This window comes from Euphorbia lathyris, chromosome 5, assembly GCF_963576675.1.
Source record: "Euphorbia lathyris chromosome 5, ddEupLath1.1, whole genome shotgun sequence".
NCBI classification, from domain to species: domain Eukaryota; kingdom Viridiplantae; phylum Streptophyta; class Magnoliopsida; order Malpighiales; family Euphorbiaceae; genus Euphorbia; species Euphorbia lathyris.
In genome coordinates this window covers 84,988,109-85,060,197 of record NC_088914.1, presented here as the reverse complement: position 1 = coordinate 85,060,197, position 72,089 = coordinate 84,988,109, and the positions used below count along the sequence as shown (strand labels likewise).

Sequence of the window (72,089 nt, the reverse complement as noted above, 5' to 3'; positions counted from 1 at the left end):
ACATTTTGATGAAGATCATGACTAAGACTATTGTAAATCACTTAAAACAGGTACTAGAATCCATCATCTCTATCTCACAAAGTGCCTTTATCCCAAAACGAGCATTTACAGACAATATTATGGTTGCCTACGAAATTTGCCATGCACTGCAATTAGGAAAGGGCAGTAAGAAGGGTTATGTTGCACTGAAAGTTGATATGACAAAAGCCTACGATTGAGTGGAATGGGAGTTTTTGAAGGCGATAGTGACACAGTTTGATTTTCCTGAGCAGTTTATTGCACTTGTTCTGAGTTGTGTCTCAACGGTAGAGTATCAGATTGTCAGTAAGCAAACTAGCTTCCCCAAATTCAAACCAATGAGAGGCTTAAGGCAAGGGGACCCTCTTTCCCCATACCTATTTATTCTGTGTACTGAAGGCTTATCAACTTTGCTTAAACAGGCCGAAGAGGGAGGGAGATTGCACGGGTGTCGGATCAGTCGAGGAGCTCCAATGGTCTCTCATCTCCTTTTTGCTGACGACAGTTACTTCTTCTTCAGAGCCTCTTTGGAAGAATGTACGGTGGTCAGAGAAATCTTCCAGAAATATGAAAGGGCGTCAGGGCAAAAGATTAATTTTAGCAAATCTAAAATCACCTTTACCTCGAAGGTGCCAACTGAGAGGAGAGAAGAACTCGCAGAGTTCTTGCAAGTGCCTCAAGTGAACAATCACGACACCTATTTAGGACTGACATCTGTAGTTGGGCGGAACATAACATCGACATTTTGGTATGTGGTGGATAGATTACAAAAGAAGATCAGAGGATGGCAAAGTAAGAGACTATCACAAGGAGGAAATGAGATTTTAATCAAAGTTGTAGCGCAATCTATTCCGTCCTATATTTTACAGGTATTCCTTCTCCCGAAATCAATCTGTAAGAAATTGGAGGTGCTGCTGAACTCATATTGGTGGGGAAGGGGAATAAAATGGAAAGAATGGAAATCTCTTTATCACCGTAAAGACTAGGGCGGGATGAATTTCCATCGATTCCACGAGTTTAATATAGCATTCTTGAGCAAACAATCGTGGAAGTTCATGACAAATCTACAATCCTTAGTGTGTCGACTGTTTAAGGCGCGCTACTTCCCCCAGGTCAATTTCAGAGATGCAGTAATGGGAGCTAACCCGAGCGCCATATGGGTTAGCATATTTCGGACCCAACAGCTAATGCGAGAGGAAGTTGGGATGAGGATTGGAAATGGGAAGAATACTCGAGTTTGGATTGATAGGTGGCTACCGAATTCTTCTGGTATTCCGCAGGTTGGGGAGGTGGTGAACTTGGACTGGACGGTTGATCGGTTTATAAGTGATGGACATTGGAATATGGAGACACTTGGAGATTATTTTACCCCTGAGGATCAGCATGCGATTTTGCAGTTGCCTATTTCTCTTGTGATAGAGATGATCTCCTATGTTGGCGACGGGATAAAAAAGAGCTATTCACTGTGAAATCAGCTTATTATACTCTAATGGAGGCCTATCCTAGCCCTCCGGAGGAAGTAAAAAACGCCCCCTGGCGTAAGCTGTGGAAAATGGCTTGTCCCCTGAAGATAAAAAAAACTTTATATGGCATCTAGCCTGGAATATAATCCCAACGAAGGTGTCTTTGTATAACAGATGTGTTGATATCGATATTCGGTATCCTTTGTGCCAGCAAGTCGATGAAACATTGTCACATTTATTCCTCAGCTGCCCTGTGGTAAGATCGATATGGAATGCGTCTCCTTTGGCTCCCTTGAGAGGCTCGTACTCACATGAAATGGGAGATTGGTGGAGAGCAGCGATAAACAGCGGGACAACAGAATAGTCGGGTCAATGGGCGACGTTAATGTGGAATACGTGGTATTGGAGGAATCAATGGGTTTGGAACAGGAAAGCTATCGACCCCCCGGAGATCAGTAGTCGAGCGGATCATCTCCTTCAGGCATGGAACTCGGCGCAGAAACTGTACAACACAGTTCCAATCACGACTGCTGCTGTCAGTTTGAACCGGTGGTCAACCCCTCGGTCAGGCCTGAAAATCAATTTTGACGATGCTGTAAACGCCGAGATGGGAAGAATTGGGATCGGAGCTGTTATACGAGATGGAGATGGTTCGATAATCGCTATTCGATATTGTCAGATACAAGGTAACTACTTACCAGCCGTGGCAGAAGCTATCTCGTGTAAAGAAGCCTTGAGCTGGATCAAGGAGAGAGGAGACGAGGAGGTCTGTGTGGAGGGAGATGCCCGAACTGTCATAAATGCGTTACGTAAAGAACCTGAGGAGGATTTCTCTAGTCTGGGAATTGTCTTAGCTGATTGTCATATTGTCTCACAACAAATTCCTATGTGCAATTTTCAGTTTGTACACAGGACGCTAAATAGAGTGGCGGATGCAGTCGCAAGATTAGGCTTATCTTCCTTGGTTGCTACTGTAACGTATATTATCCCCAAACGATTGTAAACTTGTTGGCTAATGATTTATTCTGATTTATAATATTCATTCTTTCATTCAAAAAAAATCGTAGACTCCTACTCTATCTGTGACCGTTATGAACAATAACATTACATACTATGAATAAAATATTTAATTATTTTAAATTTATAACGATCTCAACCCATTATATGTAAGGAAACACACTTTTCACTATGTGAAAATTATAATATGATTGATTTTATTTTATTTTATTTACAACTAATGAATGTATTTTCAAGGAATAATGGAAGTATTCAACTCTATATTATTCTTACTTTAATGAAAAAAAAAAAGCAAGCCCATCTATGCAAAGATCGAATATAAATTTTGATCTAGATCCGGAGGATCATGATCATGATCTATTATTTTGAAATAAATTAGAGTAAAAATCAAAGTATCTAACAAAGTATATTATCCTCCATTATTTTTTGTAAATAATAAATAAAATGAAATAAAATGCATGGTAGATTATAGGGTAAATTACACTCATGCCACTCAACTTTACCCATTTTAACATTGTGGGCACCAAGGGCGGATGTAGGGGTCAAAGGGGGCATTTGCCCCCCTTCATCCCATTAAAAAAAAAAAAATTAAATCCAAAAATAAGGGTTAAAGTGCAAAAATACCCCTAATGTTTTGGGTCAGGAGCAATTTTATCCCTAACGTCTAAAATAGTACAATTTTATCCCTAATGTTGGAAGCCAAGAGCAATTTTACCCCTAACGTTGATAAATTGAATCAATTTGAGAAATAATTCATCAAACTGTCTTCTCTGGTCATGAATAATAGTGTCTGAAATTGATCCAATTTATCAACGTTAGAGGTAAAATTGGTGCAAAATTACAAAATTGATATGCAATTGGGGCAAAATAAAGAAAAAAATGATTGTATTTTATAATAATGTATGAAATTGATCCAATTTATCAACATTAGGGATAAAATTGCTCTTGGCTACCAACATTAGGGGTAAAATTGCATCTGACCCAAAACGTTAGGGATATTTGATGCGTAACAACAAGAGAATCCCGGAAATTGATGATTACGAGTCAGAAACATTATAATTTACGTTTTTTTATCAAAAAAAAATCATGAAAATAATGCATGACAATTGAACGATTTTGGATTTTTCGTCACCAAAAATTGAATAATTTTGCATTTTTTGTCGTAAAAAATTGAACAATTTTACATTTTTTGTCTAAAATTTTTTTACGTAGAATTTTTGCCCCCGCTCCCTCAAATCCTAGATTCGCCACTGGTGGGCACTGAACTTTACACTTTTTAACACAGGTAATTACTCAATTTTAACTAACTCCTCAAAATGACTTTAACGACCTCAAAATGACGTTAACGACTTCAAAGTGAAAATATTTAAGAATTAAAGTTGTTCAAAATGACATTTATCATGAACCACGTTTTTATTTTCCAAAATCACATTTTTTTATCTTTCTCTCTAAAAGTTTACTCTATATCCTAACCAAACAACACTTAAATGACCTCAAAATAATAATAAAAAAATTCAAGAATTAAAGTTTCTTAGAATACCATTAACTCTTCGAGTTTTTTATTTTGAGGCCGTCAATAGTCTTTTTGAAGCGTTGAGTGGCCATCGGTATTAAAAAGCGTAAAGTACGGTGGCCATACCGTTAATAATTGAAGTTCAGTGCCCAAAATGTTAAAATGAGTAAAATTCAGTGGACATTGGTGTAATTTACCCGTTGATACAGATTGAAAGCGATAATGAAGGTTTTAATCGTAAACCCACAAAGATGTTCTTCTCTAGCTAAACTAGAAGGAGTGAATCCCAAGATAAAAGGTATTAAACCTTGAATTCTCAAAGAGAAAGAGTTGATTGATAAAAGTTGCCGTCATTCTTACAAAATGAGGATTTAAATACTTCCCCTTAATGGTAACAAAAGACTAGGATTACCCCTACTAGGGTTACAATAAGGCTATCCCTAAAAGGGTAAAATAGGTGATACGCCCCGACAACAGTACATTGGTACAGGTACGGATTGTCAGGGTTGTTGGTGAATTACTTTGGGAGGAAGTAAGCCTAGAGATCCGCCCAGGGTAGACGTTGATACGCCTTCTTGCGTACTCCTAGATTCGCCCAGCTTGCTTGTCTTGGCGATCCGCCCTCCTAGGTATAACCTCCGTGGGTTCGATATTTGGGGATTCGCCAGGGCGCCTGTGATCAGTGATCTCAGTTAGGATGTCCGCATCATTCTCTCCTTCTTTAAAAGAACTCGGCACCGATTCGCCCTGTTTGAACTCCAAAGGACCATCCGGCTTCCATGGGCTAAGGTCACGGATGTTGAATGCTGGTGAGATTTTACCAAGCCAGTTCGGCAATGCTATATGATAGGCATTGGCATTGACTTTCTTGGTGATCTTATATGGCCCGTATTTCCTAGGCCGAAGCTTGCTACTTGCGGCGTTGGCGAGTCTCTCTTTGCCCAAATATACCATAACCTCATCCCCGACTTCAAACTGTAGGTCCCTACGGTGCTCATCCGCCTTAGCCTTTAATTTCTGATTTCTCTCCTCAAGAGTCTCTCTCACCTCTTGGTGCATCTGTATATACTCCTTAGCCAGCTGGTTGGCAGTCACGTTTCCTTTAGGGAGATGGGCTATATCAAGGACGTGATTCGGGGTCTTTGTGTATACTACCTCAAATGGAGATCTCCCGGTTCCCGAATGTACAGAGCCGTTGTAGGCGAACTCAGCTTGGGCTAGAACCACATCCCACATCCTGGGCTTATCCTTACACTTGCTGCGCAGTAAGTTTCCCAAGGTTCTATTGACCACTTCTGTCTGTCCGTCTGTTTGAGGGTGGGCGGTGGTACTAAACTTCAGAGACGTATCGAACAAAGCCCACAATGTCCGCCAGAAGTGGCTGAGGAACTTCGTATCACGATCCGAGACAATGCTCTTGGGTACGCCATCTAGCCTAACAATCTCTTTGAAGAATAGCTTAGCAGTCGCTGAGGCATCATTAGTCTTGCGACATGGTATGAAGTGAGCCATCTTTGAAAACCGATCAACCACGACAAAGATGGAATCCATGCCCCTCTGAGTTCTGGGTAATCCTAGGACAAAGTCCATGGACAGATCCTCCCATATGGTCTCTGGCACAGGCAAAGGTAACTGCAAGCCCGCATTTGTAGTGCACCCCTTAGCGGCCTGGCAAACATAGCATCGTTCTACTAAGTAGGCAACATCTCTCCTCATCTTAGGCCAGAAATAGCGGGAACTCACTTCTTTATATGTCTTATCTCGCCCAAAATGCCCTCCCAGGGATCCGCCATGTAGATCCCGAACAACCTTCTCGCGAATGGAAGTGCGAGGTAGGCAAAGTTGGTTGCCCCTCATGAGATACTCATCCATCAGGTGATACGCTCCATCTCCATGCTGGTTCTTACACTTTTCCCAGATATTACCAAAATCAGGATCCGCCACATATTCTCCTCGGATGTGTTCAAAACAATCGGTCTCCAGGTTAACTGTCTTTATTAGTGACACCCTTCGACTTAAGGCGTCCGCCACATTGTTCTGTTTTCTAGCCTTGTGGATAAGATTATAGGGGAACTTATCTATGAAGGCGGACCACCGGGCATGCATGGAGCTTCGAAGTTGCTTCTGACTTCCCAGGTATTTGAGAGCTTGATGGTCAGTGTAGAGGATGAATTCTTTTCCCACCAAGTAATGTTCCCATACTTTCAACGCCCTCACTACAGCATAAAACTCTTGATCATACGTTGCCCACTTTTGCCGTGCCTCACAGAGCTTCTCACTGAAGTATGCAATGGGCCTCTTTTCTTGCATCAAGACACCACCAATCCCAATTCCACTGGCATCACACTCAACTTCAAACAGTTTATCAAAATCGGGATACTCCAGCACTGGCGCTGTACTCAGCTTTTCCTTGATCAAGGCGAAGCTCTCTTATTGGGAGTCCGCCCACTCAAACCCCCTTCCCTTCTTCAAACATTCCATCAACGGGGCCACTATGGAACTGAAGTTCTTAATGAATCGGCGATAAAACGTTGCTAGCCCATGAAAACTCCTGATATCCCCCACGTTCCTCGGAGTAGGCCATTCTCGGATGGCTCTTACCTTCTCCCCATCAACTTGGATTCCACTCCCACTGACCACGAATCCAAGGAAAACCAGGCTCTCTATGACAAAGTCACACTTCTTGGTGTTGGCGTATAGCTGGTGTTTCCTTAACAGGTCAAACACTGTCCGCAAGTGCTCCTCATGTTCCACCAAGGTCTGGCTATGAATCAGAATATCATCAAAATACACAACTACGAATTTCCCAATCACAGGGCGAAGCACCTGATTCATCAGCCTCATAAAAGTACTGGGGGCGTTGGTCATCCCAAATGGCATAACTAACCATTCATACAATCCATCTCTCGTCTTGAAGGCGGTCTTACACTCATCCCCAGATCGGATTCGTATCTGGTGATAACCACTCCTGAGATCAATCTTGGAGAAGACTCGAGATCCGCCAAGTTGGTCCAGCATGTCATCCAACCTTGGAATCGGGAACTTGTACTTGATGGTGATCTTGTTAATAGCCCTACTGTCAACACACATCCACCAAGACCCATCCTTCTTCGGTGTAAGTAAAGCTGGAAGGCGCAAGGACTCATACTCTCCCTAACGTATCCCATCTTGATGAGTTCTTCCACTTTCTGTCTCATGATGTCATTCTCCTTTGGGCTCATTCGATAATGTGGGAGGCTTGGTAAACTAGCCCCAGGCACAAGATCGATATGATGTTGGATGTCCCTCAAAGGTGGTAACCCACTTGGCAGCCCTTCAAGGAACAGATCTTGATATTCTCCAAGTAAGCGGGTCACTTCAGTCGGCATCTCCCCTTCGTCCCTTTGGGCGGACTCGTGATTCGCCTTAACCATCACCACATACACCATCTGGCTTTCTTCACATTCGTCGACAAACGATTTGTGTGTAGGGCAGACTACCAAGGTAGACTTCTCGTCGGCCTTTGGCTCTCTCATCATTGGCGTAAGGACGAACTTCACCCCATTCTTCACAAATCTGTAAGTGTTCTCTCTTCCTGCATGGATGGCATCGTTATCAAACTGCCAGGGTCGGCCCAATAATAGGTGGCAGGCATCCATATCGACCACATCATAATAGACTTCATCACTATAATCACCAATCATAATAGGTACCCTGCATCTCTGGGTCACCCTAAGCTCACCCACGTTTTTGATCCATCCCACTCTATAGGGGTCGGGATGCGCCTCCGCCAACAATCCAAACTTCTGAACGGCGCTGCTGCTCACAATAATCTCTTGACTCCCACTATCTATTATCACGTTGCATCGCCCACCTTTCACAAGACAGCGGGTCCTGAATAGGCGGTGCCTCTGATCTCCCTCTACCCGACTTGAGACTAACAAACGCCGTACCACATGAATGGCGTATCTCTCTTCATCCGCCTCATCATCATCATCTTCTCCTAAGGGTTCGCAAAATACTTCATCCCCTTCGTCATAGTCATCCTCATATCTCTCCACCATATTAGCGCTCTTCCTCCTAGGACATTCGTTGGACCTATGGCCTGGCTCATTGCACCGAAAACATTTAAAAGGCGCTGGCCTCGCATACGGATTGTTGCTCTTAGGTGGTATAGGTGCCTCTTTATATGGCCTAGTATCTCCGACAGATCCCCTTCCCACACTATTAACCTTGGCCCCACTGGCACTCGCCACCTGCTTGCCTTTGTCATAAGACCTCACGTGATCTCTTCCTCCAGGCGTGTACTCAGTAGTGGCGGATCTCCTGGATCTCCCGGTTAGTTGAGATTCAGCATTGAGGGCTAAATTTCTGGCATCTTGTACTCGAACCACCATCTGTGTGCCAATACGATCCTGGATGTTGTATCTCAACCCTTCTAGATACCTAGAGGTCTTTTGGCTTTCAGTTTCTGACAAGTTGGCCCTCGCTGAAAGCCTCAAGAACTCGGAGGTATACTCATGAACACTTCGGGTCCCTTGAGAACACCCCCTGTAGGAGCTGTAAATATACTACTCATAATCCGACGGTAGGAACCGCTCCCTCAACATCGCCTTCATCCGTAGCCAAGATCGAATCGGATCTCTGCCCCCTCTTCTTCTCTCTTCCCTCATCTGATCCCACCAAACTGATGCGCCACCCTTCAGGCGTGATAACAAGGGAGAAATTTCTGATCGGAGCTCGTCCCTGTGGGGGGCGTCGTTGGGTTCGACGGGGGAAACTCCGATGCCAAAGTCAGTAGAGAATATGAAGAATAAACTGTATTGACAAAGCTTAGAGAATATAGAAAAGTGTGAGTACCTTGATAGCCTAGAATGGTAGGCTATATATAGTTGAGAAGTTCGTAACCTCTAGGTAAATAGAAAGTCTCCATTAATGCTCATTTAATGGCGGTTACAAGTTACTCTTAACCTGGCGGGTAAGACAGTTAATGATCCATTTAATGATCCTTTATGGCCGAGCCGGCGGCCAGCCGTTACCAAGGTGAATGGAGAGATTCGCCTTAGAGATCCGCCAGCGGATCTCCTAGAGCTAATCCAGGGAGATTCGCCAGCCGACTTCCTTTGCTACATGGCATACTTAAAGGCGAATATCTCTTTTGGTCCTCATGATAATATCTCGATGTTATCAGAAGCCCCCCCTAAAATGCCTTTAAAGTCCTTTAGGGCTTTTGGACTTCTGCGCGCCGTCATACGCTCCCTTATTAATGTGCACTCTGTTCAACGCCATTTGATGGCCGACACGTGTGGTGGCACACTGCCCTAGGACGGTTCAAAAGAAAACCTTTTTCTTCTTTTAATTTCTCTTTCTTCCTCATTTCTTCATCTCTTCTTGCCCTCGAAGCGTTTTCCCAGAAATTTTTCAGAGATCCTACTCAAGCTTCTACATTTCCATGTAAGTGCATTTTCCTTTTATCCTGAATGTTTAGAAGTTCATCTTCATCTTCTGGGTCGACTTCTGAACTTTTTAACTCGACATCTCTTCCTAAGATTGAAGTAGATTTTAGTTGGACCACTTCATCATCGGAAAACTCCCAATCTTCTGTAGGTGTGATTAATTCCGGTTTTGCTGAGTTCAATAACTCGGCGCATAACCATTACCAGACTCATTCCACCAGAAATCCCTCTTTCCTTTCCTCTGTTTCCGGTGCCGTTCCGGCCAGTGCTCGTAATCGGTTTCTGGGTTCAATGGCCACTTCTTCCTTCCCTGTTAGGAAAAAGAATCCTCGAGCGGAGTCCACTCCATCCCGTATGAATGTCGTGGATCTGGCGAATCTGGCGGATCGCTTTCCGTGGATCAAAAATTACGAGACCCAACTCACTGCTTCTCATCAACGTCCCTCCAATCCGCCTAACGGCTTCCTTACTGTATTTTGTAGTCATGTGGAGAGAGGGTTTCGTCTTCCTCTTCCCAAGATGATGGCGGATATTCTCTCATACTTTGACATTGCCGTCAGTCAGCTACATCCTAATGGCTGGCTCGACATGGCCTTAGACTGCTATCTCACTATTGTTTATACGGGTCGTATCTTTAGAGCCTTTCATAAACCTTCCAAGAGGAAGTCGGAATCCTATCTTACATTTGCCAAATTTGGTGTCTACTCGCCCTTTTACGACAAAATGTCCAACGTTCATAGCTGGGATGAGAGTTTCTTCTATGTGAAGATAAATGATGATGAACCGTTAGGTTTCCTTTCAGTTTGGAATTCTCGTCCGCTACATATGGCGGGTGACATGCGAATCTTAACAAACAGTGATGAAGAGGTGGCGAATCTCATGAAGCAGATCAAGGCGGATGCATGGACTTATGCGGATGCCTTAGCCTTCATGATGAGTGACATTCCACTGATTCGCCGAGAAGAGGATCAATTTATTTATTCAAAAATTACTCAGTTTGATCAAGGTACCTTTCTGTTACTTTCAGGAGTCTTGATTATTTTGATGTCTTCTTTGGCAGGGGTGTATCTAAGGCTAATCACGCTCTTGCAGAGACGCGCAAGAAGCTTTTGGAAGATGAAGCACGCAAGAAAAGTCAAGCGGCTAATCCTCAAGCTGATACGGGCAAACGTCCTGCAGAGACAGCTGTTGATCCGTCACTGAAGAAGAGGCGGCCCAACATTATTGGTAGTACTAAGATTATGGCGGACGCGATATGATCCGCCAAACCTGCTGAGAAGATTGTTCAGGTAATTCATCTCTTGATTACCTTTTTTGCTCATCCGATTCTAAAGCGACATATGGCTCTTTTCTGTTTGTGCAGACGGCGAAGCCCGATATTGGAGGATACTGGTCCGCCAAATTGGGGGCCCAAGGTTCTTTTGAGAATGAATCCCTTCTGAATGATTTGGATGAAGCCTTGGGTCAGGTGGGAGAGGTACAAAGGAACTATAACCAAATCCCTGGACCAATTCACGTCCACAAGGGGAAATCAGAGCTTCTTTCGGTGAGTTCAAAAAAGAATGTAGATAGTGGTAATTCCTTCACTCCCTTTTCGCCCTTGGACTAAATCATTTTGTCTTTTATAGCTGTATGCCCGTCTGGGTACTTTGGAAAATGGGCTTCTTCAGAACGTGGCGGACAGAGCAACTATTGAAAAGTTAGAAAAAGAGATAGCGAATGCCAATTCCACCATTGCTTCAGCAAACGCGAATCTAGCTTCCGCCACAACTGCTTTAGTTCTTCGGGATGAGGAGATTAAAAATTTAAAGGCAAAGATGGCTTCTGATGCCAAAAGCTATGAGGATGCTCTTGGAGAAGCTGAATACACGGCGGGTGTACATGCGTTTTATTATGGCGAGATGCTTATGGCGTACTTCTCCCTGGCCTATCCTGAAGTTGACTTCACAGATCCCCAGTTCGCCGTCCCCGAACCAGAAGACGTGGCGAGGTTTAATAAAATGCGAGATGTCAGGGAATACCTCCGCAATTATGTATGGAGATGGATGAAGGGACCCATGCAGGAAACCAAACCTTCTACCATAGATGTGGCGGATGATTCCGAAGAGATGCCGCCCAAGGCAGGTACAGAACCAATTCTTGATTCTGTCCTTCCACCGGGTCCTGTTCCTTCGAAGGATAAGGAGGTATCTCCTGATGGCGGATCTGTGACTGTGGTGAAGAAGGATCCTCAAGCAAGCATCGTAAGTGAAGGCAGCACAAAAGAGGATGCCCCTATTATTATTTAGCTTTTGCTAGAGATTTTTTTGTAAAAACCTTCTAAGTACAATTTGGTTAATCCTTTACACTGCTATCTATTTATTTTACTCTTACATTTGCGCAAAGAAGTACTTTAAATATAAGCATGTTTAGGATTTATGTTTGGAGTAGGTGGCCAGCCATACTCCATGGTATGAACCTTTGCGAAGGTTTGAAGCTGTTCTATTCCTTCTTGGAGGAAGTAAAGCTGCCTAGGGGTTCAATTTGCTACCTATCTTTGAGGTGAAATGATCCGACCGTAGGACTTGTGAATCCTTCTCTGGGAGGGATAAGAGAGTGTAAAGACCTTACGTCCAAGGATCGTTTTAACTCTATCGGTGATCAGGATCTGCCAAGTGGCGGATCTACTGTGAATGTGGAGAGCGTTGGATGCCCCCCTTCTTTTTAAGACTGGAATATTGATATTGCAGCAGTAAACTATAAAAAGAACATAGATAATAAAACCAACAATGTTTATTAATGGGAGAAACACCTTATTACAGCGAATAGGTCTTTATAAATGAGCCTCGTTAAAACCTTTAACAAGAAAAACCACATGGGAAAAAGCTTGTTAAAGGAAAAAGAGTACTCAAGACCATGAACATACTTCATTTTTTAACAAAGTATTTGCGGAGGTTTTGGAGATTCCACGTGCGTGGCAGTGTATTGCCCTCCATATCTTGTATTTTGAATGTGGCCGGTCCAACTTTGTCTACTATCTGGTATGGACCTGTCCAGTTGAGCCCCAACTTGCCCTTGCCTTCTCGAGATTGGACTTTGTCAGTTTTGCGAAGCACAAGATCTCCTATCTTTAGATCTACAAGCTTGGCATTTTTATCATGGTAAGCCGCGATCCGCTGTTTGTATGCTGCCATGCGTACATAGGATTGGTTCCTGCGATCCTCAACCTGATCCAAACGCTCCCTTAGTCGTTTGTTGTTGTCCTCTTCACAATAAAAGGCCACCCGATCACTGGGGACTTGTATTTCAACTGGGATCACGGCCTCCACTCCATGAGAAAGGGCGAATGGTGTTTCCCCAGTAGCTGTTCTTGGGGTGGTACGATAAGCCCATAAAACACTTGTAAGCTGATCCGCCCACTTCTTGTCATGCTCTCCCAACCTCTTCTTTATCCCCTTAACAATCGTCCGATTGGTAACTTCGGTCATTCCATTGGACTGAGGATAATAAACGGAGGCGAATCTGTTCAGGATGCCCAACCCCTCATAGAAAGCCTTGAATTTGCCACAGTTAAACTGTGTTCCGTTGTCAGTGATGATGGTATGTGGAATGACATATCTTCCCACGATGTTGTCCTTGACAAACTCCACCATCTGTTCTGCTGTAATAGAGGAAATAGCCTCGGCTTCTACCCATTTGGTGAAATGGTCTACTGCCACTATTATGTACCTCTTTTACCGGCGAGTTGGGGGAAATGGGCCAACGATGTCTATTCCCCAGAGGGCGAATGGACGTCCCTCAATGATTGGCTTTTGGATATGTTTGATAGTATGTGACTCATTTGCGTGAATCTGACAATTGTGACAAGATTCTACCAAACTCTGGGCATCTAATTCAGCTGTGGGCCAGTAGAAACCTGCTAACCTGGATTTCTTCAAAATCGTGGCGGATGCTTCATGCGACCCGCAAGATCCCTCGTGTAGCTCCTTGAGGATCTGCTGCCCTTCTTCTGGTAGAATGCATTTTAGCCAAGGATGACTAAAGGATTTTCTATAAAGACCATCATTGATCAATGAGAAATAAGCTGATCTCCTGACTATCCTCCGTGCCTCTTCCTTGTCTTCAGGTAATGTTCCATTTAGCAGATATTGGCGGATGACTGACCTCCAATCATCTTCCACCGTTGCGAGTAGGGACACTTCTTCAGGGGCAAATGCTGGAGCCATTTTTACTTCAAAGGGACAATCCGGGTCCGCCCATTTTTCCTTACAAGAAGCCATTTTGGCCAATTGATCAGCCTCTGTATTGGATTCCCTTGGTATGTGAATCAATTCCCACTTAGTTTCTTTAACTTCAAGGTGATCCAGCAACTTTTTGACTTCTGCTACATATTTGGCCAGAACCTCGTCTTTCACCTCGTAATTCTTGATTACTTGGTTGACCATTAGTTTTGAATCGCTATATATCACGATCCGCTCTGGGGTGATTTCTTGAAGTAGACGTAATCCCAGTATCAGAGCTTCGTACTCAGCAGCGTTATTAGTGGCATGGAAATTTTAATTTTGCTGCGTATCGCAATCTTATGTAGTGGGGACCTTTGATCACAACTCCCACACCTGCTCCATCCGCCGAGGAAGCTCCATCAGTGTACATCGACCATTCTTCTAATGGAGGCTTGGGATGAGATATCCCTTCATCAGTGAATTCATTCATGAAATCCGCCAGGACCTGACTTTTCAAAGATGATCTGCTTTCATATCTTACATCAAATTCGCCCAGGCGAATCGCCCATTCCATCAACCTTCCTAAAGTGTCCGGCTTCTGCAATACCTTTCTCATTGGTATATTGGTTCGAACTATTACAGTATGCACCTGAAAATATGGCCTAAGGCGAATTGTCGTGGTTACAACAGCCAGTGCCATTTTATCCAGCTTTGAATATCTGGTTTCAGCGTCTTTCAAAACTTTGCTCACGTAATAAATTGGGAATTGTTGGCCATCTTCTTCTCAGATCATGACCGTGCATACGGCTTTATCCGTGACCGATACGTACATGTATAGATCCTCCCCTTTCAAAGGTCGGCTCATCATGGGTGGCTCTGCGAGGAACCGCTTGATTCCTTCGAAGGCATTTTGACAATCCTCATTCCACTCGAATGCTTTTTGTTTCTTGATGACTTCGAAAAAGGGCTGACATCTACGAGCTGAGCAAGAGATAAACCTGCCCAAGGCTATGATACGCCCGTTGAGGCATTGTACTTCTCTGATATTCTGGGGCGCTTGCATTTCTAGGACTGCTTTGACCTTGTCAGGATTTGGGCTAACTCCTTTCTCGCTAATCATGAATCCTAAAAACTTCCCATATGTTGCCCCGAAAGTGCATTTCTCTGGATTCAACTTGATGTTGTGGTGCCGAAGTACGCCCAATACCTCCTTTATATCCTCTGCATGCCTTTCTACAGTTGTGCTTTTAATGATCATATCATCTACATAGACAGAATAATTACCGCTCTTATTGTCCGCGAATATCTTGTTCATCATCCTCTGATAGGTAGCACCTGCGTTCTTAAGCCCGAAGGGCATGACTTTAAAACAATAAGTAGCTTAATGCGTCACGAATGAGGTCTTGATTCTATCTGAGGGTTCCATGGGGATTTGATGATAGCTTGACTTCACGTCGGTAAAGGAATACATTGCGTGACCGGCAGTTCCATCTACAAGCATGTCTATGCATGGCAAAGGATAGTTATCCTTGGGGCAAGCTTTATTGAGATCTGTAAAGTCAATGCACATGCGGTAAGATCCGCCAGCTTTCTTGACTAGCACGACGTTCGCCAACCACTGGTTGTAAAGTACCTCCTCAATGGAATCCGCCTTTTGGAGCTTGGTGATTTCTTCCTCTATCACCTTTTGCCTTTCCGGACCATGGTTTCTCCGCTTCTGAGCCACAGGAACTGCATCTTTATCAATGTTGAGTTTATGGGTGATCACGTCCGGGCTAATTCCGGGGAGAACTTCATCCTTCCATGCGAAGACATCTTCAGCTTCACAAAGTACTTTGGTGATTGCATCTCTGATCTTGCCTTGTAGCCCCTTAGCTATCCGCACCTGCTTCTCCTCTGCCATAAGGTACATTTCGGTTTCGCCTAAGGCCATTGTGACACGCTCCTCTTCGTCTTCTTCCTTAGATTGAGGGCGAATCATTAAAGATGCCGAATATGTTTCTTGGGCCACTTTTTGACAACCTTTGACCATCACACCTCCCTTGACCGTGGGAATGTAAAGTGTCAAATGGCGAATAGAGATAAGAGCTGCGACTTCGGAGATAAAAGGTCGTCCGAGGATAATATTGTAAGCTAATTGTCCATCCAAGACCGAGAATTCCAAATCTCCTCTCCAAACTTGATCATTGTCAGTAAGCTCACAATCCAAAGTAACTTGGCCTTTCGTCTGAATAGTATGACCTGTTACTCCCAAAATGTCGACCACCGTCGGCTCCACCTGGACGGGATCAATCCTGAGTTTGGCGAATGCTCCTCGGGTAATGACATTACATGAACTTCCCGTATCAATCATTACACTCTTCATTTCCTAACCTTCAACCATCATGGTGAAAACCAGTGCATCCGCATGGGGTGGAATCTCAGGACCTGCGTCTAAGAAAGGGCGGTTTAATGATGTCCTATCAAGGGCGGTCGTCTTCGCCTTTTTCAATGCTGGCTGATAACCAGGTCCGCCTGCTATGACATTGATGGTACCCTTTCCTTTCTTCTTTGGGTCTTCCTTGGATCTATCATCTTCTTTTCCTTCCGCTTGGATGAACCGATCCAATTTACCTCTTTCAATGAGTCGTTCAATTTCTCGAGCTAACTCCCAGCAAGCATCTGTATCATGGCCATTTTTCCTGTGATACTTACAATAATTTTTGGGATTTTTACCTTTATTGGTGTACTCCCCCCCTTTTGGCTCGGGGTATGAAATGCTCCGCTTGTGCTGGCTGTTCTCAATCCACATAAGAACTTCACTTTTAGAAGCATTGAGAGGTGTGAAGGAGGTGACAAACGTCGATTTGTTCCGAGAATCCCTTCGAAGAATCCTGACGTTTGTCCTTGTCCCGGTCCCGAGGACGAGATTCGCCTCTGTCCTTTTTTGGCAATGATGGCGAACCTCGGCGGATGTCATCTACCTCTATAAAGTCTTTGCAACGCTCCATTAACTCTGCCATGCTGGTGGGCTTTTTACGAATGAGATCCTCTTGCAAACTTTTACAAGTAGTGTTTCTCACAAAACACTCCACAGCTACGGAGATATCTACATCAACGATTTGTATACACAATTGGTTGAAAGTGTCCACATAGTCTCGGAGGGGTTCATTCGCCTTCTGTTTTAATTCAAAAAGCTTTCCAGATTTCACCACTGCAGGAATACAACCAGCAAATTTAGTACAAAATTCCCTGCTTAATTGATCGAAGCCGTTTATTGATCCTGGAGGTAGAGATTGAAACCACAAATAAGCTGGACCTCCCAGCGTGGTGACAAACATTTTGCAGAGCACGGGTTCGGTGGCTCGATTGAGCCTGGCCAAGATTCGATACTTTCGAACATGAGCCTCTGGATTATCTTTGCCTGTGTATATTGCGAGATTAGGAATCTTGAAAGCTCTGTCGGTTTCCTCTGCCTCGATCCAAGCTGCAAAAGGCGAATCCCTATTGGCGAATGAATTGTGCCTAGCATTTTCTTCGTTCATTTGGAGTACTAGGGCCCTCACTCTATCATCAAAATTCTCCGGATCCGCTCTGGGGCGACCCCTTCGTGGCGATCTGCTTGGAGAAGAAGAAGAAGAGGAAGAACTTGACCCAGACGATGGATCTGATGGCGAATGTCTTCCTGCATTACCAGGGCCGCCCCCTCCTCTCCCTCCACCATCTCCTCCACCACTTCCTCGGCCTGGGGGAGTTGGACCATTTCCTCCTTGTTGACCTCCAGACGAGGTGTGTCCAACAGTTCCTGAAGATGGATGTGGCGGTGGTCCACCTACATGAGATGTTTTTTCTGGCCTTTTGCTTCTTCTACGACTAGTAGATGGAGGTGATCTGCCACGGCGTGGGGATCTTGCTCGCTTATTTTATCCTTTTTATGCTTTTTACGAATGGGCTCCTTAAATCCGCCAAGAGACGAATTTGTCCGCGGGCGCCTAGGTACATTTGGTCCATCAAGATTAAACCTTGGAACCTCTGATCCGCCACGAGGGACCGTATCATTCCTTCGACTTCCCTCACCAGGAAATAACTCCCTGATAACCGGTCGTCCGCCACCCGATGTCGTAGTAGTTATCATGGAATCAATGTTGTGAGCTTGAAGGAATGAAGAGCTATAGGCACCTGGTCCCAGACTAAAGTTTAATGGAGGTAAAGATGAGACAGCTGACGTAGATACCGTACTCCAACGAGGAGGAAGAGTCATGAATGCCCGGAGGCGGTTCCCAATTTCAAGCCCATACCGTGCCTAGATATCCCGAGCACACATATCGATGAAAGAAGCAGTGGGCATATTTCCATCGATATTTGTTATAGGAGCAGTTGTGTTAGTGCGACCAGCACTAGATGTTGTAATTATCGGTGATTCAATCCCAGAGGAGGGATTTTGTCCTCCATCGGTCATGATGTTTCAGTGTGAACGAAAAACCCTTTATTTGATCAAGGATTCCACGTTCATCACACCAATTGATAGCAAGGGAGAAATTTCTGATCGGAGCTCGTCCCTGTGGGGGGCGTCGTTGGGTTCGACGGGGGAAACTCCGATGCCAAAGTCAGTAGAGAATATGAAGAATAAACTGTATTGACAAAGCTTAGAGAATATAGAAAAGTGTGAGTACCTTGATAGCCTAGAATGGTAGGCTATATATAGTTGAGAAGTTCGTAACCTCTAGGTAACTAGAAAGTCTCCATTAATGCTCATTTAATGGCGGTTACAAGTTACTCTTAACCTGGCGGGTAAGACAGTTAATGATCCATTTAATGATCCTTTATGGCCGAGCCGGCGGCCAGCCGTTACCAAGGTGAATGGAGAGATTCGCCTTAGAGATCCGCCAGTGGATCTCCTAGAGCTAATCCAGGGAGATTCGCCAGCCGACTTCCTTTGCTACGTGGCATATTTAAAGGCGAATATCTCTTTTGGTCCTCATGATAATATCTCGATGTTATCAAGGCGATACGCCACCAGCCTTACTTTCCTCTCATCAGGAATCCCAGCATACTCAAAGAAACGTTCAACTTCCGATAACCAGTCTAAGAATCCCTCTATATCCAGTTCGCCTCCAAAAGACGGTAAGTCTATTTTTAGCTTAAAGACATCATCTCTATCAAAGTTCCCTAGACCTGGGTATCCCCTAGCAAACTCCACACGTCGATTGTCAACAGGCCCAACATCCCTCATAGTTCTAACGGTATCATCATTTCCGATACCCTCAAAGTCATCACTATCACTATCAGCGTTATGCACAATGACAAAGTTAGGTCTTCTTACCTCAGGATCCCTAGGACCCATTTATGGAAGCGGTTGTTCAAGGGCTCCTTCCTTTCTCTGGGTCGATCCTCCCGCGGTTGGTCGGATTAGCGCCAGAACCTCCAGCTTGAAGTTTTCTAAGGAAGTGGTTAGCTCCAGGAACCGTTGATCGGTTTGCCTCTGCCGTTCATGGCTGGCTTGGATCTGCTCTGCGAGGTGCTCCCTCAGCTCCTCATACCTCCGGTCACTAGTTTCCATGGAATCTTGCAGTTGTCGGGGTTGAACCATTGCCAAAAGAAGTTTCGGGTCAGGAAACGATCGGCTCTGATACCAACTGATACAGATTGAAAGCGATAATGAAGGTTTTAATCGTAAACCCACAAAGATGTTCTTCTCTAGCTAAACTAGAAGGAGTGAATCCCAAGATAAAAGGTATTAAACCTTGAATTCTCAAAGAGAAAGAGTTGATTGATAAAAGTTGTCGTCATTCTTACAAAATGAGGATTTAAATACTTCCCCTTAATGGTAACAAAAGACTAGGATTACCCCTACTAGAGTTACAATAAGGCTATCCCTAAAAGGGTAAAATAGGTGATACGCCCCGACAACAGTACATTGGTACAGGTACGGATTGTCAGGGTTGTTGGTGAATTACTTTGGGAGGAAGTAAGCCTAGAGATCCGCCCAGGGTAGATGTTGATACACCTTCTTGCGTACTCCTAGATTCGCCCAGCTTGCTTGTCTTGGGGATCCGCCCTCCTAGGTATAACCTCCGTGGGTCCGATATTTGGGGATTCGCCAGGGCGCCTGTGATCAGTGATCTCAGTTAGGATGTCCGCATCACCCGTAGATTATACTCCCCCGTTCCACAATATATGTCTTTTTAGAGAATGTTTTTTGTTACATAATACATGTCATTTTGATTCAATCTATCCATATTAACTGATTTTTACCAAATATACTCTTATTTAAGTTGTCTTTTTACTTTGAGAATAGATAAAAATTAACTGATGCAATTAATACAAAGATAACAAAGTCTTTTATTTAAAATTAATTACATTTTTTAATTAATATACATTAACCTTAAAAGACATGTATTGCGGAACAGATGAAGTACTGTATATTATAGTAAAGGAGTACAAAAAGATTCAAAAAAGATATTAAATTAATTAATGAATAATAAGGGTAATTAAGTGGAGAAAAATTAGGGGTATGAGCTGTGAAAGAAAAGGGGAAAAAATGTCAGATAGCATGTGATTAATTTGGTTTGTCCCCAAAGAATAGGCACATGTAGGGTATTTATGTATCCTTTTTATTTCCATTAGCTAACCTTCTTCCCACCTTCCAATTACTCTCCTATTGGAATTTTTGTTGTTTTAATTAATTATTCAAGTGCATGCCAGGCACTAATCATCATTATCTCTTAATTAATTAGGATTACTATATATGGCTTATTCTAATACTTATAACAAATCAGGACTGATTCCGACGGGCTCGAGTATGGGTTGATTAGGGATGGCAATGGATACTCTATCCACAGATACTCGGCTCTATCCGATCCTAATGGAATTACTCGTATTTGTATAAAAGAGTATGAGATGTGTATGAGCTTAAAAACATTACATGTGCTGGGTATGTGAATGCCCCTGAGTTACTTGGTAGCGGCCATATATTTGGCGGGTAATGCATATTAGTTTTATCAATGGTTTTAGATGTAGGAAGTGAGATTCGAAATTAGGGATGACAATGAGTAGGGTATCCGCGGGTAGTTCCAACATATTTGCTCAGTAATAGTGAATTTGAAAATCTCAAGTATATCTAATGTAATAAGTTAATGGTACAATTCGGTTTGTAACTAAAGAAAAAATTAACAGTTTAATCTAATTCGGAATCTTTTTATTCGAATATTTGATCAAATTCAAGAATTTCCAATTTTTCTGCTCGGCTGTAATTTCGCATCATTTTTCTGACTAACGTCTTATGATAAAGCGGCGGAATCAGAATCCCAAATCTAACATGAAATTTGGTATCATTTTTTCTAATTTTGTACCCTCACCCCCTCTTTCTATACGAAGAGATACCTAAAATCACCATTCTAATTATAATATTTATATTAATTAGATGTAACATGTATGCACATTCTAGTATTAATTAAATTAGAGTTGCATGCTGTCAATTAAGCATCTTTGTATTGATGAAAGTACAAATTGTAATCAAAATCCCATGTGATTAGACATTACATGGGTTATATAGGTCGGTCTCTAGCTACTTAATCTAACCAAACACACATGCATCTATACTACCGGTGCGAGTCGCGAATACAGGGTTGGTCGGTTAGGAAGTCGATTTTGCACGTTTATGTTTAAAAACAAAATTTGCTAAATCGAACTTGCCTAATTTTTTCGTATACATACGTGTTATAATCTGAGTGGTTAAGAAACCCATTTTTAAGTATCAATGTAAAACTTCTTAAAATTAAATTAGATTGTGTCTAAGATTCTTAACATGTAAAAAAATTATGTTCAATAAAACAAAATTGGATTTAAGGAGAAAAAAATTAGAAATTTGGATTTAGGGGACTAACAGGCAAAAAAAAAAAATTTAAGAAGAGACTAACACTTCTTGGACCATCTTGAGGGTGTTAAACCATCACGCCTTTAATATTTCTTGGAGATATGGGAGCCGGAACCCCTCCTGGTCAGGCCAATTTGTCAAATACTCAATTTATCAAATACCTAATCAAAGTTTAATCAAATCATCAATTTAGTACCATCGTTAAATTTTGTGGAGACAAGCCGAAACTACCGCTGGTCACGTTGGCTCCAGAGGCTACTGGGGCCTGAGCCCCTGTATACGCCCCTGACCGATGGTAAATTACATACATGATGTATAATATTTGTGGTTTTTCATATTTTGGTGTACAATTAAATTTTGCACAATTTTGTACAACTTTTTAGAGACTTTCCACTAAAATGTACAATCGATAATTGTGACATGTCAACGTGTCACGTCAGCAATTTGATCTCTCTAAAAGTCAAAAGTTAATCGGTCAACGCGAAATAAACGTGTCACGTCATCAATTTTTACTGGTTAACGTGTTATGTCAGCAATTTTGACTTTTAGGGAGGCCACATTGCTGACGTGGCACATTGACCAATCATAATTATCGACTATACACTTTAATAAGAAGTCATCAAAAAATTATATAATTTTACATACGAAATTAAAAGCTATATATCAAATTGTGAAATAGAGCAAAAGTTTTACCCTAACTATATATTTACCCGTTTACTCGAATACAAACTTTTTATGATTTGCTTATAATGTTTTTTTTGATAGAAATTGGGACGAGACAGACCTTGAGCGGGGAGAGCACTCATGGCTCAAGAACTGTCAAACCCGACATATATTAAAAAAAAAGAAAAAGTGAGTGTTTGAACAAGAGAAGGGGAAGGAGAACAAATAAGAAGAAAGGGGAAGGAGAAAAGTTTAGAAAAGATCAAGAAAAACGCAAATGAAAAATATTACAGATGTCATCATTGATAAATCTGTGACAAAAAGCAGAAGCTGAAGGCCACCAATTGATCACAGAGGAAGAGACTCCAAACTTTGCTAAAGCATCAGCAACGCGATTCCCTTCCCTAAAGATGTGTGTATAATGTTCATCCTAGAACAAATGTTGAGACAGTGCAACCACTCTTGTCGAATACTCCAAGGAACATCCATGGAACGAAGTCGAAGCAGATTAACTACGTACATGGTGTCTGACTCAACCCAAAGATGATGCCAATTTTTCTCCCAAGTAAAATAGCGGCTCTCAATTCAGCCATATAAGCAAAAGAAGATGATTTGCTTATAATGACGAACACCATTAAATAATTAGTAAATTATCAAAGATAGTTTTTTTTTTTAAGAGTAAATTATCAAAGATTGAATAATTAGTAAATTATATATTAATGGTTATTTTTATATATGTGCTAAAGCAATCCATGCTTTCAAAATATGTTTTATAATGAAATTGAACTAACGATCTATTTGATTTACCTGCTGTTTGCTGCTATTTACTGTTTACTGTTAGAAAAAAAAAACTGTTTTTCTGAAAAATAGTGATTTCCGGTTTTTGTAAAAAGCTAATTTTCATGTATAAAATGCAAACAAGAGATTCTTAATCAAACACCCAAAACTCTCTGTTTTAGAATGAAAAGACAAACACGAGGAGAAAATAATGTAAAACAAACACTCCCTGAGTTTTTAAATATAATTAAAAAATTATTATTTTCCTTCTTTCTTTTTTTAAAGATGCGTACATATTTTCATAGATAAGAAAACAACAAGTACAACAAGAAAAGTAAGAAATAAAACCTTACACATGTAATATTTATTAGAATAAAATTGTTATTTTTTAAAACTAAGGTGTAAAAATACCGCTAAAGTTGATAGATATGAGTAATTTTACTCCCAACATCTAAAAATGATGCAATTTTACCCTAACGTCCAAAATGGTTCAACTTTACCCCTAAGGTTGGCAGCTAATAGCAAACTATTAGGATGATAATGGGTAGGGTACTCGCATATAGTGTCAATCTCAAATATTTATCCATTTATTTTTTTAATTACATGTACACGTCTCATTACCCTAACGGGTATACTTTTTGCATCTCATACCCATCCAATTTAATTCGCGGGTACCCTTACCCATTAAGAATCAGTACATAAAACAAAAAAAAAATTACAAAATTATCAAAGTATAAATTTAATAAATTATCCATATAAAAATTGAACAAATTGAACTTCAATCAATAAGAATAAAATAGTTTAATGGTATCACTCAATGGCTAAAGAAAAAATCAATCTATAAAAGTTTTATGATGGGTAACGAGTATCGAGCACCCTGGGGGATATTCTCATACCCGTCATGAGTAATAATTTTAATCTCATACCTGTCGCATACTCTTTTATACAGGATACGAGTAGTTTCATTAGGCGCGGGTATCCATAAGTACAGTGCCCGTTGTCATCTTTTATGATGCATCTATAAAACTTATTAAGTTACAGTTAAAAATCATAATTCTAATTTCCAAAATGATATATAACTGGTTTATAATTTTAGATCAATCAATCAATTATATATATATATATATATATATATATATATATTATTTATATCCGGTCTCACTAATCCAAAATATTTGGTTGAACTAAGTTACTATAACCTAATTATAAATCTAGTTTTATGTTGAATCTGATTCTGATAATATTGTCTTTTTTTAGCATGAGATATTGAATTATTAACTTTTAATAATAGCTAAAAAAACATCCTATAAAATTTGTGATTTTTCATTTTTTGGTGCATTAAATCCATGATCTTTTATTTGGACACATTAAGTTATTGATTTTTTACTTGTTCAAAAAATTTGATTGACCTCTGAACTTTCAAAGTTTCTTGATAGTCACTGAACTTACATAAAATATTCAGTTAGCCCATTAAATTTGCGTAAAACGTAATAAATTAATCACTCGATTGCAAAAAAAAAAAAGTTAAATACAGAAAATGTATTCCACGTGCCTTATAATGTTATTACATAATTCAAAAATAGATTAAAAAGAAAATTATTACTTAGTTAACTATAAAACTTTTCTTCTCTAATATTACAACTACATTACCCCGATCTTGATAGTTTATTTTTTTTTAAGACAAGTATAATATATCTTCACATTTAATTTACTTTTTTACAATCGAGTGATTAATGATTACATTTTGTATGATTTCAATGGACTAACTGAATATTTTATATAAGTTTAGGGGCTATCGAAACACTTCCACAGTTTAAGCCAACTCTGTAATACAATTTAGAAGAAAGTGCATGAGCAGTGTTTGATATAATTCCGTGAAGATTGGAGCACATCACGGTGATAAGCACATACAAATAATATGAAAATGTTGGATGAATCATTCATGTACAGAGTAGAGTACTACTACCTAACCTATTGCATGCCCCATTTATGTCCCACTAAACAAATTTATACCTATTTGTAAATAATGTTCGCTTTACGAACGGTGTAGAACCCGTTTATTTTATCAATTGTTTGATGTTACTGTTTGTTATTTATTGTTTACTGATACAGTTTGCTATTTACTGTTCGAAAAACAGCTGTTTCAAAAAGCAGGGATTCTCAGTTTTTGTAAAATGCTAATTTTCAGGTGTAAAAGGTAAACAGAATGTTACTAATCAAACACCTAAAACCCCATTTTTTGAAGTGAAAAAGCAAACAATAACATGAAAATGAGCAACCAAACACACCCGTAATGTAATATAATGTAACCAATAATTCTATTACTATGGTTTACAATTAAAAAAATGATGAAATATAATTACTATTATAATACTTATATTTGCTTAGTTATATGTAATCATAAAATTTTATTTACACAATTAAAATCAACGGAAAAACGTAAAAAAAAACTGTAATAAACAAAAAAAAAATGAAAAACAAAAAAAAAACCGTGAAAAATTTTAGATTGAAGGGAGAATAGGAATTACGAATTTCTTTACAACCGTACGAAATTCTTACTACCTTATTGATAATAGTTCTGCTCATATGGTAGATGTAAATGTTTATTTAAATATGATGCGAACATCTCCCACACTGATCCGAAGGAAGGAGCCAAATCAGCCAACGCCAACCACACGCCATCGATGCAACAAAGAGCTGCTGAAATGGAGCTCCACATACCGTGTGGCTTATCCACACGTCGTGTGGAGTCCAAGGTAAAACCTCCACCGGGCTAATAACTTAGCACACGGGCGTGTGGAGGGTGTTCCATTCTCACACGTTGTGTGGCCCTGATTTTCAGCTCAAGAAAGTTCCAAAAGTGTGGACTGGAGACAAGTGTTGTCCTATTTTCTGACTTCTCTTAATTATGATTATGTCACTGTCCTTATTTACTATTAAGTTTATTTCCCTAAATGCCATTTGGCATCCCTTTCCCATATTACCCCTACCTTTTTTAATGGATTCGTAACCCTAACTAGGTTAATTGTGTCTTTTGCATTTAAATAGAGAGAGCTATATAAAGCCTCTCATTTGTAAAGATTTGTAACTTTCAATTAGACCTGTCCACGGGCCCGGGTACCCGCCCGGCCCGCCCAGGTCCGTGTCCCTTGGACCGGGCTTGGACAATAAAAATTGTTCATCGGCCCAGCCCGGCCCAGGCCCGCCAAAGCCCGCCTATTTTTTGGGCGGGCTTGGGATTAATAAAAATAACACAGGCCGGCCTAGCCCGGCCCGCTTATTAATATTAATTAATAAATATTTATTTATATATTAAATATTTATTTTTAAGTATAATATTTATTTTTTTATAATTAACAATTATATATATATATTTAGGTGGGCTTATATGGGTTGGGCTCGGGATTTGATTTTTAAGCCCGAGCCCAGCCCGGCCCGAGCCCGCCTAAATTAATTGTGGGCTGGGCTGGGCTTGGGCTGAGCATTTTTACTTAAAAACCCGACTGGCCCGGCCCAGCCCGGCCCATGGACAGGTCTACTTTCAATTAATCAAAAACATTATATATATTCTCTTTTAAGAGTTTTTATTAAGGTTTCATAGCTTCAACAATAGGGAATTTCTATCTATTTCCTACGAATTTAGTCCGTGAAACCCGGAATTAACTCCTTCAAGTTTTAGCTTGAAAAGAACCTCTTTGTTAGTTTAAGATTAAAACTAACTCGTTCAAACCCGATCTGTATCAGAATATCAATTTCGTTTTTATCCTATGAATTTTTCGAATTTCAGATGTAAACTTTCGTCATTTCACATAAATTTTAGAACAATGTGTACAATTCAATGGACTATTACAATATTTATATTTGTTTAGTTAAATGTAAAGAATGTGGTTATTAATTTGATTTTTTATTTATAATTGTGGTTATTGATTTGATTTTTGTTTACACTTTTGCGGTTTCTATAAAAAATAGTCAATTTCCATATGCGGTAAAAATTCAAAAAGTACATATACATAATGTTTGTGGATGTAAACAATGTTAGTCACTAATTTCATTTTTGTTTATGTTTTCATTGGATTTGATTGCGGCTTAGTCTATTGTAAGCTCAGTATTTTTTGGTGTGTATTTTCATTATTTGTGTTTTCATGTTTTCCCCCTTTTTTGGGTTTTTAAGTTTTTCTAGTTTTTTTGTTTTACCATTGAATAAGAATTGTACATAATAAGTATTAAATAAAAATGCAAATGTTAGTCATAATGAAGGTTCATGCATATTTTTTATGTAATGCTCATTACATAAATTTGTAAGGAAAAATCGGGTGATGTATTTGTGATTCTATTACAACAAAAACAATATAAGTAATCCAAATATGGTAATGACCATCCATTGTAATGAGGATTCCATTACAACGCTTATCACGACATACCAAACGGGACCTAAGGGTGTTAAATCGGATTATCATATAGTAGCAATGTTTAAGAAAACTACGGTCATGACCAGCTAAACCCGTCTAGGCACTTGAAATTGAGAATTCGTTCCTATTTTTTCGGATTAGTTCATTTGAATGCTTTTTGGCCCCTTGGTAATTTGTTTACTACCTAAATGGTGATCGAAACAAAAAAAAAATGTTTTATTATTATTATTTTGATTTTTCGTTTTATCATAATTCATTTTTTAATATTATCGCATGATTATTAATGTTGGATATTTTTTTTTATTTTTTTCTCTACTTGTTTCCATTATATGATTTAAGATTTTAAGAATATTGTTTCACAATTTTTCGGTAAATTATATTACTTATGAACATTCTTTTTACTTGTCTAAGTTGTTTCAATGATATTGTTATAAAAACGTTGTTGTTTGTATATTTTTAAGAATATATGTTATGAATATACATATTTTTCTATAGTAATTCATATTATATTATTAATTTTAAATAGTATAATATATATTTTAATTTTATTTATATAATAATATATTTTTAAAAAATAAAAAAAATACAAATTTAATTAATTCCCAATTAATCCTCAATTAATCCCATAAATAGAACAATGTTTATCAGGAGAAATTTTACAGTACTCCGGGAGTAATACTCCCGTCCAATCAAAATCGTTTTTGAATCCCACTACATGGGCATGATGTGTGGAAAGAGAAATATATATACACATGTCATGGATTGATTGGACGGGAGTATTACTCCAGGAGTACCCTAAAATTTTCCGTTTATCAGACTAGCACCTAATATATATTTTTTACAACTTTATATAATAATCATATTGTATGATCTATATATTTTATTTGATATAAATAATACAAAAATTATAATCATGTCAAACGAATTTTCCGAGAAATTTATACAAAAAAAAAAATAGCTATTGTTTGATCATTACGTTACATCATCTATATATTTCATGTGATATAAATAATAATAAAATGATAACCATCTCAAATATTATGAATTAATATTAAGAGAAAAAATTATTATTGGTATAAATTTTATTAATATTATTAAATTTGTACTATACTACTACATTTATATAAGTTCAAATGTAAATATTTAAAGTCCGCTTGAACACTCTTGACTTTCTATTTTTTCGGTTTTTGACCGATCCATTTTTTATAATCATATCCATAGGTGAAATTTAACCCACTTTAGATGGAAAATTAAGTAATTTGTTAAATTTTCTTATCACGTAACACAATTTTTAACATGTGATATTTGGAAATAACAATTAAAAAAATTTCATATATACTGAATATATGTGAAAAAATATAAAAAAAATACTTTATTTATTCACATATTAAGTCTATATGAAAAAAATTAAAACAATTATCACACATATATGTCACGTATCAAAAATCGTATAATGTGAAAAAAAATAACAAATCGGTATTAAATATCACATATGAGAATATCAAAGAACAAATATTGCCAACTAATACCATGTGAGAATTCCAAAGTCTCGGATCGAATCGGTATATCCAATGACAATATTTTAGATGCCAGATAGGCCAATATAACTTTAATACTTTTTAACTTTAATACTTTTTATGGTATAATTCATGTTTTAACTGTATTTATATAATAAAGTAAGTATTCAAAATTTTAAAAAAAAATACAAAACTGAAAAAGCAAAGAACTGCTCTGATAAAAAAAAAAAACGTTTCCTCCTCCTTGCTTTCTTCTCTTCTCTTTTCTTACTATTTTCTGTCAAGGTCTTCAAACCTTTATCTCTTTTGTGGATCTACTTTGTAGAAAAAGGAATTCTTCCTCCTCTCATCGGGTTAGATTTACTGTATTTTTCTTTATTGTATTTTCTTTTTAGTCAATGCTTATATAATTTATTGGATCTCTATATTCGTTCGAATTGTATTTGCTCTCTATTATTCTGCTATTTATATCTTTTTCGGATTCAGCAAGAGCGGAAACGATTTATTTTATACGTGGATCAATATATCTACATGGTTGCAACAAAAGAAATGACTTAGATCCCAATGCTTGAAAGGATCTAAATGATGAAGATTCGATTGCAGTTGCTTGGATTTCAATAAAGTATATGTTTTATTGTTTTTTAGTGTGTTTTGTACATTTTATGACTTTTTATGCTCTTTGTAGTCGTTTTTCTCCCATTGTAGATTTTGTAAGATTTTTTACCTTTCCCGTTTCTTGTTGTGCTTATTCTTTTCGTATCTAATAAAGCTATAAGCATTTTCATCAAAAAAAAAAAAATACAGAACTATAAATCTAATTAATTTTCTGAGAGTGCCGTCCGCTCAACTAACGCTCAACATTTTTTACAATCTTGATGTATGATGTCAAAATCTTGCCACGAATATATATATATATATATATATATATATATATATATATATATATATATATATATATATATATATATAGGAGAGGGCTCTTGTGAGAACCATTTCTTAGATAAGAACACTTTCTTAGGTGAGAACCACTAAAACTACGTAGTTTTGAGTCTAAAAATTAAAAAAAAAAAAAACGATGTTGCCATGGGGGTTCAAACCTTGGACTCTTTTGTTTACAAAACATATTACTTACCACTAAGCTAATTACTTTTCTTAAGTGTGATGTCGCGCGCTGATTAATATACCACTGCACTTCTAGCTTCTATTGTTTAATATTTAACGCATGCACTTATTAATATCGATTAAATGTGCATTATAATGAATTATTAATAGAAAAAAATCCAAGAACATGCTCTAATTTCTTATTTATTTAATTCCTCCATATTTTTGTAATTTATGTTTTAAAATGTTAAGGACGATGTTCTAAATATTGTTACATGTGTTCTTAACTTTATAATTTGTGTTCTAAAAATTAAGTATAATGTTTAAAAAAACAGTAAATATATGGACCATTTTTGCATTTGTTCTATAATATAATTTATAATTAATAAGTGCATGCGTCAAATATTAAACAATGAAAGCTACAGTGCGATGGTATAATAATCAGCGCGGCACATATCACATAAGGAAAGTAATTGGCTCAGTAGTAAATAATTTGGAATGTAAATAAAAGATCTAAGGTTCGAACCCCCATGGCAGTAGTGTTTTTTTTAATTTTTAGACTCAAAACTACGTAGTTTTAGTGGTTCTCACCATAAGGAAGTGTCCTCACCTAAGAGGAGGTTCTCACTTGATCCCTCCTCTCTCTATATATATATATATATATATATATATATATATATATATATATATATATATTCCGCATGACAAAATTTTGATTATTTATTATTCACGTGACATCTCGGATGAATGTAACACCTCGGATGAATGTATTTGATGGTTATCCAATAAAAATACTATAAAAGTGAAATCAAAAGTAAATGGCCATGGTTTTCTCTTTTAAGAATTTAAAATTTATAACATTTCTAGTAGTTGAAGGATAAAAAATGTAATTAAATCCTATAGATTGTATTGTCGTGTAAAAAATTGTTAATAAAAAAAATTAAATAGGATCACAAACATATTTCCCTTTTTAAACTCCAAAACAATGAGACGCACATCACAATATTTTCTTGCAATGACATTCTTAAATAGAGAAAAAACAATCAATTTGATCCTCAAATCAACTTGATTAGCAATACGTAATAGAGTTAAAATGAACTTTGTGTATTAATTTCATCTACAACTCGATATCTCGGGTCAAATTAGTCCAAAAACTAACACGTGTCAATATCAGAAACGAACACGTGTTCAGGAACCACGAAAACCGACAACCATTGAAGATGTATGTAGTAAAGCAGTTTACATGATCAATCCAACATCTGAATTCAGAATTCTGAAACTCTCATATTTCTGAGCTGTTGATTTTATGTGTTCACAACTTCTGCATGAACACTAATCTTGTTTAGAGTAATAACAAAACACGTTTAGTACATAATCATTCATATTAAACTCTTAGGCTGCTAGAAAATAAGAAACATATCAAAATGTCTCAAGAATTAGTATGCAAAATCCTAATAGTTAACGTGATAATTGTATAAAAATACTCTTTTAACTTGGCAGATCGGATCAAACGAGTTTAAATTAATTTCTATAACCAAATAACATATCCGCCTTAATTCGACTCGAGAGTTGACATGATATTTAATAAGTATTGAGTTAAAGCAGATCAACCCGCGAGTTTAACTAAATAATAGATATAAAGTGTTTGCTTAAAAACAGTTGTTGATAACCATTTTAAAAGGAAAATCAGTTAATATCCACTGCTGCCAACAAACAAGTACAATAGTAAGAGTTAACTAAACGAAGACAAAAATAAGGGCAGAGTAGAAAATTAAACCTTAAGCTTTTAGCAATTGCAAAACCGTTCCCGTGGTTTAAAAGTTGTTAACATGGATCGGAGGTTTCCTCTATTTACAAAGAGTAACTTTTTCGCAAAAAACCATCTAAATTTGCGTAGGTGGCAAATATTCGTAACAAAGTTTCAGCAATCTTTTTCATCTCATTTTACCCTCTAACATATTAGGGATAAAGGATCAAATTTGACCCTAATGTTTCCAAACAAGATCAATTTTAGTTAAGCGTTATCGAAAATTTTAAAAAAATAGTTTGACTATTTAACCATCATATTGGACCTTCCAAACATCAATTATTCGATAAACTGGAGTAATTCCGTACATATTAAATATCTTAGATATAATTGATGTTCGTAAGATCCGATGTGATAGTTAAATAACAGTCAAACTAGTTTTTTTTATTATGATTAACTTTTACGTGTAGACTTAGTTGTTAGCATTTTAACAGATTTTTCTGAAACTATATTAGTAACACATTACATATAGTAGATATAATTGATGTTTGGATGGTTCGATGTGATAGTTAAATACCAGTCCAACGGGCTTTTCAAATTTTCGGTAACGCAGTACTACAATTGATCTTATTTGGAAACGTTAGGGTTAAATTAAATTTGGACCATTCTATACGTTACGGAAAATTTGCAGTTCAGTGAAAACGTTAGGGTCAAATAACTCAAACTCTTCTTTTGTACCAGCGGTTTTAGTGAAAGAAGTCTATCTTTGCATATTAAAGAAACAAACCTCGTAGCTTTGTTTATAAACTGTTAAACCATAAAAAAAAGTCTTTACAAATATACCAAATCACAAGATTTATTTTTGTACTTATCCCTAAAGATCAGTGAACTGCAAACCAATATAATACTCTTGAAAGAGTTAACCAATCTGCCTAATTTCCATGTTTCTCAGTTAAGCCATACCAAGCTTTCATCATGCAGCTAAATCAACAAGCATAGTTCACACACTGAGATAACTAAACATAGAAACTTGCCCTATCAGAATTGCCAAGTACAGAAGACATGAACAAAAAAAAAAAAAAGAAACCCACAGAAACAAGTAACTTACCTTGATATCAGGGCTGCACCAAAATCTCCATTTATAAAGCTCCCATTCTCCACACACAACTTTGCTAGACATGGAATCACCGAAAATGGCACCAAATGTTGTCTTAATTCTCATTACTCTCACCACTCTGCTGATACCTTCAATGGCATTGCCAGAAAAAATTCATGATCTGCCTCAAGACTTGAAAAAGAGGTATGACGATTGGATTGCGAAACATGGTCGAGTTTATGGCTCGAAAGCTGAATACTATTTGCGGTTTGGAATCTACCAAACCAATGTTCAGTTGATTGATTTCATCAATTTCCAGAATCTGTCATTCAAGCTCGCTGATAACAAATTCGCAGACATGACGAATAATGAGTATAGATCACGCTACCTTGGTTTTCGAAGCAAAGGACACAAAAGAAAGTACACGAGCCGAAAGCATCATAATTTCACAGATTTGCCAACTGAAGTAGATTGGAGAAAGAAAGAAGCTGTAACCCCAGTTAAAGATCAAGGCCAATGTGGTATAGCTTCTTTTCCATATCATATTTCCATTACCTTTACTTGTGTTATTTTGAGAGAAAACGACATTTCGTATTATCGAAAGATAAAGATTTCATATTCAAGAACGAGGATACGTAGTGAACAAACATAATCCTTATAATTCTTCCTTTGATTGCTCCCTAAAATTCTTGTATTACAGCTAACTATGTTCACATATGCAAGCTGGAGCATAGATAATAATCATCCTAGCTTGTTATTAGCAAAGACATCAACTAGTTGTTAGGCGATATGAGACCAAATGAAATGACCGGAAATTAGCATTGGAAATGCAGAACGGGACCAGAAGAGACCAAAGTCTGAGATGTTGTGAAACACCATCTCTAGAGAAGGTGGAGTTAGTCTGGCCGCTCTCTAGGGCAAACCTAAAACTGGCTACTCAACTCAGACAACCAGAACTTAGAAGCTCAACTAGGTTCCGGTACCATGTTATTTAAGAAGTGGACAAATATGCTAATCCCCATAATTGTTCCTTTGGTTCCTCCCTAAAATTCTCCTTCTACAGCTAGCTATGTTCAAAGTTGTTAAAGGCGCAAGGCGCAAAGGGGTCCTCCTGGAGCCAAGGTTCAAGGCGCAACGCAAGTCGCGGGAGCCTGAGGAACATGAGGCACAGAAAATAAAAAAAAATATATACTCTATTACTAGTTAAAGCATATTAATATTTGATATCAATATCACTAATACTCTATTACTAGTTACTAAATGTCAAAAACACCAAATTAAGTTCATACTTCATAGAAACATTAACATAAAACAGTAAAAAAAAAAAACCTAGTAAAAACATTATATTTTACTATTCTTATTTACGTCTCTTATTCTTATTTAGATCAACGGTTAAGATTAGTGGTTGAGATTAATCAACCATTTGTTTTAACACAAAACAGTAAAAAAAAAAAAAAAAAAAAAAAAACTATTGAAAACAGTATACGTTATGAGGCACGCCTTGACTCAGGCTCTGAAGCCCAGGCAAAGTGCACAAGGCGAGAGCCTTTTTAAACTGCGTGTCGCCTTGTGCAATCAAGGCCCATTACCTCGAGTCTTGTGTAAGGCGCATATGTTCATCTTATAACAACTTGGATAGAGTATAAGTGCACTTCATAGAAGACTAGGTTCCGGTAATTACCTTGCTTTTACTTCGAAAATATTTACATGAGAAGATCTCTGAAGTTAGTTTCTTGTAATACAGGAAGCTGTTGGGCATTCTCTGCAGTTGCAGCTGTAGAAGGTATTAACAAAATCAAGACAGGAAAGTTAGTATCTTTATCAGAACAAGAACTTGTAGACTGTGATGTTACAGATGATTGCAGTGGTTGTAATGGTGGACTAATGGACAAGGCATTTTCATATATCAAAAAGATTGGAGGACTCACCACAGAAGATGATTACCCTTATAAAGCAATAGACGACACCTGCAAAAGCGACAAGACGAAAAATCACGCAGTTGATATCAGTGGCTATGAAACAGTACCTGAAAATAGTGAGACAAGCCTACAAGCTGCAGTTGCCAAGCAGCCTGTTTCGGTTGCAATTGATGCTGGTGGTTTGAATTTTCAATTCTATTCTCAAGGTATCTTCACTGGCTTCTGTGGGAAGCAACTCAACCATGGAGTCACAGCAGTTGGCTATGGAGAAGATAATGATGGAAAGTACTGGATAGTGAAAAACTCCTGGGGATCCAATTGGGGCGAGTCGGGCTATATAAGAATGAAGCGTGATTTCCAGGACAAGGAAGGTGTCTGTGGCATTGCTATGCAGGCTAGCTACCCTCTCAAGTAACGACTCTAACGAGCAACCTTGGAAGATCCCGGTTTTATGATAATTGGATGACGGCTTAACGGGGTTCTCTCCAGATAGTAATCACATAAAAATTTCAAGTAGAAGATGTTGGATAGTTAAATTTGAGAATAATTAAGAACTGCAAGATGCATGATAAGCATAAGAAATACCTTGTATGATTAGGATACTTCTTGATACACATTGTTCACTTCTCTGACGCTAATTTCCTCTATATTTTAGTGTCCTTTTGTGTTTCCGTTTTGGTGTTTTATTTCAAACAGTAGATAGTGTTTTGTTAAGATTAGAAATATCTAAGGATAACTATTTTGGAAGGAAAATCATCTAATATCTACCACCTATCAGCAACAGCAAATAATAAACAACTAACTGTGATAGCAAACAATAAACAACAACACCTTAACCAAACAGGTCTAATCATTTTAAAGAGCTCATGATCGGGTGGGTAGAAAATTAAAGAGCTCGAGCTCAACATAATGTTCATGAACTGTTCACGAACTGCTCATTATTTGTTCACGAGCTTTTCTCGCGAGCAGCTCGTTAATTCTGTTCATGAACTTTGCTCGCAAACAACTCATTAAGTGTGTTAATTAATTATGTTCATTTGAAATTTCTTTAACACAAATAGTTTTGAAGCCTACAAAATTAAAGTTTACACAAAACTAGTAGTTCTACAATTTCCCCTTTATAGAAATATTATTATTAGAAAAATAACCGAACTAAGCTTGCTCACGAGCATGTTCATGAACATTATAATCGAACTTGTTCATGAACCTGTAACCGAGTCAGTTCACGAGCTTTCAAACCAAATTTTACCGTGATCAAGCTTGGCTCGCTTATAAATTGAGCCAAACATGGTCGATCTTTTATCGAGCCAAACACTGAACCGCTCATGAACGGCTCGACTCATTTACAGCCCTACATGTAATAATAAGGCTATCAAGAGATCAAAAGGTGGCAACAACAAACTTTCTTCTTGATAGAACAGACTGCATGTTCAACATCTGATAATATTTTGTCCTTCTGGAGTGAGAACTAGACCTTCAAATGTCAATGCAAATTCAAGGTTCAATATATGCAAATATAACGTTTTTAGGACATGTTTGCTTCAGATGTTGCTATTTACTATTGTTATCGTTAGCTATGTGGTGTTACTGGTACATATTTGCTGATTCCTTCCTTCGAAAATAGTAATCAGCCATTGTCACTTTATATCTACTATTTATATAAAACAGCAAAAAGGAGTTACAAAAAGGACAACTAAACGGGCAAAATTTGCATTATCATCAAAATCAGCTTGAACAGAGAATTATAAGAACAAGAACAATAAGTTTCAGTGCTTAAGAAGAATTGGTGGTTGAGAGAAGATTTTTATTGACTTTGTTCTTATAGGCTATAAGAAAGTCAAGCAAACTATGCAAACTCCACCATTATTAGGTTAGCAAGATACATTATCGTTAAAATGGCACTCAAAAACACTTCCAATCATAAAAAATAAAAATACAAAAGTCAAAATCTTGCACCTATGTTGCACGGACACTCTCTTTAATAGCGTTTTTGCGTTTCGTATCTGTTGTCGTTACGTGTCTGTGTCTGTTTCTGTTGTGGTTTCAAAGTTATTTTATGAAGGTTATGTTTTAGAAATAATGTTTTCCATGTCCGTGAGGGCTGTAAATGAGCCGAGCCGCACATGAGCAGCTCATTGGTAGGCTCGGCTCGGGTCGATTTGTAAATGAGTCACTCGTGAGTACGATTTACTGGCTCGGTTATTAAATGAGCGGAGCTTGAGCAGGTCAAAGGTCAGCTCAAAAGCTCGCGAGCATGCTCGATTAGAACATTTATGAACAAATTTTAGTTTTGTAGTAAACTATATAGCTTTGTGTTAGTTCACAAATATAAACTTAATATTATTTCATTTGCTATTAGATGAGTTAGTTCACAAATATAATAAATGAGTAATAGACGAACTATTTGTAAGCATATTGTTTATTTATTCACGAATATTGCTTGTGAGTTTGTTTATGTACAAATTAAAGAGTTGTTTAAGAGCAAACTTCATAAATATAATTAACGATATGCTTACAAACAATTCATAGTTAGATAATTTTCTTAATGAACCAAGTTCAAAGAGGATTTTGCACTCGAAACAAGCTCGAAGCTCGGCTCGAGCACGTTCATTTTCTAATGAACTGAGCTGAGTTTGAGCAAGCCAAAGCTCGACTCGGGCTCGAGCTCGTTAATTTTATAGCTAGCCGAGTTTGAGCAGAACAAAGCTCGGCTCGGCTCGATTACAGTGCAACATAGTCTTGCACAAATAAGTAATATAAAGCAAATTGCAATGATTCTCTGAAAAATATGAGTAATGCTACAAAATGATGTAATCCATAAGAAAACACAAACCTATACTTTTGTAACAACCAGCAGCCAATAGAGGTGAGATCAATTCCGTGCGATCCCGGGATTTGTCGATGATATGGTAATTAATGATATTATGGGCTTAACCGAACCAAGCTCAGGCCCATTAATTACCAGCCCATCAAGAAGACCTTTCTGGAAGATAAAGATGGAAAGGAAACTTCGGATATCAATACACACTCAACTCTGCTTATTGTGGAATTATAGGGTCCGATATGTTGATACATGCACAAAAGCACAATAGTTATCTATAAATGGCGGGATTATAGGGTCCGATATGTTGATACATGCACAAAAGCACAATAGTTATCTATAAATGGCGGGGAGGTAATCACCACAGGTACATGACTTCTAATACTACGTTACTACAAAACTGCTTTCATGTTATTATTCCCATCACTGACTTAAGCATTGGCCAAACTCCTGCTCCTGTAGTACTGTGTTCTTTCTTCTCAGGTGACCTGAAGCGAGCAAACAGGGTGTAATTGGATATTCCGATATCAGTCGAGATTGTACTTAATGAAAGTTAACTGTACAATTTGGTTCCGTCCAGCTAAGCCATTGCATTTATGAATTCAATTTTGCAAATCTGTGCCTCACAGAACAAGCGAGTTCCCATTCACCAGCAGCAACAAGCCCTTCAACAACCCTCAGCCTAGCTTTAATATAAGGTATAAACTCTTTATCTGTCATCCTCATCACGACTTTTCCAGCCAAAATATATTCTTTACACTCTAAACATCCTTCAAGCACCAATTCATAGCTTTCAAATCCGACATTGCAACCCTCTTTCTCCAAGAACTCAATCATATCAACTGCTATCCATATTTCCCTATTCGCCCGCAATGCTGCTGCTAGTTTCACCACAGTCCCCTGTCTCGGATTCAATCCGAATTTAACCACCATTTCCTTCATCATCTCTACTGCATAAGCAGATTTTCTGATTCTACAGAATGAGTTTACAACAGTGCTATAACCTGCTAAATCAGGAACACATCCTGCTTTCCCCATGCCTTTCAAAACTTTCACAGCCTCCTGTAACTGATCAACAGCACAAAGAGAATATAGAAGATAGTTACATAAGCCAGAATCAGGATTATACCCAATTGACTCCATCTCCAACAGAATGCTAGCTACAGACTGAAGTTTTCCCCTCCGGTGAAGCCAAGCAGACGAGAGAAGAAGACGGGTTTGCGGGACAGGGGAGAATCCGGACCGAAGAGTTCGCTGCAGAATGGCGAAGCTGAGAGGGAGAGGATTGGGGCTTTGAAGGGCGTAAGTAAGGAGATGTGAATACACAGGTTGGAGGAGAGAACGGGGTTTGAAAGCTATGAATGATTGCAAAATTTCATCAGTGACTTGAGTTCTTCGATCCAAAGTTAGGTCAGAGAGGAAGGAAAAGGGATTTGAATTTTGGGGAGATTGTTGTTTTAGAGAACTGATAAGGTCAGGGATTTGATGATAGGCTTTGGTTTCAACTGCTGTTTCGATGGTTTGTTCAAGTGAAGCAATTGCGCGAACCAGAGGAAGGTGAAGGCGAAAATGGTGGGAATGAAGAGGATTGTTGAAAAACTTTGCAACCCCAATTACCATTTTTGACGTTATTGTTAGTAGCTAATAGAACCAGGTAGAAAGGAAAGAATCATGAAAATAGCTGAAGTTTGAACCCAGATTTCATTGAGGAATATAGTCGAACAGTTGATGGGCAATCCAAGTCTTCGTTGTAAATAGAGAACTCTGATGAACTGGACATGGACTTTGTTCAAACAGATTAAAAAAACGCTGAAACTTTTATCGAGAGGCCATAGATTTTTCACCATGAGAAGCTGGGTTGGGCCATGAACTTGTTGTGTAAACACACTTCTTTGTTAATCAAACAGAAAGGTGAAATTTTGAGCTCAAATTGTATGATTCTAGTAAGCTTCAACAAATTTATACTTATGGAGATTAAAGCTGATAATTATAGGCCAATTTATATTAATAACTGACATTACGCCAATATCAACTCAGCTCATGAAGAATGAACAACAAAAATATGGAATCGAACTCTTGATCACCTAGTTGAAGAGATACTGATCCTATATCATTAACCAATTAATAGTTAAAGACCCGGTTCATATTAATATTTAACATATATATTAAAAAAAGTCTCAAACTTTTTATTTAATTCTCAATTATAATCAAATTTTATTCATCGACGAAGAAATTTGAAGGTGGAATATGACCTTGATTAAGACATTTCAAAAAAGTTGCATTCATTTCATCGGCTGCCTATACCATAAGCTTCTAAAGTTGTTTATCTCGATTAGTTACTCTAACTCCGCTTATATAACACATTTTTTATGTTTCTCCAATAAGAAAAGATATTGATCCATAAAGATCACTTACCTTTTGGTTGACTTCCTATATGTAATATAACTTTTCTTTTTATAAAAATGTGCAACATGACTTTTCCAGGTGGTATTTCAAAAAAAAAAAATATAGAGTATTCTAAAATATTTATTAAAGGGAAAACCACATCTCCAATTGAATAAAAACAAGGAGTCTGAAAGTTAAATAGCTAACTAGTTGTCCTTTAAATTTAGATGACAAAATAACCCAAAAACAAGCAAGTTTAGGAACCTCCATGTGGATTAAGACTTCCCTCATGTGTTAATCCTTTCCTCCTGTAAATACCTCCCAACCTGAACACTGAATAGTATCGCAAATGAAAACATGTACCCGTTTAATTCTCCTTTTTTTAATTTCTTTTTGTTATTTTACTCCAAACAATAAGCATAAAATATTTATAAGGATTGAGAAACAAATATCTACTTTGAAAGAAAAACCAACTAATATCTACCAGGTTTACTTGAACCATACCAAACACGTCCTAAGAAGGTGGGAGCTTTAATAACCATATTAATTTCATGATAACAAAAAATAATATTTGATACACATCTAAAAACAGCTCTCTTCCACATTCAATACCATCAATGACTCTGAAACTTATACTTCTGCAATGTTGGATCGCTCGTCAGTAACATCGCTAGTAGCTAGTAACAGATGCACTGCCTCAATTCCGATTACCGAACTATCAACCTTGATTAAATGTCCGGTACGCATTGGTTAATGAATGTAGTTTGTAATTTGTATCAGGAACTATCAGTAGGAATCTGCAAATTACTGATAAAGGAGCCATGATGACTAATCAGAGCATAAACCATGATTTTTAGGAGTATAAGAATTCCGTGCTATCACGTAGAACTGAAGCAACGAAATCGAGAGAGACTTTACCGGATACATATGAGAAGTTCGTTGGTGATGCTTCCTTCTTTTAAATCTCAATTTTCCATGTCTACGAAACAATCGAAAAATCACCGCACAACCGAAGAGGGCTACCTGTGAGATTACTACCATCTTCAACACTGAAATCACCAAGTAGAATGTTATTTACGTAGTTGTGACTGCGCGAAAGGGAAGAATATTGTCGATACAGGAATACCTGTAGACTTATCCATTAAGTCCTGCGAAAGAACTCCGTCTTTTGATTCATTTCTATGAATATATTGGATATTATTCCCGGACTGATAATTCAAGTTTCCACCCATGACACAAGCGTTTGGGCAACTGATGCCGCTGTCATACTCATCACTCCCATCACAGCAATCTATGATGTCAATGAATTGAAAGATGGATCTAATTCAAATTGCATAACATAAGAAGGGAAATAATCAGTTTTTCTTATTATACTCACCGCAAATTCGATCATTGACACGGGATGAAAAAATAAATTGAGGTTTGCTTCCTGAATTCCTGCAATAAAATTTGCCTCTGGGGCAGGCTGAAGTTCCTGTAAACAATCAAAATGACAACTGAACATAATTCACTGATCCGTAAAGACTAAAGAGTGCTTGCTAAACGCAAAAATAATTATGTAAAATTTTCACCCATTTCTACTGAAGAAAACGCAAGGAATCACCACATAAATTCTTGGATCAAATTTTTATCCCGTCTATAAATTAAGACGTAAAAGAGAACATCTTTTCTATAAAACTGTCAAGAATGAAAAGAAGAGGAGAGCAACTGCTTAAACGTCCTCCAGAAACCCGAGACCATCTTTACTGTTTCGAACGTACAATAGTATAATTTATGTGCAAGTAGTTTCGTCAAGCTTATAATGTGAATGATTCGGACCCTCGCTGACCTCAAGCACGGTCTTCCGCTCGAAAGGTCGAACAACAGCTACTTATATTGTCAGCAAAGTTCATCTCAGACATGTTCTTATGAAACCATTTCAACCTTGTTAAGAGATTCTTTGTTCATCAGTTTGGTTGAATGGTTCTTTGACATTGTACCATAGTCTTTCGAACAAAGAGCATTAAAGTTCGAATACTGGTATTCCGTTTATTAATTAAATTTCAACACAAGTTAGAGTCATCCCGTGTTGCTGCTTTAACAAAGCATTTGCGTCCAGAACATGTTAAAAGATAATAAAAATATTCCTGCAGTCATAGCCTTAGTTTTCAGCTCAAGGTTAAACTTGTTTCGTATAATTGTGTAATATTTGAAGAGATTGAGTTTGAAGTCGATACTTTTGCCTCATTAACGAGGTACAGAATAAGCTTAAACTTCGTTTGGTTGAATGATTCTTTGACAAACTTCAACACATCTTGTTGAGAATGACTCAAATTTCCAATTAAATTACACGTACTTGAAGCTGGGAATTTATTTCAGGCCAAACCATTGGGTTAGAGACACAAAGGAGTTTGATTTTGGTACTAAAAGACATCAATAGATATTTGGAGACGCACAAGGATAAGTTTCGGAACATTAAGCAGTCTCGTTTAGTAAGTTATTAAATTGATTTGGAGTTTTGGACTACAGAGGAAGTTTATCATAAAATCATCAATGAATTGCTGAAATCAAGATAAAATTGAAAGAATACAACTTGTTCAAGTTTGGCTCAGCAGCGAAAGAAATTCCATCGTATCCCGTCATAAATTTCCAAGAGAAAAAAAAAGGAAATTAGTTATTGTGTTTATACTTCTTAATTACAGTCTTATTATGTCTTTTACGGTCTAATTAGGTCTTTTAAGGACATGGGGACTTCATAGGGCCTATATAAAGACATTAAAAAAAGTATTTTAAGTATGAGAAACATTATATAACATTGGTGGATCTTAAAGGCGCGCCTTACGCAAGGCTCAAAGTAGTGAGCCTTGATTGCACAAGGCGAGGCGCAGTTTAAAAGGCTCTCGCCTTGAGCGCCTCGCCTGGACTTCGGAGCCTAAGTCAAGGTCTGCCTCAGTAACATATACTGTTTTCACTAGGGTTTGTTTAATTTTTTTACTGTTTTGTGTAAAACAAATGGGTGATTAATCTCAACTAATAATCTAACTTAAATAAACTTAATCTTAACCCTTTATCTAAATAAGAATATCAAGAGACGTAAATATAGAAAGACTAGAGAGGGATCAAGAGCAGAGTCAGGTAAGGAATAGTCTCCACTCAAACAGAAACTTCGACACACTGAAACAGAAGAAACTGCTACACAACAAATGGTTATTAGTTTAGTAGCATTCGTTAGGTACTTAAGTTAAGATTTTAAGTATATGTTAATGTCTCTATGAAGTATTAACTTAACTCGGCGTTTTTGACATTTAGTATTATGTTTTTATGTAGTTTTATCTTGTTTGTGCAGTCATAAGTGTGTTTTTTTGGTTTATGCTTTAACTAGTAATAGAGTATTAGTGATATTGATATCAAATATTGATATGCTTTAACTAGTAATGGAGTGTATATTTTTTTTTCCGTGCCTAGGAACGCGCCTTGAGCCTAAGCTCCAGGACCACTTAGCGCCTAGTGTGCCTTGCGCCTTTAACAACTATTGGTAAAATTAGCCGAACCATTTCCTTTCTTAACTTGTTTAATCAATAACCGATCCAAATCAATTCCTAACACATCTTACATTATCTACCAATGGAATCCTCTTGGCCAGAAATGGTTTTTAAAGGACATAATATAGGGAAAATTACAAAACCAGGTCAAATTGGAGGCCCATTTACATATTTAACCCATTTACTCAACCTACTACATATATAGACTGATTTTGTGTGACTTTCCCATAATACCCCTAACCTTCCCACTTCCCACCACTCGCGAACGGCCGCTCCCCCTATCTCCTTAGTTACGCGAAAAGTTGGCTCCTGCCTTAATGATTTCAAGACTTTTGATCTTCCTTTCTTCCTTTAAATTGCACGAAATCTGCACCATTTCGCCAAATCACAATGAATTTCTCTTTTTCCTCTTTTCATCTCTTGATTCTGCAACTTCCTAATCCTAGAAAACGAAGCCATGGTTCTTCATCTTCTTGTTTGTTACTTGGTTTCTTTCTTCTTGTTACCATGTTAGAAATGGTTATTCTACGTTATTTCCTTCGTTTTTTCCATGTTATCATATTGTTATTGTTGCTTTTGGGGTGAAAGGGGCGAAGAATGTAAGTATCTGTTGTATTTTCTGCGATTTTTCATGAATACACTTCGTGAATCGATGGTTTCGCGAAGCTTTGCGAAGAGAAATAGCCTGGAAAGTGACGATCTACTTCGTGAATCGATGATTTCGCGAAGATCTGCGAAGAGAAAGAGTCTGAAACGTGTGGATCTACCTCGCGAATCGATTAGTTCGCGAAGTCTGCGAATAGATCCTCACGTTTCAGACCTCGCAGACTTCGCGAAATCATCGATTCACGAAGTAGATCGTCACGTTTCAGACCTCGCATACCTCGCGAAAAAATCGATTAGCGAAGTAAAATCACCTCTTTTCCTGCACATTTACATTCGCATGCTTCGCTAATCTTCATTTCGAGAAGCCAAAATCGTCTTTTTTCTGCCTAACACGATTAATTTTTTTTCTGAAGGTGGTTGAATACGTAACATCCCTTTTTGGAAGGCGGCGTACTGGGCTGCAGGGGAGATGATTTTCCTTCCTGTATAGGGATGAACTTCCCTCAAGATTGACACATTCACTCCTGAAATGGTTCGTTAGGAGAGATTGTGCCAATCTTGGGTGCACCATGGGACACGTCCATCCCATGGTGCCAATCTTCAAAGTGAACCTGACTAATCCGGTACCAATTTTAAAGCGGATGAGTAATCTTGGTATGCACCGTGGGACACATCAATTCCCAAAAGGTATGGACTGGAAATGGAAGTCCAGACCTTTTGGGATGGATGTGTCCCACGGTGCACACCAAGATTACTCATCCGCTTCAAAATTGGTACCGGATTAGTCAGGTTCACTTTGAAGTGATTTGTTAGGAGTTTATTGTGGCAATCTTGTTGTAAATTTTGATAATGTTATGATTTTAATGTTAGAATCCATTGTTGCTTCCCATTTTTTGTTACATACCACTTCGCGAATTAGCTTCAAAACATATCCAGGCTTCGCATATGCGAACTAAATTCATCAAGTAAACCAAACTTTAGCTTCGCAGGCTTCGCATATGCGAACTAAATTCATCAAGTAAACCATACTTTAGCTTCGCAGGCTTCGCATATAAACCCAAACAATAGCTTCGCAGGCTTCGCATAATATGGAATCTGCGAAGTCAGACGCGAGGGGGCAAGACGCGCGTAAATGTTGAGGGCATTATGGGAAAGTCACACAAAATCAGTTTAGATATGTAGTAGGTTGATTAAATGGGTTAAATATGTAAATGGACCTCCAATTTGACCTAGTTTTGTAATTTTCCCCATAATATATGATGAACTTACAGAGATACATTTTCTAACTCATACATAAAAGAAAGGCTTAATACATCATTTGCCCCTGAACTTGTCCAAAAACCTTGATTGGCCCCTGAACTTTCAAAGTGTCTCTATAGCCCTCAACTTACATAAAATGTTTTAATTAGCCCCTGAACTTGCGTAAAATGTAATCAATTCATCACTCAGTTGCAAAAAAAGTAAGTTAAATGCAGAAAATGTATTGCCGTGTCTTAAAAAAAAAGTAAAATGACCAAGTTCGAGTATGTGGTTCTAATATTAGAGAAGACAAGTTTTATAGTTGATTAAGTAGTAAGAACTTCCTTTTTAATAACATTCTAAGACATGTGCAATACATCTTTCGCATTTAAGATACATTTTTGCAACGGAGTGATCAATTGATTACAAAGTTCAGGGGTAACTGAACATTTTATGCGAGTTGAGGGGTCATCGAGACACTTTGAAAGTTCATGGGCCAATCAAGTTCTTTGGACAATTTCAGGGGGCAAATGATGTATTAAGCCATAAAAGAAACATGGCATACTAAATAATGGGTCTAAAATTCTAATAATATATACTGAAATCCCCACAAATTTGAACACAAATTGAGAATTTGCAGCAAGATATGGAAAAAGGAAGAACAATAGTACCGGGCTCGTCTGTTCCATCAACACAATCGCAGAAATTATCATTAAGACGATCTCTGGTGAACGATTTCGAACCGTCTTTGCACTTGATGATCCGAGAACCAAAGTACTTCTCATCTGTAAATTCACAGAAACCAAATTAACAGAAATTGATATGAAATCAACAATGATAATGGAAATTGATGATCAGATAAACAAACCTAACGGGTGGATTCCGAGAAGAGGCGAGTTGGAGGAGTGAGCAGAGGGTAAGAAGAAGAAACATGAGAAGACGAGGAAGGAAATGAAGTAGTTGAGACTGTTCTCCATCAATTTGGGGAATTTGCTAATCCAATTTTGGATTGGAACTCATTCTTATTTTGGGCTCTGTTTGTTGGATTAAAGATTGGGTTGGACTTTGACCCAAACACAAGTCAATGGTGTTATTGTTTTCCTTTTTAATGTATTTGATTGAAAATTCCGTGTAATTCTTTTGCTCAATTGATTATAATTTTTAGCTTTGAAGTTCAAGATTGAAAATTTATAGATTAAGAAACTAAATCAAATTATAAAAATTGAATCTTTTTGCCTCAAATCAAAATGCCATGTCCAATTGTTTCAAACTTCAATCACAATGTCTAAACTTTAAAGGCGTGTTTGGCTCGGGGTCTTTAAGAATGGGAATGCGAATGGGAGGATTTCATTCTCTTTGTTCTTGTTTGTTTAAAAAAAAAACTCATTCTGATGCGGACATCCTAACTGGGATCAACAATCACACGCGCCTTGGCGGATCTCCTCTCAGCGTTCCCACCGAGGTTGTATCTAGGAGGGCGGATCCCCTTAACACGCGAGCGGGGCGGATCTAGGCGTACGCCATGAGGCGTACCAACAACTACACTGGGCAGATCTCAAGTTTACTTCCTGCCGAAGGAATTCACCAACAACCTCTGACGTTCCGTACCTGCACCTCTGTACCTGTTGTCTGGGCGCATTACCTATCTTACCCTCTTATTTCTAACTGTATTGTAACCCTAGTAAGGGTAGTCCCTGTCCTTTGCTTATCTTTTAGAGGTTGTATTTAAACCCTCATTTTGTAAGGATATGGCAACTTTTTTATCAATCAACTATCATTTCTCTTTGAGATTAAGGTTTTATACCTTTGTTTATTGGGATTCACTCCTTCTAGTCTAGCTAGAGAAGAAGATCTTTGTTGGTTTACGATTAAAACCTCCATTTATCGCTTTCAATCTGTATCAGTTGGTATCAGAGCCAATCGTTTCCTGACCCGAAACTTCTTTTGGCAATGGTTCAACCCCGACAACCGCAAGATTCCATGGAAACCAGTGACCGAAGATATGAGGAGCTGAGAGAGCACCTCGCGGAACAAATCCAGGCCAGCCTTGAGCGGCAGAAACAAAACGACCAACGATTCCATGAGCTAACCGCTTCCTTGGAAAACCTCAGATTGGAGATCCGTGCAGTGGTCAGACCAGCCGCCGGGGAGTCCGACCAGAGGAGGGAAGGAGTCCTTGAACCACGACCCCAAAGGCAACCCACGCCACCTCGACTGCCATTGACAAATGTCCAACTTCCACAAATGGGTCCTAGGGATCATGAGGTAAGAAGACCCAACTTTGTCCTTGTGCATAACGCTGATAGCGATAGTGATGATTTTGAGGATCTTGGGAATAATGGTGCCTTTAGAAATATGAGGGATGTTGGTCCGATTGATAACAGGCGTGTGGGTATGGCTAGGGCAGAACCAGACCTAGGAAACTTTGATAGAGATGACGCCTTTAAGTTAAAAATAGATTTACCATCTTTTGGTGGCGAGCTGGATATAGAGGGATTCTTAGATTGGTTATCGGAAGTTGAACGTTTCTTTGAGTATGCTGGGATTCCTGATGAGAGGAAAGTAAGGCTGGTGGCGTATCGCCTGAAGGGTGGCGCATCAGTTTGGTGGGATCAGATGAGGGAAGAAAGGAGGAGAGGGGGCAGAGATCCGATTAGATCTTGGCTACGGATGAAGGCGATGCTGAGGGAGCGGTTCTTACCGCCGGACTACGAACAGTATATCCACAGCTCCTACAGAGGATGCTCTCAAGGGACCCGAAGTGTCCATGAGTATACTTCTGAGTTCTTAAGGCTTTCGGCGAGAGCCAACCTGTCTGAAACTGAAAGCCAAAAGACCTCTAGGTATCTAGAAGGGTTGAGATACAATATCCAGGATCGTATTGGCACACAGATGGTGGTTAGAGTACAAGATGCTAGGAATTTAGCCCTCAAGGCTGAGTCCCAACTGACCGGGAGATCCAGAAGATCCGCCACTACTGAGTATACGCCTGGAGGAAGAGATAACGTGAAGTCTATACCACCCAAGGTTAACAGTGTGGGAAAGGGATCCATTGGAGATACTAGACCATACAAAGAAGCACCTATACCACCCAAGAGCAACAACCCGTATGCAAGGCCAGCACCTTTCAAATGTTTTCGGTGCAATGAGCCAGGACATAGATCCAATGAGTGTCCTAGAAGGAAGAGCGCCAACATGGTGGAGAGGTATGAAGATGACTATGACGAAGAGGATGAAGTATTTTGTGAACCGTTGGTTGAAGATGATGAGGTGGCGGGTGAAGAGAGGTACGCCATCCATGTGGTACGGCGTTTGTTAGTCTCCAGCCGGATAGAGGGCGATCAAAGGCACCGACTATTCAGAACCCACTGTCTTGTGAAGGGCGGGCGATGTAATGTGATAATAGATAGTGGGAGCCAAGAGAACATTGTGAGTAGCAGCGCCGTTCAGAAGTTCGGGTTATTGGTAGAGGCGCACCCTGATCCCTACAGGATGGGATGGATCAAGAACGTTGGCGAGTTGAGGGTGACCCAGAGATGCAAGGTACCGATTGAGATTGGTAACTATCATGATGAAGTCTGTTGTGATGTGGTCGATATGGACGCATGCCACCTATTGTTGGGCCGACCCTGGCAGTTTGATAACAACGCCACCCACGCCGGAAGAGAGAACACTTACAGATTTGTGAAGAATGGGGTGAAGTTTGTCCTTACACCAATGGTGAGAGAGCCAAAGGCCGACGAGAAGTCTACCTTGGTAGTCTGTCCTACACACAAATCGTTTGTCAGCGAATGTGAAGAGAGCCAAATGGTATACGTGGTAATGGTTAAGGCGAATCACGAATCCGCCCAAAGGGACGAAAGGGAAATGCCGAGTGAAGTGACCCGCCTACTTGGCGAGTATCAAGATATGTTCCCCGACGAACTGCCGAGTGGGTTACCACCTTTGAGGGACATCCAACATCATATCGATCTTGTGCCCGGGGCTAGTTTACCAAGCCTCCCACATTATCGAATGAGCCCAAAGGAGAATGATGTCATGAGACAAAAAGTGGAGGAACTCATCGAGATGGGATACGTTAGGGAGAGTATGAGTCCTTGCGCTGTTCCAGCTTTACTTACACCGAAGAAGGATGGGTCTTGGCGGATGTGTGTTGACAGTAGGGCTATTAACAAGATCACCATCAAGTATAAGTTCCCGATTCCAAGGTTGGATGACATGTTGGACCAACTTGGCGGATCTCGAGTCTTCTCCAAGATTGATCTCAGGAGTGGGTATCATCAGATACGAATCCGATCTGGGGATGAGTGGAAGACTGCCTTCAAGACAAGAGACGGATTGTATGAATGGTTAGTTATGCCCTTTGGGATGACCAACGCCCCTAGTACTTTTATGAGACTGATGACTCAGGTGCTTCACCCAGTAATTGGGAAGTTCGTAGTTGTGTATTTCGACGACATTTTGATCCACAGCCAGACCTTGGCGGAACATGAAGAGCACTTGCAGACCGTGTTTGACCTGTTAAGGAAACACCAATTATACGCCAACACCAAGAAGTGTGACTTTGTCATGGAGAGCTTAGTTTTCCTTGGATTCGTGGTCAGTGGGAATGGAATCCAAGTTGATGGGGAGAAGGTAAGAGCCATCCGAGAATGGCCTACCCCGAGGAACGTGGGGGATATCAGGAGTTTTCATGGGCTAGCAACGTTCTATCGCCGATTCATTAAGAACTTCAGTTCCATAGTGGCCCCGTTAACAGAATGTTTGAAGAAAGGAAAGAGGTTCGAGTGGGCGGACGCCCAAGAAGAGAGCTTCGCCTTGATCAAGGAAAAGCTGAGTACAGCGCCAGTGCTGGCGTATCCCGATTTTGACAAATTGTTTGAAGTTGAGTGTGATGCCAGTGGAATTGGGATTGGTGGTGTCTTGATGCAAGAAAAGAGGCCCATTGCCTACTTCAGTGAGAAGCTCTGTGAGGCACGGCAAAGGTGGGCAACGTATGATCAAGAGTTTTATGCTGTAGTGAGGGCATTAAAAGTATGGGAACATTACTTGGTGGGAAAAGAGTTCATCCTCTACACTGACCATCAAGCTCTCAAATACCTGGGAAGTCAGAAGCAACTTCGAAGCGCCATGCACGCCCGGTGGTCTGCCTTCATAGATAAGTTCCCCTATAAGCTTATCCATAAGGCGGGAAAACAGAACATAGTGGCGGACGCTTTGAGTCGGAGGATTGCACTAATAAAAACAGTCAACCTGGAGACCGATTGTTTCGAACACATCAGAGGAGAGTACCTGGCGGATCCTGACTTTGGAAGTATCTGGGAGAAGTGTCAGCGCCAACCTGGGGATGGGGCGTATCACTTAATGGATGAGTATCTAATGAGGGGCAACCAACTTTGTTTACCCTGCACTTCTATCCGCGAGAAGGTGGTCCGAGATCTACATGGCGGATCCCTGGGGGGGCATTTTGGGCGAGACAAGACATATGCAGCAGTGAGTTCCTGTTATTTCTGGCCCAAAATGAGAAGAGATGTGGCGTACCTGGTAGAACGATGCTATATCTGCCAGACCGCCAAGGGACACGCTACAAATGCTGGCTTACAGCTGCCCTTGCCTGTACCAGAAACCATATGGGAGGATCTGTCCATGGATTTTGTCCTAGGGTTACCCAGAACTCAAAGAGGCATGGATTCCATCTTTGTAGTTGTTGACCGGTTTTCGAAAATGGCACACTTCATACCATGTCGTAAGACTAGCGACGCCTCAGCGACTGCCAAGCTATTCTTCAAAGAGGTTGTCAGATTACATGGTGTACCAAAGAGCATTGTCTCAGACCGTGACACAAAGTTCCTAAGTCACTTCTGGCGGACCTTGTGGGCTCTTTTTGATACTTCTCTGAAGTTTAGTACCACCGCCCACCCTCAGACAGACGGACAGACAGAAGTGGTCAATCGGACTCTGGGAAACTTACTGCACAGCAAATGTAAGGATAAGCCCAGGATGTGGGACGTGGTTTTAGCACAAGCTGAGTTCGCCTACAATGGATCTGTACACTCGGGAACTGGGAAGTCACCCTTTGAGGTGGTATACACTAAGACCCCGAATCACGTCCTTGATATAGCCCATCTTCCCAAAGGAAACGTGACTGCAAACCAGCTAGCCAAAGACTATGTCCAGATGCACCAAGAGGTGAAGGAGACTCTTGAGGAGAGAAACCAGAAACTAAAGGCAAAGGCGGATGAGCACCGCAGGGACCTACAGTTCGAAGTGGGAGATGAGGTTATGGTTCACTTGGGAAAAGAGAGGCTCGCCAACGCCACAAGCAGCAAGCTTCGACCGAGAAAGTACGGGCCATATAAGATCACCAAGAAGGTCAATGCCAATGCCTATCACATAGCTTTGCCAAATTGGCTTGGTAAAGTCTCACCGGCGTTCAATGTTCGTGACCTTAGCCCGTGGAAGTCAGATGGCCCTTTGGAGAACAACACAGACCAGCCAGTACCGAATTCTTTTAAAGAAGGAGAGAATGATGCGGACATCCTAACTGGGATCAACAATCACACGCGCCTTGGCGGATCTCCTCTCAGCGTTCCCACCGAGGTTGTATCTAGGAGGGCGGATCCCCTTAACACGCGAGCGGGGCGGATCTAGGCGTACGCCATGAGGCGTACCAACAACTACACTGGGCGGATCTCAAGTTTACTTCCTGCCGAAGGAATTCACCAACAACCTCTGACGTTCCGTACCTGCACCTCTGTACCTGTTGTCTGGGCGCATTACCTATCTTACCCTCTTATTTCTAACTGTATTGTAACCCTAGTAAGGGTAGTCCATGTCCTTTGCTTATCTTTTAGAGGTTGTATTTAAACCCTCATTTTGTAAGGATATGGCAACTTTTTTATCAATCAACTATCATTTCTCTTTGAGATTAAGGTTTTATACCTTTGTTTATTGGGATTCACTCCTTCTAGTCTAGCTAGAGAAGAAGATCTTTGTTGGTTTACGATTAAAACCTCCATTTATCGCTTTCAATCTGTATCACATTCCCTTTACCCATTTTAGATTATGGGTTTACCCCACTTTAGATTAAGCCATTACCTCAAGCAATGTAGGGAATTAGATTCCCTTTACTCCATTCCCTTTCCTAAACATATCCAAACACACAGGGGAATTAATGTTTATTTCTTTTCTTTCCTTTAGTTTCCCTTTCTTGATTCTTTTCCCTTACCCATTGTGAACCAAACGCCCCCTAAAGTTTATTCAAATTGGAATTTTTCTTTCGTATAGTTTTTTTAGTTCATGCACTCATTGAGATATAGGCCATTTGTTTTACCTGCTGTTTATTGTTGCTGTTTGCTGTTACGGTTTGCTATTTGTTGTTGAAAAAAACTGTTTTTCCAAAAAGCATGGATTTTCTGCTTTTGTAAGAGGTTACTTTTCAGGTGTAAAAGCTAAATAAGATGTTACTAACCAAACACCTAAAACGCAAACAGAGTATGAAAATGAGCAACTAAACATCCCATTTGTACATCATTTAGTTCTGAATTTGCTACAGTAGCTTCTTCAATTTGTTTAAAATGTCCGGATAATCCACTTAACTTGTTTAAAATGTGGTATATTAATCACTCTGTTACAAAAAAAAAAAAAGTAATATGTATGTGAAAGTGTGCTATATGCGCTTTGAAAAAGTTGAACAACCAAGATCAGAATATGTATCATAGATTTGAATCTATTCAGTGAATTATGTAATAACATTTCAAGATGCGTGCAACACTTTTTTTTTTTTTTTTTGCAACTGAGTAATTAATTTGACTATATATTAAGCAAGTTGAAGAAGTTATCTCGGTATTTTAGACAAATTAAGGGATATAGGGATACTTTAAAAGTTCAGAGGGTCAATCAAGTTTTTTTTGAACAAGTTAAGAGACAAATAATATATTAAGCCTTGAGATAATCATGTTCAATGTTGTTAGAGTATAAATCAATGTAATTAATGAATAGCATGTCTAAGGCTGTTGTATGGTCTACAGCTTCTGGTAGGATCAGTTTATCGCTTGATTGAAATAGAACCTTGTATATATACGTGTATTACTCTTAAATAAAAGGCTTAATACATCACTAGCTCTCTGAAATTATCCATAAAAGTTATTCGCTTCCTAAACTTTGTTAGTGTCTCACCAACTCCTTGAACTTGTTTATTTCGTATCACTAGCTCTCTAAACTTATCCATAAAAATAGATGAGCTCCCTGAACTTTAAAATGTCTCATTAGCTTCTTGAACTTGTTTATTCTGTAACAACTAAATACAAAAACTACGGAATAAACAAGTTTAGGGAGCTAGTAAGACACTTGCGAAGTTCAGGGAGCGAATCTATTTTTGTGACAAGTTTAACGAGGTGGTGATACGAAATAAGCAAGTTTATGGAGCTGGTGAGACAATAACAATGTTCGATCACATGCACCTTAATGAGCATGTAAAATTTGCTCATTCACAGTTAGATCTAGGCTTATTAGAATCTTAAGGTGGAGATTCAAAGCATCCTGAGGTTTAGATTTAATAAGTCTATATCTAACGTTGAATGAGCAAATTCATTTGCTCATTAAGGTGCATGTGAAAATTCCTGGTCATAGATTTCTCTCTATTTCCATGGTCTGTTACAAATCTAACAATAGTTAGGACTCCTCGTACCGATAACACTGGTTTCAAAGGTAAAGAATTCAGTAATTCAATCGCCAAATTCAGTACAAATATCATCATCTAACATTGATATGTCAAAGAACAATTGCTACAACTTTCTTTACATTTAAAATCGGTCTTTTATACACAATTCAAACATGAAATTTCAATATATATGTGTAAGATAAATGTTTTTAATTATAATGAAATATGAAATAGAACTCTCCCCAATTAACTTCCTAAACAAAATAAACTGAACTATGATTTTCACTTTTAATGGGGAATCTAAAAAATGTCAACTGAACAAATTTTAGAACACAATTGAAACTTACAATCAAGATCAAACAATTAATCAAAATATTTATATGATCCAACACTTCCAATTCATTGTCCAGCTTCCCATAGTGAATTATCCATCGTTTTGCCATTGATTGACCCAAATTGATGACCTGAAACACAACATTAACTCGATTCAAATGACAATCTTCTTCTCGTGTTGATTTAACACAAACACCGTGTAGGCGGAGGAAGTGGGTGTACGGAGTCCGTAGCACTCAGACTGTCGGAATCCACCCAGTAATGGATGGTTTCAGACAGTTATCTTCTCGGAAAGAGGATCTGGAAGTGCTGCAATTGCACCTTTGTATCATAATCGTGGCTTCCGATAATTATTTCATCATTTATAAGAGTCAAGAAAAAACTCTTAACCACTCCAACCAACAATTTGTTGATAATTAACTTGATACGTATATACAAGAGACAATATATTTATAATATGATGTAGGATGCATGTTAAAAACCGAGGTTTCAGGCAAACATTATGTACGGATATAAAACCGGTTCTTAAACCGGTGCAAAAAGCTTCATTTGAATGTTGTTCAAACAACGAGCATAGAAACCCGTTTTATATATCACTTAAAGACCATTAAAATGAGGACATGTCAGCACTACTGCTGGCGTGTTATTGTTTGAGTAATCCATCACTAACTGGATTTGGATTGAGAAATTCTATTGTGGTCCAGTACCACTCAACAGTAGTGTTGATGTGTCATCATCTTAATGGTCGAGGATTAGTTTGGTCCTACACTATAATAGTGAAAAATTCTATTGTCGTCTGTAATCAGGTAATTCTACTAGTCAAATAACGACACATCAGCATTAATGCTGACTTGTCATCATCTCAATGGTTCAAGATCAGTTTGGTCCGAGACAACGGTAGAATTCTTTTTTCTATATCACTTGTGACTAGTCTAGTCTTGAAACATTGAGATGATGCCACGTTAATTCTACTACTGATGTGCCATTATCTGGGTGGTACGGGATCAACATAATATACTTTCTCCTGCAATGGTCCAAGGTGACACGTAGGCATTAACATGTCATTATCTAAGTGGTTAAGGACCACCTACACAGTAGACTTTCTCGTACAATGATATCTAAGACCAAACTAGTCATACATCAGCATTAATGTGTCATTATGTGAGTAGTTCAGGACCAACACGAGACCACTATAGAATTTCTATTTTATATATCACTTGTGAATTATAAAAAAAACAATTATTTCGAAACTCTTACCCTATTCGAAGAGAATTCATATTCAACCGAATGGTGAAAACCAAGACGAAAAATGAATTCAACGAAACCTTTTCGATTCTTGAATTCAAAACTCTATAATTAAGGATTAATTTGGCCTCTAAAATTGGTACATATATTCAGTTTAATCCAAATCAAAGTTTAGGTATGAGCTCAGCTCTAAAGTTGCAAATATTTGACAAATTAGCCCAAATTTGATAAATTCTCGTACAATGATATCTAAGACCAAACTAGGCATACATCAGCATTAACGTGTCATTATGTGAGTGGTTCAAGACCAACTCGAGACTATTGTAGAATTTCTCTTTTATATATCACTTGTGAATTAGTAAAAAAAACCATTATTTCGAAACTTTTACCCTTTGCAAAGAGAATCCAGATTCAACCAAATGGTAAAAACCAAAACGAAAAATGAATTCAACAAAACCTTTTCCATTCTTGAACACAAAACTCTAGAATTAAGGGTCAATTTAGCTTCTAAAGTTGGCAGACATGTTCCGTTTAGCCTAAAACAAGTTCAGCTATCAACTCAGTTCTAAAGTTACAATAATTCACAAATTTTAGAACTGATCATTGATACCAAAATTTCGTTTTGGACTAAACCGAACCTGTCTCTCAACTTCAGAGTCCAAATCGACCCTTAGTTCCAAAACTCCAGCACCTCAAACCCTAATTTCCCCCCAAATTCACAAACAAAATGCATCAAATATTAATCAGTATCGTACCTGAAAGATAATACTGCTGTTGATTCACTGAAAGCTGCTGTTGAGGCTGAGAATGCAAAGGAACCAGACATCCCAAATCCTTTTCTTGTTTCCTAATTTTATCCAACCCTAAAACATAATTATTACCATTAGGGTTTACAGGATAAATAAATGAACTTGGATCAACAATTATCCCATTATCATAATTACTATTCCCATTAACATTCCACCCATGATTATTACTAAACATCAAACTTTGCTGCCCTAATTGATGATTATGATTATGATTATGATGATTTTGATTCAACAATTGTGTTTGTTTCTGTGATTTATACAGCTTCAATTCTTCCTGAATTCTTCTATATTCCCCTAATGGCCCTAAAATAGGATCATTCTGCCTACAACAAGCTTCCCAAACAAGCGAATCCGCCACGGATTTCCGATCTTCTTCCCTCACGGTTTTCACTAATTTAACGACGTTGCTCACCCCGAAAACCCGGTGAACAGCTTGGAATTCCCGTGTTCTGGTCGCCGGAAAATACGGTGCTAATACACAATCTTCTGCACATTTTTTCCTCTGATGTTTACATGAAGCACATGCTGGATGTGCAACAATTGTGTTGTTATTGTTGCTACTACTCCTTTGCATAATTATCTAATTAAAATCATAATTAACAAAAAAAAAAGATTAGTAATAATAATAATAATTGATCAGAATAATAATTAAAGTGGGGATTAATTACCTTTAATCTGTAACTTTGATTTAATATATTGGTGTAAGATAAAAAGGGGATGTTTGTATAAATTATATACAAAAAAAATGGTGTTGAAGAACAAAATAATTGTCTAGAAGAACATGAAAAGATTGTTAGTGTGAAAAAGAAAAAAGATTATTAAAATGGAGAAAGGGGTATCGAGTAGGGTTTATTAGAATTTAGGTAGATCATAAGAAGAACAAGAGCCGTGTGTAAATACTAGTATAATTCTATTATTAATTAATTATCATTTAAGTTTATGTTGTATTATTAATTAATAAGAATGTAGTTAATTTCAAACTTAAGTTGGGTAATTAATTTAAATTGTAATATCGTTAATTTGAAGTTATAGTGTTAGTACAAGACAAAAGATAATAGAATTATAAGTTTTATTTAGAAAAAAAAAGTATTTTTAATCTTTTGAATTTTTTTATTGAGCTCCTCATAGTTTTTGAATTTATTGTTCAATTATAATAGCATATATTAAGTCTCTTCTTATCAAATTACGAGGTGTTTATTAGAAGGGATATAGGATATGAAATAGGGATAAAAAAACACGGATAAGTTATCCCGTGTTTGTTTGGGAGATAGAAGAGTGAGACATATGAGGAAAAAGTCTTATCCCTCAAATATCCCTCAACGAGGTGTTTGTTAGAATGGATATAGGAGGTGGGATAGGGATAAAAAATACGAGACAAGTTATCTCGTGTTTGTTTGGGAGATAGAAGAATGAGACAGATGAGGAATACGTCTATTATCCCTCAAATCCTATACCCATGAGGGAGTGGTATAAGGAGGTGGCATACGCTCCTCTGATTTTAATAGGATGGAAAATTCCATCTTATCCCTCAAATTAATGTTATGTAGTTTAAATAAGGTTAAAATAGTAAAATGTATTATTTTATCTCTATCTTTATCCTACATGTCAAACATTGAATAATGATTCTCGACTATCATATTTTTATCCTTATCCCAACAATTTATTCTTATTCCTATTTCAACTTTTATCTTTATCTCTATCCTAATAAAATACCAAACGCCCCGATAATGTTAGTACAAGACAAAAATATTGGTATTATAAGTTTTATTTAGAAAAAGTAAATTATCATTGATCTTTTCGATTTTTGTTGATTGAGCTCAATCGTGATGGTTTTTCAATTTTACGCATTGAATTGATGAATTATAATCGCACATATTAAGTTTATCCTTATCAAATTAATTAGTCGTAGATGATAAAAACTCCGCTTTCTTTCATCAATACGCATCATTGAAAAGGTCGAATTTGGGAAATTTTTTCTGTAAATATTAGTAATCGGATGGGTTCAGGGGATTAATCTACAAAACTTTATGGGATGTTGTGGAAAGTTTATCAGTAATTACTACTCGGATTATATCTCCTAGTCACCTTGAGTTTTGTTATAGAATAAGTTAACACAGTGGCGCGGATCCATGATTTGAGGGAAGAAGCAAAACTCTTGTCAAATTTTTGTAGACAAAATAGTATTAATTAAAAAATATATATTTTAATACATAATTGTTATTCGATACAAAATGTTTAAAAAAAAAAGACTTTTAATGTTAAGTAGATCGACGATTACGAGGTGGCAATTGATATCTACGATCTGTCATACCTTGAAAATGATTTGTTGGCTCTATCTATAATGTTTCTTTTTAGGGTTATGAGCAATTTTACCCCTAACGTCTAAAATGGTGCAATTTTATCCCTATTGTTGGAAGCCAAAAGCAATTTTACCTCTAACGTTGATAAATTGAGCCAATTTGAGAAATAATTCATCAAACTGTCTTCTCGATCATGAATCTTATCATCTACACTTCACACATGCGTTATTTTATTAGTAACAAATCTCAAACATATGTTGGGATGTGAAAAAAAAATAAAATTATATTAAAAATATATTGTCTTTTATACGAATTAGTCAAAAAAAATTCATCGAATTTATAAATATTAATCTCCAATTTTATTATTAAATTACAAAAAATATTATATCATTTTTTAGAACAAATTGATATGCAATTGGTGCAAAATAAAGAAAAAAATGATTGTATTTTATAATAGTGTCTGAAATTGATCCAATTTATCAACGTTAGGTGTAAAATTTCTCTTGGCTACAAACATTGGGGGTAAAATTGCATCATTTTAGACGTTAGGGGTAAAATTGCTCATGACCTAAAATGTTAGGGGTATTTTTACACCTTAACCCTTATTTTTATATAAAAAACCCACAAGGCAAAATAGCGTCGTTTTGAGGGGAAACAAAACGACGTCGTTTTGGACTAAATTTTTTTATTATTATTTCAGATGAAGGGGGGCAAATGCCCCCTTTGACTAGGGCTGGGCGCGGATCCTGGAGATACTAGACCGGACCGAATATCCGAGAAAAAAACTTCAGAATTGGACCAGACCGTTGACTTTTTTTGGAGAACCGAACTGGATTGGACCGTTGACTTTTTGTCAAAGAACTGGACCGAACTGGACCGAAATTTATCCAGGCCCGGACCGATAACCGAATTGAATTGGATTGGATTGGACCGAACTGAAATAACCGAAAGTTTAGCAATAATAAATTTATATTTCATACATTAACTTTATATATAGAGGGCGAGTCTTGGCGCAACGGTAACCGAACTCAAATGTACTTTGGTAAGCATATTTTTTTTCCTTTTACTTTTTTTTAGTGTATTGATTAATTTTATTGAAGTGAAAACTACTTAATTTAACATTTGTTGATTCACAAATATGGTAAATTTTATATGTTTAGGTTGATGTTTGACTTTTACTGCCTTTGCTTTGGAAAACAATGAATTTGTTGTGTTAAGAAGATTCAATTACAAATTGGGATGGTGATTAGAAAGATTTTGCTAATGAAGTGTTGTCTTTGTCTTTTTAAGGTTGTTTGTTTTTATGGATTTGTTATTTTATAACTTTGATTTTGTGGTTTTTTAGCCTTGTTGTCTACCGTAACTTTTAATACTTTGATTTGTGGGTTTTTTTTAGCCTTGTTGTCTATTGTAACTTCTAATGAATGTTGTTTTTTTTTTTTTGGTAGAAAAGGAAAAGAAAAACGAACAACAACAAACTACCCAAGAATTAGCTTAGGGAAGCTAACCCCAATCTTATCTTCTAAGAGAAGAGGAGAGGTGAAACTAGGGGAAACAGGAAGGGTAGTAACGGCTAACGTCCCTTCATGGCCCGCCGCCGCCAAACGATCAGCAACACGATTCTGCTCTCTAAAAATGTGTCTGAACTCAACGAACTCAAAGGAGGAGCAAAGCCTTCTAATGAATATTGTTTACTTCCTAAAAAAATATCATTTATTTCAAGTTATGTAAGATAATAAAATTTTGTAAATTAAATTTTTAATTTATTTTTTAGGACTTAAACTATTAGATATTTATCCGAATCACCGAAAAATTATATTGGATTGGACCGGAACCGAATCTCTGAATCCCCGAACTGGACTGGACCGAAATTTTGGGGCAATTCAATTCTGGAGATTTATTCTTTCAATCCAATCCTGGAGATTTCCTTTTATTAATCTCCGAATTTTAATCTAATACTGGAGATTCATGAATCCCCGACTTGGACCGAACAGTGCCCAACCCTATTTGCCCCCCCTACTTCCGCCCCTGAGCTAATGTAATAATTGTAAGCATGCCTAAGGCTGTTATGACAGCTAGATGGATATTAGACCCTGTTCTTTATTACTTAATTTCAGTAACAATCAGTTCAATTCAGTTCAGTTCAGTAGCAATTAGTTCAGTTTAGTTCAATTCAGTTCAGCATTCAGTTTCAATATTCAGTAATTTATCATTATTTATTATAATTATAATTATTTATATATAATTTAATATCATTACTATTATTATTATTATTATTTATGTATAATTTATCATTATTTATTATTATTATTTATTTATAGTTTATCATTATAAAGTCATAGTTTATTAAAGTATATATCGTTTGATAAAAAATAAAATTAAAGTATGCATTCATATTTGAAAATTAGGAATTGCATGTTGAACATACAATAGAGATATATTGCTTAATGAATAATTTCCCTCAATTAGGATTGAGCCTTAAGCCTTTTATTTATAGTGATAAATACAAGAGTTGTGTTTAACTAGGATTAACAATACATAATATAGATAAACATAAACACTATTAAATAATTTTAAACAAACCTAATAGTTATCTGTTAGTATCTGATGATAGGTAAAGAGATAATGAACAATAATTATCTCCAACATTGCATCCATATTATGAATTATTTCTCAAATTTACCCTATTTATCAATGTTAGGATAAAATTGCACTATTTTAGACGTTAGGGGTAAAATTACTCCTGACCCAAAACGTTAGGGGTATTTTTGCACCTTAACCTTTAATTGTAATAAAAAGTTAAGAGTTTATATTCATACTAGTTTTTGGCCCGTGCGATGCACGAATTCATCTTAATATATAAATATTAACAAAAATATAATCTAATAATTACAATTAATGACATAAAAATTAAATATTATTATTTTATTTTCACATTTACTTTAAATAATCTTTTTATAGATAAATATAATAATAGAATTAAAATTAATATATTATATTATATTATATTTTTTATCAGTAAAAAAGGAGGAAGTGACACCTCAGTTCCATCGTTACTGTTTTATATTATATATAGAATATAGATATGTAGAGAATTACAGAATTAGAGAGATTTTAGGGATTAATTTAAATTCTGTAGAACTCTTAGATATAGTACGGATAAAATAATCTTTTTATAGATAAATATAATAATAGAATTAAAATTAATATATTAAATTTTTTATCACTAAAAAAGGAGGAAGTGACATCGTTACTGTTTTATATTATATATAGATATATAGATATGTAGAGAATTAGAGAGGTTTTAGGAATTAATTTAAATTCTACAGGACTCTTAGATATAGTACGCATAAAATAATCTTTTTATAGATAAATATAATAATAGAACTAAAATTAATATATTATATATTATATTATATTTTTTATCAGTAAAAAATGAGGAAGTGACACCTCAGTTCCATCGTTACTATTTTATATTATATAATATATAGATGAAAATTTGTATTTAATTTCATAGACTTTAAATTATATGTAAATTTGTGTTTGTATGTAATTTGTATTTTTAATTTAAATTAAACCCATTTTTATTTAATTTCATAGGCTTTTATCGAGCCAAGATTTTATCAAGCCGAGCTTTTATTTGATATTCAATTTAGTTTTATTCTTAATAATATACTTATTTATTATTGATATTATTATTATTATAAGCTTATTAATGTCTAATATTATCATTAAAATTATTTTAAAGTCTAATATATTATCATTATTGTTAAGTTCGGTAGCATTCAGTTAAGTTCAGTAACATTTAGTTAAATTCAGTTCAGTTCAGTATTCAGGCCATGTTCTTTTTGACTGAAATTAAATTAAATTAAATTAACTTAACTTAACTTAACTTAACTGAATGTTACTGAACTGAACTGAACTTAAGTTAACTTAACTACACCAAATAATTTACTGAACTGAACTGAACTGAATGCTGCTGAACTGAACTGAACTTACTTATGCTGAAATTAAGTCAAAAAGAACAGGGCCTCAATAGCATTTAGTTCAGTTCAGTTCAATAACATTCAGTTCAGTTCAATTCAGTTCCGATCAGTCCAGTTTTTTTAGGGATAACAGAGCCTTAGGTCATGTTCTTGATCACTTAATTTCAGTAACAATCAATTCAGTTCAATTCAGTTCAATTCAGTCCAGTTCAATTCAACATTCAGTTTCAGCATTCAGTTTCAGCATCCAGATTTAGCATTCAGTAATTTATCATTATTTATTATATTATAATTATTATTATTATTATTTATCATTATTATTTATTATTATTATTTATATTTTCATTATCTATAAATTAGATAAAAGTCAAGAAATGATAGTTTATTAAAGTATATATCGTTTAATAAAAAAATTAAAACTAAAGTATGCATCCATATTTAAAAATTAGGAATTGCATAATAAAAAAATTTCATAGGCTTTAAATCATATGTAAATTTGTAATTGTATGTAATTTGTATTTTTAATTTAAATTATTAGACTCATTTTTATTTAATTTCATAGGCTTTTATCGAACCAAGATTTTATCAATCCAAGCTTTTATTTGATATTCAATTTAGTTTTATCTTTAATAATATATTTATTTATGATTGATATTATTAAATTTATTGGAACCATTAATATTATTATTATTATAAGTTTATTAATGTCCAATATTATCATTAAAATTATTTTAAAGTCTAATATCATCATTATTGTTAAGTTCGGTAACATTCAATTAAGTTCAGTAGCATTCAGTTAAGTTCAGTAGCATTCAGTTAAATTCAGTTCAGTTCAATTCAGTTCAGTTCAGTATTCAGTAGCATTCAGTTCAGTTCAGTTCAATTCAATTTAGTTCAGTTCAGTTCAGTTCAGTTTTTTTCAGCGATAAAGAACAGAGCCTAGTATGGTCTGGTGGAGCTACTATGTTTGCTTAATTGTAAGAGTAAGACTTTGTTCTTTATCGTTGAAAAAAACTGAACTGAACTGAATTGAACTAAATTTAACTGAATGCTACTGAACTTAACTTATGTTACCGAAGTTAACCGAACTTAACAATAATGATGATATTAGACTTTAGGGTAAATAATTATAAAGTTCTTATGTTTTTGGTTAACACACTAGTAGGTCCATCATATTAATATAAGGTCCTTAAGTTTTATTTTAATAAACTCTTTAGTCCTTCCATCTATTTTTGTAGATGAAAGTCCAAATTGCCCCTAATTATTATTTATATAAAAAAACTTATCTTTTAATGTCAAAATTTAATCTAAATAGTTTTAATAAACTTTATAAAGTATGTATACACCAAAATTTATATAATTGTATGTACTAATCATTAAAAATGTATTTTTATTCTCTTAAATTTTTATTTGGAAAAAGTACAAAAATAAACCTTGTGGTTTGGCCCATTTTCGAACTGCACCCTTGTGGTTTAAAAGTTTACAAAATGGTACCATGTGGTACGTTCCGTTAGCAAATATAAGCATTTTTGTCTAATAGTGTTAAAAATGCTGAAGTTGTTCCCACTTCTCTATTATTCTATCAACAACAACATAAATCAATCCCCTTTTTTCCAATAAATTCCGCAGCACTGGGCAAGACTTGAATTCTTTGATCAACAAAACATAGACAAAAGACTTCACAAATCTCTGCCATTGGTACACTAATCTTCTCAAAAAATCCCCAACTGGTTCCATCCAAATTAGACGAATCATCTGATAAAAATCACAACATTTGCTACTTCTTTCGGCTTGAATTTCATAGAAAAAACCTTCATTTCCTGCTTCTTTTCCCCTGTTTTTTCTTCTGTTTCATGAGCCGCCATTGATTTCATTTTTTGAACATGAGAACAGGAAATTTTGGAGCTGATTTCAGAAGTGAAATTGGGAAATTTTGCTTTTTATTGTCAAATCTGTTGTTATCAGTGTCTAGTGGGCTGTTATTGGTGTCAAAATCAGGAACAGTAAGTTCCAAATTGAAAGAATCATCTTCTTAAATGGTCTATGATGGTCTCTAGAGGATCTCCAGAATTTGAGAAAGTACAGAGCTTCCATGGCAAAAATTGGAAAAAGAAGGAGAAGAGGGGAAGTTTGTTTAGGAAATTGGAAAAAAGAAATCGACATATAATAGGAAATATCAATGGAGGGGAGTAGCCGGGGTACGCTGCGAATTCGTTCATTTTTTCATCATCAACGTTTCAAAAGAGAGGGAAGAGAACAACGAAGAAGATAAGAGAAAATGTCAAAAATGCCCCTCTGACTTTTTGACCAAGGTTGCCACATCATCAATTTTTTAACGGTGTTACAATTTCGACTGCTTTTGCTAACGAAACGTACCACATGGTACCATTTTACAAACTTTTAAACCACAAGGGTGCAGTTCGAAAATGGGCCAAACCACAAGGTTTATTTTTGTAATTTTCCCTTTTTATTTTTTAATATAATAATTTTAAACTAACATTAAATACTTATAAAAAAATTAAAAATCATATTTTTTTCTTCATCTATAAAATTTATTAGAGATAAATAAAGATTATTTTTTACAAAATTTATATAGTTTTACTCATATTTTAATAATTTTTGAAATATTTTTCATTCATTTTTTAGTCAATAAATTTTTAGGCTACTAAATTAAAATTCTATAATTATATAAAATTCAATAAATTAATTACTCAATATTATAGAGATTATATAGGAAAAAAGAAGAAAAAAACATAAAATAGGAAAAATAAATGTATTATTATTAAGGGTAATTAATTTATTAGTCCCTATATTTTGATAAAACACACTGTTTAGTCCCTGTATTTTTAAAAACACATGGTAAGGTCCCTAACCTTTTTCTCAGTGAACTGTTTAGTCCTTCCGTTTGTTTGTTAGATTTTTTTACCGTTTATGACTTCAGAAATGACTAAATTATCCTTTACTATTTACCTTCAAACTTTAGATGAGGAAATCCAATTTAAAAGAAGAAGCTATTTGTATGGAGAACAAGAAAAATAACAGACTCAATCCTTACGAATTTGAATGGTTAAGAAGAAAATCAAGAAAAAGAACACGCGAAGTTGATTTCAGATGCATTAGAGTTTAAAGAAAATGAAAATAAGAAAAAGAAGAACGTAAATCCAAATTGACAAACAGAATCTTCACGAGAGTCTAACGACAGGGACTAAACAGTTCACCGAGAAAAACATAGGGACTAAACAATTCATCATGAAAAATATTAGGGACTTTACCGTGTGTTTTTTAAAATATAAAGACTAAACAATGTGTTTTATCAAAATATAGGGACTGATAAATTAATTACCCTATTATTAAACATAGAGTAAAGGGTAATTTTGGTATTTTGAAATTTATTTGGTATAATTTGACCATTGACTCAAACATAAGGACTAAGGAGTTGATGAATACAAAAACTGAAGGACTATATAATTATTTCTAAGAACGGAGGGACTGACTAGTGTATTAAGTAAAAACTCAGGGAGTTTATAATTATTTACTCTAGACTTTAAAATAATTTTAATGATAATATTTGACATTAATAAGCTTATAATAATAATAATAATAATAATAATAATAATAATAATAATAATAGTTCTTTTTTTTGAAGCAAATAATAATAGTTCCAATAATAATAATAATAATGTCAATAATAATAAATAAATATATTATTAAAGATAAAACTAAATTGAATATCAGATAAAATCTTAACTGGATAAAAGCTTATGAAATTAAATAAAAATGAGTCTAATTGAAATTAAAAATACAAATACAAATTTACATATAATTTAAAGCGTATGAAATTAAATACAAATTTTCATATGGATACAAACTCTTAACTTTTTATTACAATTAATGTCACACCCGACCCTAGACGACCTCAATCGGCATCGGACGTGAAATAGAAAGATCATAATCAATACTTAAGAGTCTCCAAATTATCCAACGCCATTATATTACAATTGAACTACCAAAGTTCTAACCATAATTCTCACAATAAGCAGCCAACTTCCAAACCCCGCCTAAACGGTCGGTAACCTTCTCTATATCCTGTACTTTCTCACCTAAAAACATTAAAACATTTAAAAACGTGAGACAAAAATCTCAGTAAGAAACTATCAGCTATAAAAAAACCAACTTTACTTAACATAACTACATATATATATTTATAAAGGGATTTAATCAAAACCTTAAAATGAATCAAAACAAATAAACGTTTCATCAAACCAATTCATAATCAAATAAATGTTTTATCAAACCAAAATCAACTCGTATTCAATCAAACGTAAAACCTTATATCAAAATCAATTGTAACCGAAAACATAATCCAAATGAACTTAAAACATTGTATCCATCCTCAAGTTTCTCCCCTTAAGTATCAATCCATAACCACATATATAGTCGAGACGTCTCTTAATATTGCCTATCCCATATGGTCTTACCCAACACTTCACTGCCATACCCAATAGGTCTTCAGACTGTGTACACAAGCCATGTCTCTCACTGAACATGGTCTTCAAATATAAAACCACCGATCCGGATAACTCTCGATGGATATAAAATCATAAAATCATAACGTGCTCAAATTTCCTTTCACAAACAAATTCCAAACTATTTCATAATCATAAAACAGTTGGCTTCAATTAGCCTTTTTGTATCATAAAAATCATATTTGGACTTCAACCCAAAATAATAACAACAATAACCGCAACAGATTATCCAAAAACAATTTGTAAGAAATCATCAAATTCATTTTGTTCAATATAGATATATATTGAAACCAAAAACATATCTGTATATATGTAAATCAACCAAATTAAGCCTTAAATCAACCTAATCAAGTAAAATCTGAAATTCACATAGAAGCATAGTCAATAGCTTCATTTGAACTATAATTTCACAATAAAAAGTAAAATCGTGAAAAACCTCAATTTACAAAATACATGTATAAACCCTAAAATATTAATTTCTGAAAATTCTTTGATTATATATATATATATATATATATATATATATAAAACTCAAAATATAATTGATAGTTACTTACCTTGGTCATTAATTGAAGAAAACACACTTGTTCAATTCGCCTCTAAATCCTGTCTAAGACATTTCCCTGCAAACTTTTCCGAAAATCAAAAACTCTTCGGTTAGGACTTAGATCTATAGATAAGAATGTTATGGTTTCAATTTCAAGCGATTCGGACGGTCGAATCTCTATAAATCAAAGAAACGGTGGAGAAACGGTTCAGGAAAAACTGATGAAGAAAAGAAACAGCAAAGAAAAGAAAAAGGAAATGGGATAATGATCACCTCTTCACGATTTGTATATATATATACAAATCTTGAAAATATCAAGTTTAGTCCGCAATCTTTATATAATCTTTTATACATTATCCTAAACTTTTAATTTACACATAAAATCATCAAATTATCCCAAAACTTTTCCTATAGCACCAAATTAATTTCACATACCCAATAATTATAATATATATTAATATTTAGTTATAAATTTAGACACGGACGTGACAATTAAGGGTTAAGATGCAAAAATACCTCTAACGTTTTGGGTCAGAAGTAAAACTTAAAAATGGTGCAATTTTATCCCTAATATTGATAAATTTGAGAAATTTGAGAAATAATTCATAATATGTATGCAATTCCTAATTTTCAAATATGAATGCATACTTTTTTTTTTATTATTATTAAACGATGTATATTTTAATAAACTATCATTTCTTGACTTTTATCTAATTTATAGATAATGATAAACTATAAATAAATAATAATGAATTATAGATAAATAATAATAAATTATAATAAATTATATATAAATAATGATAAATTACTAAATACTGAAACTGAATGCTGAAATTGAATGTTAATGCTGAACTGAACTGAACTAAATTGAACTGATTGCTACTAAACTGATTGTTACTGAAATTAAGTAATAAAGAACATGGCCTAACTCATGGAGAACCTTATATAAATGTGTATCCATGCTTCATCTTTATGGGGGAGTGTTTATGCGCTCGAGGCGATTCCCACTACAGCGGCTCTACAAATAAGGGATAAGTGTACCCCGTCGTTATCAAGTAGTAAATCTGGTTAAGCCCACGTATCGAATCCACGGGATTTATACCCACAAGTATTAAACTACTCGGTTTTATACGCTATCTAGGCGGAGAATACTTTAGGTTGGTTTGGTGACAACTATAAACTACTCCTAAACTATGGATGAGACAATTTTTTATGTATTTCAAACCTTTATGGGATGATACGGGTGGCGTTAAGTTACAACATATGAAAAACAATACTTCAGAATATATACAAGTAACAATTTACTCTTGCAAAGATGATTATTTATAAACCGAACAACTCCGTGAGGTTCTTAGATCGTGGTTCCTTCTTACGAAGACTCTAATTCTTAGGTTCAGAAAATATGCCCCATAAGTTCTGTGGCTTGTCAATTCCTACGGTTTTCGGATTGTAAATTCCGGTAAGGCAACACCTGTGTGAATCTTAATGGATGTCGGAGTTTGTAAGCGGCCTACACAATAATCAATTATGAGAATCAAAGCAAGGGATAAATATCAACACGTATAGTGAAACTGAAAATCTTAATATATTATTACTATGAAAAGCGTAAATGTGGAATACAACTGAATCTAGCACATAAGAAGAGCACAAACTAGTTAACAAGGAAAAAGGAAAGAAGAATCAGCGCTTAGAACTAACTAACCGGACTCAAAACCGTCGCTTCGGATTCGGAGGTGGAACTCTCGAGCTTGGTGAACGAGGATGGAACGTGACTTTGTTGGGGGAACATGAGAATTACAACAAGCTCTCAAAGTGTAAGGATTCTATTATATAAAAACTAAATGCCTAATCGAGTGTCAAGCACTCTTATTTATACACAAATCAAACTCAATGGTATAATCGTAATTACATTTATTTTCGGTTGTTCACACACTAAAATCCTGAATTTTGGACCCACTCGATGAGTAGGCTTGCTTCTGGCCCAATTCAGGCGAAAATTGTCATTTTTTGAGCTGCTGCAGGCTTCCCACTCACTGAGTGGGACACTCACTCTACATGTGGGTAGTCTGTTGACCCAAAAATTCACCAAAAAGTCACCATTTTGACTGTCGTTCTTGTCCATTTCACACCCACTCACCGAGTGGACTTCCCACACGCCGAGTGTGGCTCTGGAAGGGTATTTTCTTGTGTTCATATGGCGTGTGATGTGTCGCTTTTGTGCTTTTATTATCTGTCTTTTGCATCTTGCGTGCATTTCTTAATCCTGTAAAATACAATCATTGAACTCGAGATTACTTGATTTCTTTATTTACTTTATTTGTATCAAAATGAGATTCAAAATTATTCAAATTAACTAAAAGTACATAGTTTATTACATCTTGTTGATTTATTGAAATATACGAAGAACTAATCACTAAATGTTATTATTAGCTCAAAAATAAACCATAATTCACCAATAAAAAGTCTCTATCAAATGTGATATAATAAGTCAATGTAATAAATATGTAAGCATTCCTAAGACTGATATGACAGCAAGATGGCTACTAATAAGGTCTAATGGGGTTGTGATAGGGGTCAAAACCCCTCATCTTTAAGTACGGTTTTTAGGGTAGTTTTACTTTGATTTTAGCAAATAAGCAAGCATTTCTTGCACTTTTATTCATTTATATCAGTTATTTAGTTTTCACACTTGCTTTAGTGTGTTTTTATAGTTTTTAGGCTTTTCTAAGTATTTTTGGACAGAATAGTGTCAAAATAGCACACACTTGAACTTCACTTTATTTATCTTGCCTAATTGAGATCACGACGAGTTCGACATGACCGATGTTGGAGAATAAGAGTCCCCATCCAGATATAGGGTCTCAGAAATGTTACTGAGATTCTTTGCAGGCAAGTGGGTTCGAAAAATTTGGTACATTTTATGGCAAACTAATATCCTCCATGGGGAGAACACTAGACACCCCTAAAACGTCTGGTGAACCCATCGACCTCCTAGTTAACATTCTAAGCACAACTAGACTGATCACACCATCCTTTTAGATTTGAAACTCTTTGAAAATACTCATTTTGTTCGGAGAAAAATCTTGTTTATGTCATATTGCATATTTAATACAAAAGAATAAGTAAACAACAAAAAAACAATGCAATTTCAAAGTAAATAAATTAAATACAATTACATTCGGGCATTCCTGATCTTCATTCACATTTAACTATCACCATAAGACCTGCAAAATTCGAATTGGAAGCAAAGAAATTAGATTGATTAAGAAAATAGTGAAACAAAATACAAGTTTCAGCCTTTCTAACATAGGTGTATGTTGCAAATTCATAGCAGTCAAGAACTAATTTTGCTCTAACGTCTATTTTACTTCTAATGTTATTAGCCAAAGGTAATTTTACCCCTAACATCTAAAACTATGCAATGTTACTACTGACATTGACAACCAATAGCAAGTTTATCCTAACAGCTAAAATGATATAATTTTTCGTCTAATATTGACAACAAAGAGCAATTATATCCTAACGGCTAAAATGGTGTAATTTTACTCCTAATGTTGACAGCCAAGAGAAATTGTGCTCCTAATATTGACAACAAAGAGCAATTATATCCTAACGGCTAAAATGGTGTAATTTTACTCCTAATGTTGACAGCCAAGAGAAATTGTGCTCCTAATATTGACAACAAAGAGCAATTATATCCTAACGGCTAAAATGGTGTAATTTTACTCCTAATGTTGACAGCCAAGAGAAATTGTGCTCCTAATATTGACAATCAAAAGTATTTTTACCCATAGCAATTTTATCCTAACAGCTAAAATTGTGTAATTCTATTCATAGTGTTGACAGCCAAGAGAAATTGTGCCTCTAATATTGACAGTCAAAAGTATTTTTACCTCTAACATTGACAATCAATAGCAATTTTATCCTAACGGCTAAAATGATGTAATTTTACTCTTATGTTGACAGTCAAGAGCAATTTTTCCCTAATATAGACAGTCAATGGTATTTTTACCCCTAATATTGACAACCAATAGCAATTTTATCCTAACAGCTAAAATTGTGTAAGTTTACTTCTAAGTTGACAGTCAATAACAATTTTGCCCCTAATAGTGAGAGTCAAAGGCAACTTTACCTAACATTGACAAATAGTCAATTTCAAATATCACTATAAAACACAAATATTTTATATTCTGTATCAATTGCATATTCAGTTGGTTCTAAAAAAGATTCCACACTTTTATAATAGAATTGGAAATAAATATTTTTAAATTCAACAAAATATTTAGATTTTTTTATCCAACTCGTACAAAATAAAATACAATTTTTAAATATTTTTTACGTCTATTCATATATTTGTGTGTTATTACTAACAAGTGA

At 36.6% G+C, this 72,089-nt stretch overlaps 4 protein-coding genes across 4 annotated transcripts; 1 reads left to right on the top strand and 3 right to left on the bottom strand.

The window, feature by feature from the left end:
- The first annotated feature begins 32,826 nt into the window (after positions 1 to 32,826).
- LOC136230982 (ervatamin-B) lies at positions 32,827 to 35,147 on the top strand. The gene is made up of 2 exons (XM_066020207.1): positions 32,827 to 33,334; positions 34,558 to 35,147. The coding sequence occupies exons 1-2, from the start codon at positions 32,896 to 32,898 to the stop codon at positions 35,145 to 35,147; spliced, it is 1,029 nt and encodes a 342-aa protein (XP_065876279.1). The 5' UTR covers positions 32,827 to 32,895.
- Positions 35,148 to 37,504: 2,357 nt separating this feature from the next.
- LOC136230983 (pentatricopeptide repeat-containing protein At1g06270) lies at positions 37,505 to 39,753 on the bottom strand. The gene has a single exon (XM_066020208.1). It carries the CDS (start codon positions 39,171 to 39,173, stop codon positions 38,148 to 38,150), a length of 1,026 nt encoding a protein of 341 aa, XP_065876280.1. The 5' UTR covers positions 39,174 to 39,753; the 3' UTR covers positions 37,505 to 38,147.
- Positions 39,754 to 40,391: 638 nt separating this feature from the next.
- Positions 40,392 to 46,339, bottom strand: LOC136230984 (glucosidase 2 subunit beta). The gene is made up of 6 exons (XM_066020209.1): positions 46,173 to 46,339; positions 45,976 to 46,089; positions 41,317 to 41,412; positions 41,065 to 41,229; positions 40,857 to 40,987; positions 40,392 to 40,745 (listed from the first exon to the last, which is right to left on the bottom strand). The coding sequence occupies exons 1-6, from the start codon at positions 46,279 to 46,281 to the stop codon at positions 40,743 to 40,745; spliced, it is 618 nt and encodes a 205-aa protein (XP_065876281.1). The 5' UTR covers positions 46,282 to 46,339; the 3' UTR covers positions 40,392 to 40,742.
- Positions 46,340 to 54,212: 7,873 nt separating this feature from the next.
- Positions 54,213 to 56,929, bottom strand: LOC136231251 (LOB domain-containing protein 2). The gene is made up of 2 exons (XM_066020576.1): positions 56,300 to 56,929; positions 54,213 to 54,430 (listed from the first exon to the last, which is right to left on the bottom strand). Exons 1-2 carry the CDS (start codon positions 56,925 to 56,927, stop codon positions 54,366 to 54,368), a joined length of 693 nt encoding a protein of 230 aa, XP_065876648.1. The 5' UTR covers positions 56,928 to 56,929; the 3' UTR covers positions 54,213 to 54,365.
- Positions 56,930 to 72,089: the final 15,160 nt, after the last annotated feature.

Excerpts from the sequence above, each read along its gene's own strand:
- LOC136230983 (XM_066020208.1), bottom strand. The coding sequence starts at position 39,173 with ATGGTAATTGGGGTTGCAAAGTTTTTCAACAATCCTCTTCATTCCCAC.
- LOC136231251 (XM_066020576.1), bottom strand. The coding sequence starts at position 56,927 with ATGCAAAGGAGTAGTAGCAACAATAACAACACAATTGTTGCACATCCA. Across the intron at positions 54,431-56,299 it reads ACAGCAGTATTATCTTTCAG|GTCATCAATTTGGGTCAATC; the intron begins GTACGATACTGA and ends GTTGTGTTTCAG.
- LOC136230984 (XM_066020209.1), bottom strand. The coding sequence starts at position 46,281 with ATGGAGAACAGTCTCAACTACTTCATTTCCTTCCTCGTCTTCTCATGT. Across the intron at positions 41,230-41,316 it reads TGTCAATGATCGAATTTGCG|ATTGCTGTGATGGGAGTGAT; the intron begins GTGAGTATAATA and ends TTGACATCATAG. Across the intron at positions 40,988-41,064 it reads CTTAATGGATAAGTCTACAG|TGTTGAAGATGGTAGTAATC; the intron begins GTATTCCTGTAT and ends TGGTGATTTCAG.
- LOC136230982 (XM_066020207.1), top strand. The coding sequence starts at position 32,896 with ATGGAATCACCGAAAATGGCACCAAATGTTGTCTTAATTCTCATTACT. Across the intron at positions 33,335-34,557 it reads TAAAGATCAAGGCCAATGTG|GAAGCTGTTGGGCATTCTCT; the intron begins GTATAGCTTCTT and ends CTTGTAATACAG.